This window comes from Pongo abelii, chromosome 13 (assembly GCF_028885655.2).
Source record: "Pongo abelii isolate AG06213 chromosome 13, NHGRI_mPonAbe1-v2.0_pri, whole genome shotgun sequence".
Taxonomy (NCBI): Eukaryota; Metazoa; Chordata; class Mammalia; order Primates; family Hominidae; genus Pongo; species Pongo abelii.
Genome location: NC_071998.2, coordinates 28553586 through 28625674, shown reverse-complemented (window position 1 = coordinate 28625674; position 72089 = coordinate 28553586). Strand labels below are relative to the sequence as shown.

The 72089-nt window shown below is 35.5% G+C and overlaps 1 long non-coding RNA gene across 1 annotated transcript; it reads left to right on the top strand.

The window, feature by feature from the left end:
* Nucleotides 1–25517: 25517 nt before the first annotated feature.
* On the top strand, nt 25518–71169 carry LOC129047724 (uncharacterized). The gene is made up of 4 exons (XR_008509481.2): nt 25518–25686; nt 30620–30753; nt 32003–32232; nt 71017–71169. It is a non-coding gene; the product is annotated as an uncharacterized LOC129047724 (long non-coding RNA).
* The last annotated feature ends 920 nt before the right edge of the window (nt 71170–72089 follow it).

The window sequence follows — 72089 nt, the reverse complement described above, 5'->3', positions numbered from 1 at the left end:
TACTCTGGAGGATAAGATTCAAGGAATGTCTCCATTTAAGGCCAATAACTGAGCTCAAGTACTTAAATCTTTCTATTCTAAAATATAAGACTCCTAGGAGAAAACCTAGGAAATATCATTCTGGACATTGGCCTTAGGAAATAATTTATGACTAAGTCCTCAAAAGCAATTGGAACCAACACAAAAATTGGCAAGTGGGACCTAATTAAACTAAAGAGCTTCTGTACAGCAAAAGAAACTATCAACACAGCAAACAGACAACCTACAGAATGGGAGAAAATATTCTCAAACTATGCATCCAACAAAGGTCTAATATCCAGAATCTAAAAGGAACTTAACCAACTCAACAAGCAAAGAAGAAATAACCCCACTGAAAAGACATGAACATATACTTCTGAAAAGAAGTCCTGCAAGCGGCCAACAAACATATGGAAAAGTCCTGAATACTACTAATCATCAGAGAAATGCAAATCAAAACCACAAAGAGATACCACCTCACACTATTCAGAATGGCTACTATTAAAATGTCAAAAGATAAATGCTGGTGAGACTGCAGATAAAAGAGTACACTTAGACACTGTTGGTGAGAATGTAAAATAATTCAACCACTGTGGAAAGCAGTTTGGAGATTTCTGAAAGAACTTAAAGCAGAACTGTCATTTGACCCCACATCCCATTCCTGGGTATATGTCCCACAGAAAATAAAATTGTTCTACTAGAAAGACACAGGAACTCATATGGTCATTGCAGCACTATTCACAATATAAAAGACATGGAATCAACCTAGGGGCCCATCAACAGTGGATTAGATAAAGAAAATATGGTACATATACATCATGGTATACTACACAGCCACAAACAGAATGAAATCATGTCCTTTGCAGCAACATGGATGCAGCTGAAAGCCATTACCCTAAGAGAATTAACACAGGAACAGAAAACCAAATACCACATGTTCTTACTTATAAGTGGGAGCTAAACATTGGGACTCATGGACATAAAGCTTGCAACAATAGACACTGGGGACTACTACTGAGGTGAGAGAGAGAAGGGGCAAGGGTTGAAAAACTATTGAGTACTATGCTTAAAACCTGAGCAATGGGATCAATCCTACCCCAAACCTCAGCGTAACACAATACACTCATGTAACAAACCTGCATGTGTACCCCTTTATCTAAAATAAAAGTTGAAATTATCAAAATAAATTCATAAATACATAAAAAGTAAAATAAAACCAGAGTAAGGCAACCTATGAAATGATTGCAGCAAATTTCTGAGGAAACAGGAAACAATGAAAGAAATCTGGTGGGCATTCTACTTGTCCAATGAGATTGCAGCAAGCTTTTCTCCAATAGTTTTGAAACATTTCAGATTTTGAGGATGAACTCTCACATCTTTTTTTTAGAGGCGCAAACTGGAGAAGTAAAACCAACCAACAAACAAAAATACATGAGAATATTCTTTAGGGATACAACGCATACCTATTGATGCACACCAGCTGCTGCTGAAAACCAAACTTACTGTTCATTGTGTACTGAATCAGAGAGAAAGTATCTCCTAAACTAGTAGGGAATATTCAGTAACAGAAAAGTAAATAGTCATATTTTCCCTTTCCATAAGTACATCAGACATATAAATTTACCTGGACATGGTGGTACAACTAATGGTTTTTTTGTTTTGTTGTGTTTTTTTTTTTATAAATATTCCTCATTATTTTCCTTATCTCATTGTGTTTTCTGTATACACGGACCATCGTGTAAATGCCAAAGCTATTCAATTAACCAACTAGCATGGTACATAGTGGTCATTATGAAAAGCTGATATTAATATTTCATGCTACAAATTTGTCATGGAATTACAGTAACAATTTGTAAAACTGGAGTTTCAATATTTTACTCAAAAATATTCATTGTGGATCAAGTAATGGGAAGCAAAACATTTCTTTTAAATAAAAACAACATAGTAAGTACACTGGTAACATTAGGCCTAACGATGGGAAACCAAAGCAAAATGGATGTGATTGAATTGAGATATAAACCAGACTCTTTTCAATGAAGTATGGGATTTTAACTTATTTTATTTTATACATCCCTACTTCAACTTCATCCTTTTTCTTACTGATCCGTTTCCTTTAGGATACTGGCAAAATAGGAGATTATAACTTGTGTCCTAGATCCCAGATTAACTTTTAGAAGAAACAAAGAAAAAAAGGTCAAAGAAATAGCTGAGTTTAGAGTGAATATCCATCCTCTAGACTTCCATATGGACTTCATCTGAAAGATTGAAAAGCACTCTTCAGTTTAATGAATTGAATATGATTGGGTTCTGGATTGAATTACTCAGTGTCATTCAGCCAGAAGTTCAACTTATTACTGCACCTGATTCCAGTTAAATATTTTATGACACAGACAACTAGAGAAATTTGGAGCTGCTACCGTAGGAGTAGAAGCCAAAACACCTTCAGAGATGATTTTATGCAACATCATATCACCCTGTACCATTGAAACTCCAATTATCAACTATAAAATTGTTTTAATAGAGAAAATAATAATTTTCAAAAATTAAAAAAGTAAAGCATTTACTACCGTGTTCTCTTCTACTTGTGTGAATATACTTGGGATTATATAAATCTAAAGAAAAAAGACAAACAGCTTGGGCACATTTATCTAAACACCCACAGAATTCCAGTTAGTATCTTGAAGTGTTCAAGCAGTGAATTTTGATATTTTGTATTTTTAGAGGTAAGACTTATTATTGTTGCTGTTATTTTAAAAAGCTGGAAACTTCTCATAAACAAATATAATAGGATTCTCAATTATTTATGTGAAACATTGATAATTTTAGACTCCAAAGAAGTCAAATCAACATTTTTCTCTTTTATATTTCTCCTTTATTTTATTCTAACGTAATCTTATTTCTGGTTCAGTTAGTCTTGACGTGACCAAAAAAATTGCTGAAAGTATATGGTTGATGGATGGCCTGGTGATACAAAATTAGTTTAACTGTCATTCTAAATCTTCACATGTAGAACATTTTTCTCTTCTACCTCCATGAGTGCCATGCAATAAAATAAAATGACTCTGTTATAGGAAAGATAATATCTAAGATTTATATTAGCATAATCTTTTTCAAAGCACTGTGGATTTTTTTATTGGTAAATTTAACATTTGTAATTTTAACTGTTCTCTCATTCTCTAAATAAGGTGTGATTTCACTGAGAAAAAGAGTGAAATCCTATGCCAAGAGCTAATGCACACGAGATTCACATACTGCCAAGGAGCATCTATCTACAGAACCAACCCCTCTGTTTTTTTTAGTCCTTTTTAAGCCCTGAATACAGTGATTACGAACGTCTATGAAAAATGGCCTCTAAAAGTAAGCAGATGTTCCTACTTTTGACAAATTGGAGATATCTAAGCCAGTACTGGCAATCCTGACTTTGCTAATTTGTGAAATCCAAGGAATCTCTGCAGCACCTATGGAGTGATGTCTATCCTCACTCTTAGGGCCAAATTATCTGTTAAACACCTAGACACAGTGCCTAGGCCTCACAACAACTTTAGGATCTCATGAAAATGTTTTAATTTTTTAAGAACTTTATCAGAAAAATAAACCTTAGGGGAAGAAAATGTTTTAATATATGACTATTTTATGCCAATATACCTTAAAAATGTAATTGTAATATTTTTATGAAGAAAGGGTCCTATGAAGTCAAAAGTGCTTAGGGCCCGTGAAAGTCATAGCGCATCTCTTCTCACTGTCACTCTGTAGACATAACACAAGACAGAGGTAATGGAAAGCAATATATTTTGTGCAATTATATAATAATAGTCTCTTTAGATTCTGAACATTCCAAAAATAAATTTCAACTAATTTATCACTCAGTTATTGAATGGGTTCTAGTTTCCGTCAAATGGAAATGATAGCTATAATGTGAATATGTCCCAGCATGTTTCTATCACTGGCCAAAACACCGCTCTTTGCTGTATTCAAGTGAAAATTGTCATTCTGTGAAGCTCTGCTTCATCAGTCAGTCACTCTTCAAAGACAGCACTAGTTCCCCAATTCACTGCATTCTAGGTTGGATGGTCTGTGATGATATGATTGTACCGAAATGTATTGCTCAAATCATTCATCTGAATGCAGCACCTGGTCCCTCTTCAATATTTTATAGAACAGAAAACTTCTGAATGAAGACATCACAACCACAACTAACAGATGCCAAATAACTCATGAGATGATTTTCTGCAATTACATATGAGTTGTTGCATGTGGTTATTGGCATCGCCACTAGATTATTTAGTACTGAACATCAAAAGAACATAAGAAAACCTGATTTTCGCCACAGCTTTCTCTTTGGTCTCTGGTCTTGACCATGAGATGTACTCCATTGTGGATCATGTGTGTTCAATTAAAAAAGAAAAGTGGCTGATTTCGGGGACCTTTTCTACCTCTAAATGTCAGTAATTCTGTTGCTCATCTACATGTCTTCATATAATGTCTACTTTTATTGCCTGAGACCTGGCCTATTGGTGAGCAGTTGCTAGGACCTCCAGCTGACAGAGTCCTTGAAATAGTCCATAAACATAAATAGTAGTACCACTTGCAGGCTATAGTATACTTAGCTGTTTTCTGGGAGGCACTGTTATAATTGCTATATGACATCCACAGCTCATATCAAAGGAAAGGTCATGTATTACCATCTTAATAAGGACTGGATCAGATGTTAACATGGTTTTAATCTGTGAAGCCTCATGGAGACCATGCTGCCTTTTCTGCTTTGGTTTTTCACCAGTTGATTTGCAGGAAAGATTGAAGAATTCAGGGAGATATCTGTTAAGCTTCTAACGGTGAGGAAGATCGTTAGCTATTTACAGCACTTCCTTTGTGCTAGCTTCAGTCTCTTACCAAATTAACTGTATGTATCCAGAGCTAAGTGTCTACCAATGAGATCATAAAGTCTTACCATAATTTTAAGGTGGATAACAATAGAAATAAATAAGTTTATATTTTTACATTTTTGCTCTACTTTAATGGAAACCATTTAACTATGTATTAAGTATGTGTTTTTATTTAACTTTGAAAAGTACACAGGATGAATTGACATATTTGTTTGTGACTGTATAATAAACTAAAGGTAGTATTTTCCTTTAGTAAAAAAGAAGTGACTAAATCAAAGTTAAAGAAGAAAATACGAACTGTTTTTGACCTTACTCCACTGGCTAGGTCCTCCAGTACAATGTTAAATAGAAAAAAAAAAAAAAAAAGATCTCAGATTATCTTGACTGTTTCCCAACCTAAATGAAGAGCACTCAATATTTCATTGTTAAGTGGCTTGTTCGCAACCAATATTCTGTAGATCTATTTGTTAGAATTGAGGTATTCTCTTACATGCCTAGTTTGCTGAGAGTCTTAATCATGAAAGATTATTTAATGTTATCACAATTTTTCTAACCTTAATAAGATAATTATATAACATTTTTATTTTTAATGCTTTTAATTGAACTGATTACTTTTATGCCCATATTCATACACAGCATCATAAATTAACTATCTATATTATCATCTAAAGCTGACTTCTGAAACTAACTTCTCTCACCTACTCAAGACCCCTTTGTGTTAAAATTCCATCTAGGTGTTGTTTGTATTCATGGTCTCTGACTTTTGCCTTCTAATTTTTCAATACTTTCTTAAGAAAATATTAAAGTATAGAGAAAATTTGAAAGGATTGTACAGTAAAAACACATGTATCCATGATCTAGATTCTGTAATTAGCCTTTTATTGTCTTTGCTTTATCATGTATCTTTCCATCTCTATGTTAATCTCAGTTCATCTTTTAATTGAGTTATTTTGAATTACATTGTGTATTCATCAGTACACTCTACCCATAAATACTTTAATGTATATGTTAATAGAGTTTTTCCTTATTATTTTCTACAGGAGAAGGTTTAAAATCAGTGCTTTTGCTTTCTTTGCTGGAAAAATTCACTGGTGAAATAATCCAAGATTTGAGATTTATTTGTAGGGAGATTTTTAACAACCAATATAATATTTTTAAGTAGACATATTCACACTATTTTCTATTGATTATTTGTATATATGTTTAAACTGTTTTATTTTGAGAAAAATGTAGATTCACAAGAGATTGTTAGAAAGAATACAAAAGATCACATACACCCTTCACTCAGTTCCCTCAGTGGTAAAATCTTGTATAACCATAGTACGATATTACAACCAAGAAGTAGATATTGATAAAATGCACAGATCTTATTCAGATTCCACATGCACTCATTTGTGTATATATATAATATATATGTGTGTATATATATATATGTTTGTTGAATTCAGTTTTATCACATGTGTAGATTTATATGACCACAACAGTCAAAATACAGAACAGTTTTTATCACAGTCTCCCTTGTGCTACACTTTTATAGTAACAACTCCCTCCCTCCCTTTCTCCCTTCTTCCTAAACCCTGACAACCACTAATCTGTCCTCCTTTTCTATAATTTTGTCATTTCAAGAATGCCATATAAATGAAATCATAAGTAGAAGCATTCAAGAATGCCATATAAGTGGAATTGTATATTATCTTTGGGGATTGGCTTTTTTTTTTTTTTTTTTTTTTTTTTTTTTACTGAGCATATGTCTCTTGAGATGGCTAAAAATATTCAGATGTATCAATAATCTATTCCTTTTATTTTTGCTGAGTAGTGTTTCATGATACAGATGTAACACTTGTTTTTAACCATTAACTCATTGAAAGACATTTAGGTTGTTTCTAGTTTGGGGATAGTATGAATAAAGCTGCAATGAATATTTGTGTATAGGGTGTGTGTGTGTGTGTGTGTGAATATGTAAGTTTCTCTTTATATTTTGTATCACTTGCCCTGACTAATGGTTCATTACTAATAGTAAATAATAATGCTGTATTACCTCCCCTCTTTATTGTCCTTTTTAAAATCCCCACATTCCTCCAGCTTTTGCCTTATTTCTCTATTTCTTTGTCATATGAAAATTACCTTGAGGCAATAGGAGCTTCTAAGTATAGTACTAGATAAGCTCTCCCAGATATAGTACAATAAACATATTCGCTGACTAAATATGGATAAAATATAGCAACTAATGTGAAATACCAACTCAGGACAATTGTGGTTTTCATAATTCAGTCTTCTCTTGTCTTTTCTGTCAGATTATCCCATAATTTTTGCTTTCTTGTGAAGTATACATCATACTAATGTACATTTTAAGCTTTTTATGTTTCTGAAATTTTTCAAATGTTCTGAAAACAGAAATAAAGGGCAATGAAGAAATGAGGAAAACACTCATTTCTGCCATAGAATCAGTTTTTCAGTACATAGCTTCCAAATAGCTCTCCCATTACTATTAGGACTATTCAATTGTATTGCAGTTTATAAGGTATTTTCTGATTCATTATCTTATTTTAATCTCCAAATAATTCTGTGAATTAGGGAAGTAAGACTTTCTATATCCTTTTATAGACAAACAAGTTTTGGAAGATTTAGTGAACTACTCAAGAATATATAATCAGTGGCAGAACTGGGATTGAATTCCAAATCCTATACTCATTCAAATACATAATATTGCCTTTTCAAAATATGCTAGCATGCAGTAAATATAACTGGATTATTTATAAATTTGTATCTGCTAATGCTATAAAATGTTTTTATAATAACCACTCCTGACCATGCTGTTTTGAGCTCCTATTTCCCACTAAATAAACAGAGATGCTTAATGCTATTTCAGTTCAATCCTATGATTTTGCATTCACTTTTGGCTATTCAAAGAGTATTATTCTGGTTCTTACTGCTAATCAGTCCTGTTGATTTTGCAACTAAAATATCTAGTTTTGATATAATCCTCTTCCCCCCACTTCCTAGTACTAGTTAACTTAATTCTAGCTCTGTGGACGGAAATTTTTCTGGTGTTGCAACAGATCAAATTGAGAAGGGAAAAAAGAGATGCTTCCACACTGGATTGGGCAATGTTGTCATGTCCTGCACATTAACTCACAGACTTTGGTCATACCTGCTCCCTCTGGGTACCAGGTAGCCAAATATTGCCCCTTTTGTGGAGCAGAGTAGTTTATTCTACTAAGATCCTGAATATCCTTTCTCTTTCTAGACACATTTTCCAGGTATGCAAGCTACAGCTTGAGTACTTTACCTTCTTCATTTACTTTAGTCTCTGTAAGAGAGAGCTTCTGTCTTTTACAATAGAGACACCAGTCACCTTATTGTAAACCAGGCTAAGTGGTAGAAGTGCAGGAGGATTCACCTTATTCCAGCCCTGCTATTCTGCATGTCCCAGCAAAATCTGGTACAATGTTGGTGAAGAAATTCAGGAAATTTATAGGAAAGATGCTCATTCGTTTTAAACCTAGTAGGAAACGATGTGGTTCAGATATCCATTTTTTTCGTATTGTTTGGCCACAAGGAAAACAAGCCTCCCTACCTGTTGTGATGAAGTGGGTTAATGCATAAGACATCCTAGATTCCACAAAGTACCTTTCAGGAACTTCTATGGGGAAGGGGCTAGCCCTGACAATTGGAAGTCTTTAGCACTTCCTTTAGGCTTTCTTTTTGCTCATTATTCACAGGCATGATTCTGAGCTACAATGCCCAGATATTGGGAAAAATTCCATAAATATACTCTTCTATAAAATATGACAGTTTTAAATACTGTCTTTTGACTTGAAACACAGATGATAAACTTCCTTCTTTAATCATATGGAATTCAACTCACTGGGATGTTATGTTAAGAATAGAAAGATATATAGATATCAACTGAGACTAGTTTTATTTGTTGGTAAGGATAATGCGTGTATATTATATTAGTGGCAACTAATTCAGTAAAAAAAAGTCAGAATTGTAAGAGTTGGCTAAAATGATTTTGTTTTCCTATTTAATGAGGGTGACATTGAAGCCAAAATTATACACTGAATCAGCTGCTTTGGGGTAGAATGATAACTTCAGAGAAAAATAGTTAAAATGTGAATTTTAAATTAAAAGTTGTGAAAATAATCTAGTCTTTTGCAGAGTTCTAAGTGGAATTCACTTTTAGTGTTTTTTTCATAATCACTTCAAGGGTTCAACAGTTCACTCAAATATCTATAATGTAAACATGTCATTAAATATATATATATTAATTAACAAAACTGACACTTTAATGATATTAAAATATTCGATTTTTTTTCTTTCCTGAAGTTACGAAACAGACCAAGGCGTAAATATAACCTGGATATATTTCTTACAGAAATAATTCTATATATCTCATCTAACTTGATAATATACAGAGAGAATTCACTCGGATGCTTTCTGCACTGCTTTTCATTACTCATTCTGAAGAATTCAGTCTTGAAATTATTATGGTATTTATTACACTTCCAAAGAAGATTAAGTACCCAACTCTCTCCAGTTATGCATGAATATCATATATTTATTTATGGTCTGTTATCTTTCAACCTGAAAGTAATTTTTTTTGCCTGAAATAAGAGTTATACATACTGAAAGTATTAGCAAAGGGAGAGCTGCCATATAGTTCTGTATTCAAAAATTTACAAATGCATACATTTTATCCAAAATAACAATAGCAACAACAACAATGAAAAGAAAATAGAGATGTAGTGAAATAAATTCTTATGAATTTCAAATTTTGGGAGTGAGGTTTTTTTGTTCACTGAAATAAAATGTCAAATGGAGTTGCATTCAACTCTCATCAAAGCGACACACCTCGATGAAATTTTGCATTGATAGAGTGCCTTAGTGTGTCAACTTTCAAAGGGTCAGGAATTAATCCTTGGGAAAGCCAGTCTTTAAAGTTTCATAAAGGTCAAGCAGCTCACCTAAGGTTTGTTTCTTAATAGCAATTCTGAATCATTCTATGGTTAACTTGGTTGACTGCACCATTGGAGACACCTAAAAAAAAATCTGCCAAAAAGCACTCTATGTTGGTAACTTGTAGATACAACTTGGAAAAAGCAAAAAGCTTCCTTTTTCATGTTGTGTTTCATATAAAACGTGTTTCCTACTATGGAAAGTCTTGGCATCTGTAGTAATCATGTATAGTTATTTCAAATGTTAACATTACACACACACACACACACACACACACACACTTACACATAATTTCCTGTTTGTCTTTCTATGTGCCTATCTTTGCACATATATCTGTCTGTTTGTTTTTTTTTTGCCCTAACTTTTATTTGCAATGATGAACAAGTTAAGCATATTATTGCCCAATGGCCCATGAGCTGTTAGGTTTAAGGCAATGATAACAAGAACACAGCAGCATCAAAATATATTACTCCCTTTGGCTCCATAACTTCAGGATGATAGAAAATCTACTAGTATCTTCTTAATTTCTATAAGCTGAAAGGCAATGAAGTTGTCATAGCACAAACCAATTTCCTACCTGAAAACTAGTCAGTCGTTGACCTTCTCATATTATCTTTTATTTCTAAAAACTGGAGAAAACAAATCATATGCCTGCTTATATCTAACTACTTAGTAACTATACAAACATGGACAAGTTGCCTAGCATCTTTAATTTCAGATTCTTCAATTTAGCTGGTAACTCTGTCTATAAGAATGGGTTAATAACTATATATTTTAAGATGGTTGTGAAGCTTTAGTGAAATAATCTATGCAAAGCTCTTAGTATAGCACTTTTCGTATAATGTTGCTGAAAGTATTCGGTAATAATAGTGAGCACAGTGCTGTGAACAATCCTCTGAACACAATGAGAATATTAATAGGTAAGCTAACACACAGGACTGCATTGATGAATCTGATTCATACTTTCCCAGAGATTTTACCCAAGTAGAAGATAATAGTACCATTTTTCATTAAGTCTAGGGTCGCTAGTATTTTCCTCAATGTCAAAGAAGGCTACTATTTTATTTGAGGAGCACCAAATGAATTAGTTGACTTTTGTTTAAGGTTCATGACTTACGAAAAATATGCACCAAACATTAAAATCACACTCAGTGGAGCTAGCTGCCTACACTTAGATAGACATATGGGCATTGATAACTAGTGGAATGAAAAATTGATTCCTTTCTCCCGTCTCACACTCATTTCAGGCCACAGGACATAAAAGGGAAAAGCAGGCAAAATTCCATGTTCTGTTTCAATTATAACTTTTTAAAACATACCATCTCCCCATTATTATCCTTGTCTATGTTTTTGTCTTTTCTCTGGAGGAAGGAGAAATGTGTAGAATCAAATGCATACATGTTAAATGCAAGTTCTATTGTAAAAGAGGAAGCTTTTGGCCATGAGAGGAAGAAAGCCCATTGCAAATAGCTTAAACCTTAAGGGAATTCGTTGTTTTTATAAAGCAATAAGTCCAATGCGAGGTTGGCTATAAAATTAGGCAATTAAGTAGTATAAGAGGTAATCAAGTCTCAGAATTGTATTTCCATATTTTCATGTGCTATCTTCAGTATATTGCCAAGCTTCATTCACTTATGAGATGACATCACTAAATATCATATTGTGTCACACTAAAATCCAGAGACAAGAATGGAAAGGACTTTTTTTTTTTTTTTTTTTACATTTATGTGTCTCTTTAAATATGACAGGAGCTATCCTAGAAGCCCTCCAGAAGGTCACGTGGTTTTCTATGATTCAATCACTGGGAAAGAAAATGACATAATTGGCTTAGGCAAATCGGTATTACCTAATCACATTGAAGAGAAATAGATCCAGAAAAATTTCAGGATTTGTGCATCATAGAAGACTTCAGAACACTTGAGGATTAGCGCCCACTTGCATATACTACAGACACATACCTAGGCACACACATGAAAAGCTATTTTTTATTAATAATATATTAAGATTCTTCAATACTTTATCATTTACATTAAATTATAGTTTTCCACATGTATAATACAAGTTACAAACATATTTGTTCTTAATTAATATAAAAACGGGCTGTGTTTAAGCAGATACTTTCAGTTTATCTACTAATGTTTTAGTGGTCTATTTCTAAAGCATATCCACAAATACAAAGTTTCTTGAGTTACTATCATACATTTTTGTACTACTAAGAATCTGTTTTATTTTAATCTTCCCAAATGCAAAAATGATAGCCTCTCTGTTATTTCTGAATCACTCCCTGAAGTTGTTTGGGGAGTGCATTTGTTCTTTCAGAGCAATATTTCTAATCTATTAACAATCTATGAAACACTGTGCTTAGGGATTGTTTTAGTTTCCTAAAATTGAAAAAGCAATGTATTTTAAAAGTCATAGGCATAATTTGGTTTAAAATATAGAGTTTATTCATTAAATAAGCAATGTATTTGTATCTGCTATGTAATGTGCATACACAAACACAGAGAGAGAAAGAGAGACACAAAGAGAGAGAGGCTCAATTTAGAATCGATTAATCAGGAAGATTTGTGAAAGTTGGTACACTGAAGTTATTCTTGGTGGCTAGGAGGGATTTCTAATAGGCATAATAAGAGTTAGAACATTCAAAGTATAAAAGACTGCATCAATAGAAAAGCATGGAAATGAATGGCAACTTTTGGAGCAGGTTAACTAGAAAGACAAATTTGATGACGGGAACAATGGAATAGGAATATGAGTAGTGAAACTTTTTTTGGACAGATTACAGGGACTCATGGATATCAAGCTAAGAATGCATTCTATGGCATACTTTATTCTGTGGGTGATGGAGAATAATTGGAGGTGGTGTAGCAACACATAGCATGTTTATAATAGTCTTAAGGAAAGATTAACCTGCAAGTGATGTGTATGACAAAGTCGGGAAGAAACAAAAGTTAGAAAGACCAAGTCACAAGCTCACTGTAATATTTAATTAATCATAGATTTCCTTAAAAGGAATTTATCAGTTTGAAGCAATAAACAGAATAAATAACCAGGATTAAGGAAAGAATATTTTTTAAAATTTTAACTTATTGACTGTAGAATGAGAGGGAAGAAAATCTTAAAGCAATTTGACATTTCAAACCTATGTGTCTAAAAAAATAATAGTGCATCAAATAGTGATACATAATAATGTATAAAAAACATGTAGGGGGAAGAGAGGAAATCAATGCATCATTGATGAGACATCATTCTGTGTTTCAGTGGGGAAAAATGTCCAAGTTGGTGTTTATTGTTTGGGAATTCAAAAATACAATGTGAGCTGCAGATCATAAGCTGGATTTGTGACTATTCTACACAGATATAGCTGGTGATGCTGTGGGTATAAATAGGATAATTAAATAATGGTTTATTAAAATTCTTTTGCGTTAAAAATATAAAAACATTTTTAGTAGAGATAGGATCTCGCTGTGTTGCCCAGAATCATCTCAAACTCCTGGCCCCAAGGGATCCTCCCACTTAAACCTCCCAAAATGTTGGGATTATATGTGTGAGCCACTGTGCCTGGCTAAATGACAGGTTTTCAAAAAATGGTATGGAAGTACAGGAGATAGACACTTGAAATGTAAATGGGCAGAGAAGAAAGGCACAACAAAGAATAAAGAAGAGTAATAATTCCAGTTTACCCTGGTTCAATGGAAGCTCAGAAAAGAACATTTGAAAAACGAGGCATTGGTCAACAGAGTCACATTCTGCAGGAGTAGCATGAATATGAAGGATGTAAGGCAATTATCTGCATTGGCTTTCATGATGCTGGAGAGAGCAGTTAAATAGGAATGTGGTCAGATTACTGAGGTGAATGAACAAAGACAAGTTCAAAATGATGTGACACATTCACCAACTGAAGGGGGAGATGCTGAGATAGAGAATTGGTATCACAGAAAATCCTAAATTCAATATAAAGTAAATTATGCAGTGAATGTTGCTACACATAGATAATACCTGGATAATGCATGAGTATTCAAGTGCAAGTGATTCATCATCTTCATTTCATATTTTTATTAATATTAAAAGTTTCTTAGTCACAAGCCTTTGAAAGCTTAATCACCTTTGATTCCTCCTTTTTACTCCACAACCAATTAGGATAAAAGGCAGCGTGCTACCTGCAATAGAGCTGCTTTAAATTAGATATGCATTCAAACTTCAGCTCTAAAATTTACCAGTTTAAAAACCATAATTTAGTCTATCTGGGTTTACTTTCCTTCTGTGGGAGAGGAGGGTAAAAATATCTATCTTTCAATGTTTTTGTGAAGTAATAGTAATGTGGGGGAAGGAGCCCATCATAGTATCTTTACTCTCGTTCTCTTTAGTTTTTACCTGTATGTCAATGACATCTAAATCGAAATTTTGGTTTTAGTCCTATAATGAATTCAACCTGTTTGAAACTGGATTTAGGGACATTAGTTAAAAGATGATCTTAATAGTTCTGGCAAAATACAAATTGTTGAGCTAAGTCAGACATATATCTATTATTAGACACTTCCATCTGCTTGCCCCATTTGACAACTAATTTTGATATATATATATCTAACTCAGTTAATCTGCTAATCTTTCACATAATATTTTTATAATCTGTTGCACATCACAATCCCTTTAATTCCATTCTGCAATTCTTTATCTAGTCTCTTGCCTCTTTTCTAGCCATATATTCAGTACTTATCTGCCCCATATACACTAAACTTATTTTTGGTTACTCGAACTTGCCTTTTAAAATTTTCATATGCCCTTTGTTTCGAATGTCTGTCATCCTGATCTACCTAGTTAACATTTTTCATCTTTCAAAATTTAGGCAAAGTGACATTTTCTAAGAGTATCATCAATCACTCTCTATCCTACCTATGGATAAATGACGTGTTTTGTCCTTTTATTGCTTATGACATCATGTATACTACTCTATTGAAGCTTTTCTTATAGGTGTTTAGCTCTTTATTTCAGTGTCTATTACATTCTTTTATGGTACTTTATATTCATATTGGATAAAAAATTATTGATTAACATACATCACAGAGTTGGGATTATATAATATGACCCCAACACAAAATAATTTTAAATTATTAAGTGTCTCATATGGTCACAACAGTGAATTACTTTGCAATTCTTATAATTGACCTTTACAAAGAATTTGAAAAAAATTATAAAGGGCCCTTCAAAGTATGAGCAAAGTACATAAAGTACTGACAACTAGACTCATATGAGGGAAGATATAATGAGTTGGTATAGACCAGTTTAGAAAAGAAAAGGATGCTAACCCACTGCAACTATTTGAAGAGATTTATAAAGAGAATTGTATTTTTTCTTTTTAGCATCCATCTCCAGAAGAGACAGAATAAGAAAAAAGCTTAAATTATATTAAGAATTTGGATTAGCATTCTGAAGAGACCATTATCTATGCACAGTTAAAAGTAAAATAAGAATATTTTATTTGTGCCAACTTTTAAAATAAGATGAAAAACCTAGAATTAAGGAATTTGTTCAGAGAGCCTTCAGACCTTCCCTGACTAACAAAATAAACATAACACAGAAGACAAGAATTCAAGGATATGTTAATGTATTCTATGTTTGTTCCTTTTTAGTCATATTGTAAGCAGATTATTTTGTGCATATGACCAAAAACAATCAACAAATAAGAATATTATGCCCATATTAAGGGTACTAGTCTCAGTTTAATTACCTACTTATAAAATAGACAGCCATTAACTCCACAGGCTCTAAGCACATAACAGGGTTTGTAAAAAATAAGGAATACTTTTAGAAACCAGAGTATAAACCCAAGTATAATATAGTACTTTTAAACTGAATTTCTTTATTGTGTGAACAAGTATTTCATGCATTGAAAAATAATCAAATGCAAAAGGGAGCACAATAAATTATGTTTTCTTCCCACTGCTATTCATTTTTCTTCTCCAACAGCATACCTGTAGGATCAAGTGCAATTTCCTTAGGGTTGCATAGATAGCGTCATTATAGACTTGTGTCTGCCCACTTTTCCAACTCATACTAGTTTAATATATATTCTCTCTCTAGGAATATGTACACCCCCACCCCACACACACATCTGCACTTATTTTTTGGCTTCATAAAATATCTCAGAGATAATTGTATATCAGAACATACTGATATGATTCATTCTAAAAAATGACTGTTATTCCATTTTACAATTGTACAATAATTTATACTACCAATCACTTTCATTTACATTATAGGCTTTCCCAGACCATAATGTAAATGAGAGGATCCTCTCCATTTCTATTGGTATAATCTGATGAACAAATGAACATATGAGTAAAGATCATTTACTCAGAGCATGTAACTCATTTCCAATATTTATTTTTCAGTAAGATCCACAAGAAAGCATAGGGGAGCTCCTTATAAGTGATTACAGTTTGGGCACCTACGAGATTATTCTAAAGTAATGGATGTCTCTAAGTAAATTTTAGCCTAAATTCTTCCACGCACTATAAAATATTCAGAAACTTCCGCTGTGGGATCTCTGAGAGAGGTTTAGCAATTAAAGTATAATATAATACTAGAAGGATATTGAGCATATTCAGGACCTGTTGGACAGATAAAACCTCAGTAAGAATTCCTGAAGTATCCTGGGAGGAGGCAGAAAATGGCAGTTGAGATTCCTCTTCTTCTCCCCACATCACCAGAGAGGACCAGAGTAATAGAACTTTGACAAATGAAGTCACCTTCCAGGGCTAAAGGGAAGACTGTCACAAGGGGACCATGATTATAGTCCATTGTCCCTGTCTGGAGCATTAAGAGGGAGGTTCTACAATGTCAGGAACAACCACTTACTCTCTATACTCTGAAATTTGTTCTCTTTATGTTGTTCACTTTTGCTTTACTCGTTTACTTTTGCTTTGTATCTCTTTTGCTTTACTCATTCTGTAAACTCCACTGTAAGTTGTGTTTGATGAAACTTAACCATTAGCTGGAAGTTTAAGAGTGGGAATCAATAGTGATATTGCTTAAGACCAGTACATAAAGCAAACAGGAATGAAGCAACTCAGAAAAGACAAGAGTGAGTGCTGTTTTCCTATGAACCAGTTCACTGGAAACCTCTCTGCTGTGCTGGAGCTTTCTTCTTTCTCTTCCTACATCTGATCTGTGAATATTTTATGGTCTCCCACTTTTTATGCTCAGTTCTATGGGTCCATCAATTACTAAGTCCACTTCTGCTGTAGGAAGTATGTAATTAGTAGGAAATGCAGTGAAGGTGAAGAGACCCGTGGTTTACAAATGCCTGCAATCCTTGACCTCAGAAGTAGAAAGACATAAATAACTCAAAACCTAGGCTTTCATAGAAAACACCTGGGTAACATACAGAAGTTTCTCTAAAAGGGACAACTGACTTGAATTTTCATGCCTTCATCATGAGAGTAATAGTCTAGAGCAAAGATAGTCAGATCTACTCAGAGGGCACTGAAAAGCATATCATCCTGCTCATGGTGAGAGGACCTATGTCTTTGATGTCCATGTCCCAGGCATAGCATACACAGGGTTCAGACAGAACTTGCCAGAGAACAAAAACACAGATGATAAATGGAATAAAGGTATATTTTTGAATGAACACCATTTATAAATGGGCAGTGGTTCCTTCCAGAACGTTGAGAATTTACTCTTCAGGGAAAAATATTTAAAGTAATGTGTATGAGAGGAAGAGAGACTTATGATAGGTAGAACATAAATCAATGGATGTCTAGTAACTGAAAATGGAAGTGGAGGTAGAGTTTTAGCCTTTTAGGCCAACTGTTTAGGCACTGGAGGTTTAATAAAGCAAAGAATATCATGACAGCCTAGATGTCATCAGTGATGAAAACTGGCAACTCCTCTTGCCTAACTGATGACCTAAAAAGTAATTAAAAGAATAAAATATCAGGTGATGATACATGTAGAATTCTTCATTCTAGTGTTCTGGAGTAGAGCTAAACAAGAGTGCGCAATTAGAGAGCCTGTATCTGTCTGAGTAAGGTTTGTGGCCAGGATTTTTGGCTGGGCCTTGGGTTTTCTGAGGATGGGCAGAACGAGCATTATCAAAGTGAGCAAGATCTAGGGAAGAAGCTCTAGGTAGATAGATATCATAGATTCAGAATTATGCCAATTCCTAGGCAAACTCAAATACATAGAAATGCAGTCCTTGGGTCAAAAGGAAGTAGAATGTAAGAAGTATAGGCAGGAAGAGGAGTACAAGATGGGTGGAGGCAAATGGCTTAGTCTATAAGTCTTTACTAAGGAAGGTGAAGGATGAGGCAAGTTTCTATACAAATTCAAAAACATGGGTCCTGGAGAGATAAAAAGGACTATTTTATTTTCTCAAATTTCGGAAACATATAAACTTTGTAACCAAGTATATCAATTTTTCTAAGAAAGAGTTTATTTTTTTCCTCTCTTATTTTCCTCTTTTCTTCTTTCCTTTATGTCCTACTTAGTTCTTTAGAAATGAAATTATAGGTTGGGCGCAGTGGCTCACTCATGTAATCCCAGCACTTTGGGAGTCTGAGGCGGGCAGATCACCTGAGGTCAGTAGTTCGAGACCAGCCTGGCTAAAATGGCGAAACCCTCATCTCTACCAAAAATACAAAAATTAGCTGGGCATGGTGGCACATGCCTGTAATCCCTGCTACTGGGGAGGCTGAGGCAGGAGAAGTGGGAGGCGGAGATTGCAGTGAGCTGAGATTGTGTGACTGCACTCCAGTCTGAGTGACAGAGCAACAATCTGTCTAAAAAAAATAATAATATTAGAAATGAAATTACAGTTTTTACTTTCTCTTCATCAGACACTCCTTACAGGACAAGTTCATCCAACTACGGGCTTAGAAGGTTCAGAGCAGAACTCTCACTCACCAGGAAGTTGCCTCCAGAGGCAACAGCTAATTTACAACCCAAAGTGTGCCTGCTATGAGATTTCCTCCTACCTGGACAGTTTCCAGCCACCTTCCCAACCTATCTATGCCCATGAAGATGCCAATCTGACTGCCCAATAAACAAGAAATCAAAGTAAGTATGCACATCCCCCACCTGCCCACTTCCACCCCTTACCCCTTTAAAAGTGCCTGCTTTATGCTCCAAAAGTGAAGCTGTACCCTTAAGACAGGAAGCTATACTTCTTCCTCTAAACTATAACTGGAATAAAAAGTCACTTTCTTTATACCAGACCTCACTGTTATGAGAACTGTGTTTATTCTGCAATAAGCAAGCAAGTGAACTTGTGCTTCTGTTACAATTTTGGTGGCCCATACAAGGAGTGCTGCATGTCCTGGGTGATCCAAGCCTGTCAGTCTGGTTCCGCTACAAGGTAAGGTGTGGGGTTGCCTGTGAATGCCAGCTGCTCAAGGCTAGTGGACCTCACAATGGGAATGTCAGGGAACTTCCTAGCAGCTTCCAGACATATTTTTGTTCTGAGGGACTCTCCCAGCACAGATGTCTGCGGCTTCCAACAACTTTGCTGATAAAAAGAAAGTTGCCTCTGAAAAAGCCAGCAAACTTTGAAACTGGGTAAATTGGTCAGAAGGTGCAACTACCCTCTGCCTTTTTGGAGTGTTGCTAGGGCCGTGCTCTATTTAAGACTTGGCTGCTAGTGACACCATTTGAGCATTTTATGCATTTGTATTTGTTTGTATGTGCAGCGCCATAGGAGCTTGGCTTGACTTGGACTCAGTTGCCTCTGAAACCATTTTGAACTGGGGAGGGGGATTCAGAATCTCACCCAGACTTCTTGATTGGGAACTCATTTGGAAGTATGCTGTTTGTTTGCATGTATGAATGTATGACTTTATGTATGGGTCCTGATCCTTTTCTTTACTCTCTACCTCCAATTTCATCCTCCTGACTCTGGGAAAGCTATACACCTGGTTTACTGAGACCTTCCCTGAGGGAAGATAAATGAGAATGGTTGGGGGAGCTACCTTGCACTGTATGGTGGCTGGAAGGTTTCTGAGTTTCCTTTTGATCCCTTTACATTTGTTTTCTTTCTTACAATTCACTTGTAAAACCCGGCTCCTATACAGAGGCCTGCCAGACTATGTCTTCCTCTCTCTTCTTATCTGCCTGCTGTAAATCTGCTGTTATTAAGCTGCTGGCACTAAGACAGGACTCATTATTTGTGGTCTAACTAGAATGTAAACATTAGAAACTTGTTTGGCACTGAAGGAAAAAAATGGTAAAAAGAGTTTTGTTTTTGTTTTTAACCGCCATAGAAACTGCTTTACCCAAATTTTAGTGCGCAGCTTTCATTGGATTATATGTTAAGGCAAAGTTAGACATGTAGACATCCAATTTCATCAAAGAGTACTGTTTATCCAGCTATCTTTTATAAAGTGGTTAGGTTATTTTGATGAATGAGACTAATTAGATATTATTAGTTCAATGAAAGTACCCAAATCTTCGGAGGTATTGACAAAATGCCCATGTGTTTTACTCTAAGGTTCTTCCTTATACACCTAATGTTCACAGGCTTTAAAGATGGTTAACAAGGAAATAACTTTAAATAATGACCATCTTTGTGCAGTATCTCAGTTTTCAGAAATAATTTAAATAAACAGTTAAAAATGGGAAAATTCAGTACATGTAAGTGAAATAAATGCTTTTAAGTAAACTTTTTGTATAATGTAAAATCTTAAAATCATTTTTGAATGCTTATTGAGTGCCTAGGTCATTTTCAATTGATAAAGAGTTAGTGTATGGGAAACATGTTTCAAAAATTGTGGAATGGCTCTCATCTATAAAATGCTAATATCTGATAGGCAGTTTAGGATTTATTTCTTCCTAGGTTTACATAAAATATGCCAAAAAAGATGTGTCCATATTGAGAAAAAGAATAATTTTATCTAATTCAAAAGTTGGAAATACTGGCTATTTGTCCTGGCTAAAATCTGATACTAAAGGAATTTTTAAAGATTTTTTTTCCTCTGAGAACTCTAGTTAATTTCTAATTCAAATTTCTTTATTAATTTAATTAATTTTATTAAAGTTGACATATGGGCTGTATGAGTACAAATATTGTTTTAAAGCCCCTTCTCTTTCTGTAAAAACTTCTCAGTCAATGGAATTCTGATTCTCTGTTTACTCCTGTCTGTTCCTCCTTCCTCTTGTATCCAATATTTTTCTGCACCCTACCAGACTTACTTCTGTCTATTTGTAAGTTTATATGTGTTGTGCGTGATGTTTCAATATCAAAATGCATGAAAGAGCTCAATTAATTGGCTTAAAAATAATAAGTACTTAAATCAAACATATTTTCTCAGAAAAACATAGAAACTTTAATGCCTTTAAGTCATGTGACTCTAATAAACTTTGAAAAATACAGTTTAAAGATTACTGATAAAATAAAAACATCTTCAAAATTTAGGCATTTGGTCTAAGGTAGGTCAGATACTGTTTGTTAGATGCTTTCAGGTCATAAACTGCTTCTATGACTTTTAATTAGTTGACTTCACTGTTTTATAGCCAGTAGATTCTAGTTAGGGCCTGAGGATGTATGGAGTTAGCTGGGTTCCCTGGCTAAACTGGGAAGAGTCAGACATTGTCTGTAGCTCCTTCCTTGTCCTGGTCTCTACAACCTGATACACGGTTAAAAGTGCCTACTTTACCAGGTGTTTTACCAAAAATAAAAGTTTCTAAGAGTTAACATTGTAACATGTAATTGAGACTACTGGAAAAACAGTTTTACAAGCAAAGTGTATAAGGAAAGTAGAATGTATTTTGTTAAAAGGTTATAAGAAGGCATGGTAATATAATTTTTGTTAAAGGGAATGTAATTTTGTCTAGCTCAGAAGTTATTAAAGATTGTCTTAATCTAGAAGAGTAATAAGAAAATACCAAAGGTTTAAACAATTTGTAAAATATTTGTGAAAGATTGATCTTGTAAAAAATATTCTGTGGGTATGAGAAAGTTGGCTAAAATTTGAAGGAGATTATTTAGTTTCTCTGTAACATATATGTTAGAATAAAAGCGTACTGATGTGGGGTCAGAATCTGGGCCCACGTGTCTGAATAACAAGGTTTTCTTAGAGAATTGATCTGCTGGTTAACAGAAAATTGTAAAGGATTATAGGTTTATGGTAATCTTATCTTATAGTTAAGATTTGATAGGTTTGTTTATAAGGGTTTTTGTTTTGTTTTTAGAATTGGTTTTAACATTAATAGCACAATAATACAAAGGTAAAATTTGGCTTTCTGTTTTGAGCAAGATTTTCATGTAATATTGAAAGTTAATAAAGACTTTTGTTAGCCATTTGAATAAATGACAGAAAAAGAGGGTAGAGAGATAAATAAATTCAGTTGGCTTCATGCTGTCTTTATTGGGTTTTGTTTGAAAAGTGGAGTCTATCCTGTACAAATGAGTAAAGATTTTTACCCTTTTACTTATAGTTACCTGGGATTTTATTTTGTAACATCAAGTGTTTAAACCTTTGATATTTGATAAACCTTCCAAAGTCAAATTCTAAATTAAGCCTTTTTAAAATTTTTAATCTGGCTAGTCCTTTAGATATTAGGTCCCCCAAGGTCCAAAAGAGACATATTTGCCTTATTTGGCATATTACAACCATATGAGAAACATTGTGAAATCTAAAATTGTGTTTAACTTTTTTTGAATTATATTCATATAAGTGGAATTTTTGTTTTGTTTTTTGGTTTTGGTTTTGTTTTGTTTTGTTGTTGTTTGAGACAGGGTCTGGCTCTGTCACCCATGCTGGAGTGCAGTGGCGTGACCTTGGCTGACTGCAACCTCCAGTTCCCAGGCTCAAAAATATTCCCAATCTCCAATCCACCAATCCTCCAATCCACCTCAGCCTCCCAAGTAGCTGGGACTACAGGCGTGCACCACCAGGCCAAGCTAATTTATACATATATATATATTTTTTATAGAGACTGGGTTTCATCATGTTGTCCAGGCTGCTTATGAATTCCTGAACTCAAGCAATCTGCCCACCTTGGCTTCTCAAAGTCCTGGGATTACAGGTATGAGCCACTGTGCCTGGCCCATATAAATATGTTATTAGCATGGGTTCCAACATGTTATGAAATTCCTATAATTCTGATATGACTCAGTATATTTTGTCAGTAATAGTTATGATCATTAAGTTAAATTGTTATACGCCACAGAGATGACCAGACTTTAACCATGGCTGTTCTCAGACTTTTGCTATCCATAATTGTGACTTTACTGTGTTTCTTTTCAAAGGCAGTTTTATAATCAGCTATAGGACTCTGATAGGTGCTGTTGAATGAAGATTCTGATAACTTTGGAGATTGTGACATTATAATAGAGGAAAAACTTCCACAACTTCCATAGAGAGCTAATGTGTTCATGAAATCAAGCAGAACAGGAGTTATTACATAGCCTGAACTAATGGAAGATAAAAATAATCTTTTTGTGACTTCTTATTTGAAACATTGCTAATTCTTTTGTTTTCCAGAGTTCAGAAAAATCTTTATTTCTTATGAGCTATTTTCAGCCTTTAATAATTTGGTGAAGTACACTCCTGTAAGCAAAATTTGGAGCATATTTCTTCCTCTCTCCCTAATTTCCCCAAAATTTGAAAACTATTTGTTAGTATACTTAATTTATGGCAGTACAGTTATCTGCATAAGATCAATAAGAATCTGCTTTCTTTTGTAACAGGGTGTCATTGGAGTCACTGGTTATTTTACCAATGCTTTGACTGGAATGGCATACTTTCCTATATAAACAGACTGCTTTAAAGGACCAAAATTGACTTATAGAGCCAATTAAAAGCCCTTGGAAAAAAACTGGCCTTATACTTTGTCTACAGAGACTTTGTACTGGGTTTCCTGCTTAGTGGTGAGTAAAGAATATTACTTTCTGACAGGCCCAGGAATCCCAAGTTATCTTGGGACCTCAAGATAGAAAAAATTTACTCAATCCACACAAGTATTTGCAGACACAGATAAATCCATAGCCGAGCTCAAGGCTTTAAAAAGTTTAAACTGAAATTCCTTTTGTAGCAAGGTTCCAGCAAAGCCAATTTTAAAAACAGCCTATATGACAAATAATTATTCTTGCTGTACTTCATGAATAATAGGGTAAAACTTATTTTGCAAATCAATTTGTCCTACTCTGATTTGTCTACCACTTTCTTCTACTCTTATTTACTACCACCTTCTTCCTCTGTAACTAAAGATGCTTTGAGTATAACATCTGAATAAATTGTGCTCAACATTAGCCTTTGTTTGTTCTCTTTTTCCATAGAAATGACTCTAATTAAAAATCTTTATGTCTTCATCACATGCAGAGGCCTAGCCCATCTTCAATGCCACCTCCTGGGTGGGATGCAGCTATTTAAAATGATGCATTCTCAAGAACTAGACAGGGCTTATGACCACCTTCATGAGTTATTTATAGCTCTTTCTGTAGTCTTTTTAAAACGTATTTAGAAAACCTGTCAAAGTTTGAAGTGGAGAAGCTGCATAATTAATACTGTTGTCTGTACATCACAGATAATTTGGGAAACATCCCAGATAGACCTGATATTCACCAACAAATCAAAGCTATGTCTGTCTCTACATTGTTGCTGGATCAATGGATAACATCCTGGTTCACATCAGAATCATCCTGGTGATGGAAGCTGCTTATAACTTTGGCCTTAGTTGCAAAAATAGGAACACTTCTCTGCTGTGGATTTTACTGATGTTGCACCCTCTGTACGGGGATGCAAGATAGGTTTTCCCAGAGATTTACAGACCTCACATCATAATTCTCCAACAAATATTATGCGTAAGTCTTGGTACTTGTGAATATTTCCAACTCCAAATAAATCAGTTTCATTACTACCCCTATTGACTATGTACCCTTTCAGCTGCAAGTAGCCAAAATAAATATGACACCCAAATCCCATAGAAATGAAATGGAACTTGGCAGTGGGGAATTGTAATTCAGTATCTCCATTTTTCTGAGATAGTTTAATTATATTTCTGTCTGTCTCTTTTCTCTTTCCTCCTTTTCCCCACTTCCCACTTAGGTCTTTAGAAATGCAGTTATAGTCTTTTATCTGCTTTTTGCCAGATGATCCCTACAGGGCAAGTTCATCTAACTATGGGTTTAGAAGCTCCAGAGTAGATCTCTCACCTACCAGAAGGCTGCTTCGAGAGATAACAGTAGATTTATAACCCAAAGTATGCCTGTTATGAGACTTTCTCTTACTTGGAGAGTTTTCAGTCACCTTTACAACATATTTCTGCCCATGAAGATGCCAACTTGACTGCCAGATAGGTACGGTACCAAACTGAGTACATGGACCCCCCACCTGCTCACTTCTGCCCCTGTGTAGGCCCCCGTTTCTGCTCCAAAAGTGAGGCTGCACCCCTGAGGCAGGAAGCCTGTACTTCTCCTAATCTATCTTTGGAATAAAAAATCACTTTATTTATACCAGACCTCACTCTTTTTATTTGGACTCTGTAAGTGGTAAGCAACTGAACCTGAGTTTTAGTAGCTGAATAATTTGAATACTTTAGATATAGGTAATAAAGGGATAAATGACCATTGTGATGAGAATGGGTCTGCTCAGAACTTGTGACAAAGGAATATGCCATAATAGGACTCTGTGATGCTTGTGCAATAAGGCATAGCTTTGCGTGATTCAGAGAACAGGATTGGCTAGGAGGAAATTGACCTAAGCTCTCCTTCCCAGAATGCTTCTGTTGGCCTAAGAAGAGAGACAAAGACTTTCAAGAACAAGTTATATTTTAGATATTACCCAATGGGATCTTGGTATATGGAGAGATTGATTAGGCTACATGTTAGGTATTCTTTGGAAATATAAACAGAGGCCCTTGGTTCACCCTGTGTCCTATTCTGTTCATTCTTCCTTTAAGGTTTAGGATTTTCAGAGTCTTTCTTTCTTTCTTTCTTTCTTTTTCTTTCTTCTTTCTTTTTTTCTTTCTTTCTTTGTTTCTTTCTTTCCTTCTTTCTTTTTTTCTTTCTCTCTGTTTCTTTCTTCCTTTCTCTTTCTTTTTCTTTCTTTCTTTCTCTCTTTCTTTCTTCTTTCTCTTGTCTGCTCTTTTTTTTTGCTTTAAGAGTTTTAACATTTACTCCGTATACATTTAATATGAAATCATAAATATTGGTCAAAACTCAAATAGGTCATATTGCTGAGGAGGTAAAAGTAGGGGCTGACAGGTGGGGTGTAGAATGTGACTACTGAGACAGCTCCCCAGTTGCCTGGGCTATAGTACTTTACAGAACCTATTCTTCAGAACTAGTACATTCTGCACAATGGGATATTTGACCTGTCTATTATTCTTCTAGATGCTAGATAGCCTTGAGTGAGGTTGAAGAGAGCTGAGAAAGGTGAATTGAAATAGATGCCTAAAATTAAATTCTAAAATATGATGAAGGGAAACAAATGTTTGAGTCTTTATGAATTTAAGAAAAATCAAAACTTTAAGAAATGTTTGATACCAACTTGAAACACAATATTTTTAAATAAGTTATAAACCTAGGAAGTGATACTTTTTTATTTATTTATTTATTTTTAATTTATTATTATTATACTTTAGGTTTTAGGGTACATGTGCGCAATGTGCAGGTTAGTTACATATGTATACATGTGCCATGCTGGTGCACTGCACCCACTAACTCGTCATCTAGCATTAGGTATATCTCCCAATGCTATCCCTCCGCCCTCCCCCCACCCCACAACAGTCCCCAGAGTGTGATGATCCCCTTCCTGTGTCCATGTGTTCTCATTGTTCAATTCCCACCTATGACTGAGAATATGCGGTGTTTGGTTTTTTGTTCTTGCGATGGTTTACTGAGAATGATGATTTCCAATTTCACCCATGTCCCTACAAAGGACATGAACTCATCATTTTTTATGGCTGCATAGTATTCCATGGTGCATATGTGCCACATTTTCTTAATCCAGTCTATCATTGTTGGACATTTGGGTTGGTTCCAAGTCTTTGCTATTGTGAATAATGCCGCAATAAACATACACGTGTGCATGTGTCTTTATAGAAGCATGATTTATACTCCTTTGGGTATATACCCAGTAATGGGATGGCTGAGTCAAATGGAATTTCTAGTTCTAGATCTCTGAGGAATCACCACACTGACTTCCACAAGGGTTGAACTAGTTTACAGTCCCACCAACAGTGTAAAAGTGTTCCTATTTCTCCACATCCTCTCCAGCACCTGTTGTTTCCTGACTTTTTAATGATTGCCATTCTAACTGGTATGAGATGGTATCTCATTGTGGTTTTGATTTGCATTTCTCTGATGGCCAGTGATGGTGAGCACTTTTTCATGTGTTTTTTGGCTGCATAAATGTCTTCTTTTGAGAAGTGTCTGTTCATGTCCTTCACCTACTTTTTGATGGGGTTGTTTTTTTCTTGTAAATTTGTTTGAGTTCATTGTAGATTCTGGATATTAGCCCTTTGTCAGATGAGTAGGTTGTGAAAATTTTCTCCCATTTTGTAGGTTGTCTGTTCACTCTGATGGTAGTTTCTTTTGCTGTGCAGAAGCTCTTTAGTTTAATTAGATCCCATTTGTCAATTTTGGCTTTTGTGGCCATTGCTTTTGGTGTTTTAGACATGAAGTCCTTGCCCATGCCTATGTCATGAATGGTATTGCCTAGGTTTTCTTCTAGGGTTTTTATGGTTTTAGGTCTAACGTTTAAGTCTTTAATCCATCTTGAATTGATTTTTGTATAAGGTGTAAGGAAGGGATCCAATTTCAGCTTTCTACATATGGCTAGTCAGTTTTCCCAGCACCATTTATTAAATAGGGAATCCTTTCCCCATTGCTTGTGTTTCTCAGGTTTTTCAAAGATCAGATAGTTGTAGATATGCGGCATTATTTCTGAGGGCTCTGTTCTGTTCCATTGATCTATATCTCTGTGTTGGCACCAGTACCATGCTGTTTTGGTTACTGTAGCCTTGTAGTATAATTTGAAGTCAGGTAGTGTGATGCCTCCAGCTTTGTTCTGTTGGCTTAGGATTGACTTGGCAATGCGGGCTCTTTTTTGATTCCATATGAACTTTGAAGTAGTTTTTTCCAATTCTGTGAAGAAAGTCATTGGTAGCTTGATGGGGATGGCATTGAATCTGTAAATTACCTTGGGAAGGATGGCCATTTTCATGATATTGATTCTTCCTGCCCATGAGCATGGAATGTTCTTCCATTTGTTTGTATCCTCTTTTATTTCCTTGAGCAGTGGTTTGTAGTTCTCCTTGAAGAGTTCCTTCACATCCCTTGTAAGTTGGATTCCTAGGTATTTTATTCTCTTTGAAGCAATTGTGAATGGGGGTTCACTCATGATTTGGCTGTCTGTTTCTCTGTTGTTGGTGTATAAGAATGCTTGTGATTTTTGTACATTGATTTTGTATCCTGATACTTTGCTGAAGTTGCTTATCAGCTTAAGGAGATTTTGGCCTGAGACGATGGGGTTTTCTAGATATACAATCATGTCGTCTGCAAACAGGGACCATTTGACTTCCTCTTTTCCTAATTGAATACCCTTTATTTCCTTCTCCTGCCTAATTGCCCTGACCAGAACTTCCAACACTATGTTGAATAGGAGTGGTGAGAGAGGGCATCCCTGTCTTGTGCCTGTTTTCAAAGGGAATGCTTCCAGTTTTTGCCCATTCAGTATGATATTGGCTGTGGGATTGTCATAGATAGCTCTTATTATTTTGAGATAAGTCCTATCAATACCTAATTTATTGAGGGTTTTTAGCATGAAGCGTTGTTGAATTTTGTCAAAGGCCTTTTCTGCATCTATTGAGATAATCATGTGGTTTTTGTCTTTGGTTCTGTTTATATGCTGGATTACATTTATTGATTTGCGTATATCGAACCAGCCTTGCATCCCAGGGATGAAGCCCACTTGATCATGGTGGATAAGCTTTTTGATGTGCTGCTGGATTCGGTTTTGCAGTATTTCATTGAGGATTTTTGCATCAATGTTCATCAAGGATATTGGTCTAAAATTCTCTTTTTTGGTTGTGTCTCTGCCTGGCTTTGGTATCAGGATGATGCTGGCCTCATAAAATGAGTTAGGAAGTGATACTTTTGAGAAATCTTAGCTCATATGCTGAAGTCAATAATAAAGTTGAGGACAGTTTAAAGTTGAGGAAACGTGTAAAAGTACTCAGTGGATATAATAAATCCAATTGATAAAAAGTGTTCATGGCGTAGTCTGAGACAAGGGTTAACTTATCTGGATGACACTGTGGTAGAAAGAATTTTAGAATGATTGAATAAGTGCCTGTGGATGGATATAAAGCTATTGAAAAATAAATTAGATAGTAAGTGTGGAAGATGCAGCGTGGATAGTTTTGAGGGACTCCATTTCCCAGATTCTGAACTTTCATTAACAATGTTTTTAAAACTGTCTTAGAACTGGCCTTCACTCACATTATAGGTTTTTGCACTTGGTACACAAAGGCACAATACCCCACCTATCCCAAATCTTATAATGTTACGTTGACTGAGATGTAAAATCCTTTTTGTGACAAAAGGATAATGTGCAAGCGGTAGCAATAATTTGGGGGAAGCTTCCATTAATGACTTTTCAAGCTACTCTAAACAATAGAACTTACAGATTTTGCCCAGTTATATATTTTTCTTGGATGAAGCTTACTCCTTATTTGAATGTATTGCCTTATTTTCCTTAAAAAAAACTTTACTGAGGTACGATTGGCATACAAAAGGCTGTATATTTACTCTATACAATTTATTGTCTTAGGAGACAGATATATATCTATGAAACCATCATCACAATTGATGCCGTAAATGTATTCATCACATTCAAAGCTTCCTCTATCTCCTTTTGCTTTTTTTTCCCATTTGTGGTAAGAGCACCTAACATAAGATCTACCCGCTTAGCAAATGTTTAAGTAAATAATACAGTATGTATTGCCAATCACTTGTTCCATGATGTGCAGTAGGTCTCCAGAACTTATTTAACTTGCATAAATGAAACTTTGTGCCCTTTGACCAACACCTCATATTTTCTCTTCCCTGCAGCCTGTGGTTTTGACTATATATATATACGTATATATACATATATATGTGTATATATATGTATATATATATATGTGTGTATATATATGTATATGTGTGTATATATACGTATATATGTGTATATATACGCATATATGTGTGTATATATACGCATATATATGTGTATATATACGCATATATATACATATATACACATATATACATATATACACATATATACATATATACACATATATACATATATACATATATACACATATATATACACACATATATATGAGATATCAAGCAGTATATTTCTTTCTGTGTCTGACATTTCACTTAGTGTAATATCATACAGGTTTATCAACAAAGATGCTAAACAAGAAAGCATGTAAAAGTGTACATCTCACTGCTATAGGTAAACAAAAACAAACATGTGATATTGTAATGCATTAATGGTAGCACTTAAAATCACTTTTAACACTAGTAAATAAATTTAAAAGACAAAAGTAGCAAGTATAACTATAACCATAAAAATTTGTTAATGGAAACAAAATATAGAAATAACTAAAATCTAACATCAATTACATAAATTGTGGTGAGGGGGAGTAAAGTGTAGAGTTCCTGTATACAATTGATGTTAAGTTGTTATCAGCTTGAAACAGACTGTTAGAACTATAAAATGTTTAATGCAAGCCACATTGTAACCACAAAATTTGTATAGTAGATACAAAAATGATAAAGAAAAAAATGACAGCACACCAATACAAAACATCATCAAATCACAAAGAAAGAAAACTAGAGAAGAGAGGAATGAGAGAAACACGAAACAGAAAAAAAACATTTACCAAAGTGACAAAAGTAAGTTCCTACCTATCAATAATTACTTTGAATGAAAATAGACTAAATTTCCCAATCAAAAATCACAGGGAGGTTGAGTGAAGTAAAAAACAATACCCAATTATATGCTGTTTACAAGAAACTCACTTTAGATTTAAGGACACAAAGGCTGGAAGTGAAGGGATAGAAAAAGATATTCCATGCAAATGGTAACCAAAAAAGAGCAGACGGGGCTATACTTATATCAGACAAGTGGAACTAAAGTAAAAAAAGTACTGAATTCCTAACATCAGAAGCTGTAGAATCCACTTACTTTGGTTCTTTTAAACTAGTAACTCATAATGGGGGATGATTTTGCTCCTCAGGGGACATTTGGAAACATTCTTGGAGACATTTTTTGTTGTCATAAGTGTGTATATATGTGTATGTGAGGAGGGGGAGGGAGTGCTCCTGGTGTCTAGTAGGTAGAGGCCAGGGATGCTGCTAAACATATCACAAGGCACAGTCCTCCCTTCCCTAAAATGTCAATAGTACAGAAGTTGAGAAACACTGTTTTAAATGTAAGTCGAATACTTTTTGAAATATTGCATTTTTCAAAATGCAATAGATAAAATCATCATACATAAATTAATTTGTTATTCTAGTAAAAGTAAGTACTTTATTGCATGTTATAAAATATTTCATGTATTCTATCTTTTATTTCAAAATAAACTCATTTAAACGAGATATAAAGCAGGTATCAGCTTAATGATATGAGGAGAATGAAGGTTGTCACTCTCTTTTCCTGGAATAATAATTTTCCTTTAGAGAGTATAATGGATCACTCCCTCATCTCTATCAGCAATTTGTTCAAATGTTTTTTCATTTTTAATAAGGTCCTCCCCAACCACAGTATTGAAAACTATAATCTATCCTTCCACCCACTCACTCCTATCTCCCTTCCCTGCTTTATTTTTCCATATTATTTATGACCATCTAATGGAAGGCCTATTTTACTATTTTATTGTTTTACTTATTTTCTTCCTTCTACTAACATTAGCTCCATTAGAGTAGAGATAGTCACCTGTTTTTCTCAAAGTTGCACTCCCCAAAACTAAAAAATATTTGGCACAAAGCAGGTACTCAACAAATATTTGTAAAATGAATGAAAAATTACATTTCAAATGGAAGAAAGCTTTTAAAATAATTCTAAACAGCCATTGGATTGTAGAAGACAGTGAATAGGAAATGGACATGGGAGGAATATAAAGATATGGACTTTCTCTTTCAGGTTATTGATGGAGTATGGCTGAGCTTGATAGCCAGTAGATGCCACTCAGAATTTTAGACTATCCAGTGACACTGGACCTGCGAAGGACTGAATAGTGAATAACAAATGATCTAGTGCTTATGAACAGGCCTAACAGAAAGGACACACTCTGAAATGAAGAGAAACATTGGTGATAATATAGGGTTAAGGGATAGCTCCGGAGAGAATTACCGAACGTTTTACTTTAGCAGGTAAGTCACATGGTTTGAATTGACACTTAAAATATATCCAAATTTCAGCATTTGTCATCAACTGTTTTGTATAGTGAACAGGAAATATACAGCCCCTGTGCTGACAAGGTTGTGAATAACAGACCAGACCATGTAGTAACAGGTTTATTGATAACAAGGCTATTATATGGAAAGAGGTAGCTCTATAACAAGTATTCTAGAATTCATTGACAAGGGGAAAAGCTGTAGGACAAGCCAGGTGACAAAGGCATTGCATTAGTAATGGAGTAAAAACTTAAAATTTGGAAATACTTGACAGCGTGTAATGGCCCACTCAGAATAATTTGTGCAATCTATTTTCCAGTAAAGGAGACCCATTTGCATACAGCTTCCTGCCTTGAAATTTCACACAACCAAGCTGGTTAGGTAAGACACACTTTTTTTGTTGTGGAGTCATGGATGTGACTGAAGAGGCTGCCAAGGTCACTCTTCTGGGAGACTCTCATTGTTTGATTGATTGTTTGATGGATTTATTCATTCAATCAACAGACATTAATTAGAAACCTATTCTGTACCTCTCAACAGTGTGTGAATGCTTAAGAACCATGAGTTTAAATTTAGACAAAGTTGGATCCAAATCACAGCTCTTACACTTAACAACTGAGTTCTTTGAAAATGAGTTAACTTCTGCATCTTGGTTTCAACATCAATAAAGGGAAGTGAATCATAGCTACCACGTATCTTGTTGGAAGGTTTTTCTTCTTTTTTTGGCATTGAATAATTTATTAGCAGATCTTTTTATTTTTCTTAAAAAAGAGTCTATATTAGCTAACTAGTGCATTTTTTTCTTTTTTTAATTAAATTTTATTTTAAGTTCCAGGATACATAGGCAGGTTTCTCACATAGGTAAATATATGCCATGGTGGTTTGCTGCACCTATCAATCCATCACCTAGGTATTAATCCCCATCTGAAGTTTTAAGGGGGACATTGTGTATACATTTTGCACACGCTGCGCTCAGTGTATGCATCAATATTGTTTTGTTCTGCTTCACTGAGAGAATACAGATACTATGGAGAGTCCTGGGGACCAATCCACAAATGACCCATAGGTAGGGCTCAAAAACATTTTTAAGTACTTAAGTGCTCTCACTGAAAGTTAAAACAAAATCTTTAAGTTCAACGTGAAATATTAAGAACTGTGGATGGTGAACACATGTTTGATAAAAGAAGATATGTTGTGTGTTTTTGAAGTCTGTGCCAAAAGAGAAATCTTCACAAGATAAGCTGTGTGGCTATATTAGATAAAGCGAGCTGAGACTCTTCCTTGTTGAGGAAGTGATCATTCACGAGCAAAGCCACATGTTAGCTAGTCACCACTGTAAGCCTCTGAGCAATAAAACAGTTCCTCTCATGCCAGCTGGCTATTTCCATTTTGGGGCTGTATATTCTCTATGGCTGTCTACCTGTCTCTAGCTCTAGCTCTTTCTCTCTCTCTATCTTTTTAATTACTACAGTTTCAACCTCTATTATTACTGGGCTTTTTTTTTTTTACAAGAAAAAAAGTGTACTTTTGAAACATTAAACGAGCCCAGGATAATTTTTTTTTTTTAAATGAACAACTTATGGATGGAATTAGAGGCACTGGGGATTAGAATGACCACTTCTTACTAGAAAAACTCCAAACAAACAAACAAACAAACCCTAATAACATGGAGCGTTGATATTTTGCCGTAGAATGTCCCTGGGGAAATCAGCTGGAAAAAATGGGGAGAAAGCTTTAATTGGCACTCAGATTTTTAACATAGCTACACTTAGTTCCCTTAGGGAAGTATTGCATGAGAGGCTGCCTATCAAGTCTTGGTTTGAATATGGTTAGCTTTCCAGTCTTCAGTTGTGGAAACTCACTGACAATCCAGCTGGGAAGGAATAGCTTACCTACTGCTAGGGGCTATGTTGGTTGCACAGTTTTTAAACGGCTTTGAAGTAAACACCAAAGAACAAGGAAAGAAGTCATAGTAATAAAATAAAAGCTACTCTTCACACTGGAAATATGTACTAAGCCATGTGGCATCTAGGGTTGAGAATAGATAAATCCTAAACCAAGGTAATAAACCTTATGCTTATACATATTCTTGGTGTGTCACAAGAGTAGATTTTGGATAACAGGAGTTCGTGTTTAAAAATTTAAAAATATCAAAAAACAATATTGACTTTATAGCTATAAATGTACTCTCATTCTACCTTTGCTTATCTTTCTTAATTATGTCTTGTTTGCTTATTCTTTGAAAGGTGATATTTTTGTGTTTGAAGTGTTTTTTATTCTAATAGGCTAAATGTATTTCCTGAAATTTCTCAATTGAAAAGAATATGGTCAAGAATTGATAGGCAGATTTTTCTAATATCCATGTTTGCGCATATGAATATGGGGAAAGGAGGTACTATTATTAATAGAAAACCACTATTCTTAGTACCAACAAATTTATAATTTACCTTTTTGCTCCTATTATTTCTTCTCTTTCTTTTCTGAATCTCATGTTCTTTTTCTCTTACTTTGCTGCTTATGTGTTTTGCATAAATTGTGGGATGGTTCAAGAAGGCTAGTGCCCAAAATAATAAAGGCAAGTATGTGGCAGCTAGGGAGTTTACAGAGTGTCATTCCAAATTTGTTCAAGTGCTTAATAATAGAATAATAGTTAGTATTCAATATTGGAAAGACATGAAACACTGGTAGATACATGATCCACATAACTTCAAACCCAAACCTTGAAAAGTATGTGTTTAACAATCAAGTTCACACATGAGAAGGACTACTGATACATTGGAGGAGTAGGGTAAGTAGAAGCATCACTGCCAATGTATGCCCATAATGCTAAATATAAAGAGATACAGGACATGGCATAGAACAAGAACAAGGGAGAAAAGAATGAGTTAAAATCACCCTTTTCACTTAGAAGTAGTCAACATCCCTGCAGAAACTATTTTAAAATTTTTCTCTGCTAATAAAAAAAAAATCTTGCCAAGGAGTTGTCTTAGATTGTCCAATGAAATGCTCAGAGCAGGAAAACTGCAAGCCAGAGGGAGAAGTCTGCGGTTTGCAAAGGCTCACCTATTGTCTGTGGCATTTAGTGTTCAGTACACTGGCCAAGTTTCATAGAATGAGGATTATCATGATTTCATGTAATATCGTAAATATTATGATACTTCTGTCCTTATCTCCATCTCTTTCACTGTCTGCTCCTTCCTATGCAACTATGTATATATTTGAATAAATTTTCATTCCACTGGTAGCATATACAAGCTGAATCTTAGCATGCATGTCAGGAAAACCATCCATGGAGTAAAGGTGAGGGCAGAAAGATGGTATCTACAGAATGGCTAGAAAGATGTCTCTATGGTCTTAGTACTTGGATTCCAGTCTTCAGTGGACATGGGGCCACATTAATAACCTTATTGGACAAATACTCTCACACCATGACTTTCCATACCATCAGATAGTCTTACTCAAGCCAATATATTTGTCCTCTGCATAGAATACTTTGTGCATGAAAAGGCTATTCTCTGAGGAACAGCACTGAAGAAAGAATATCCTAAAAAAAGAAATATCAAGATTTGATTAAGAGAGTAGGCATTAAATTCTAGGATTTCTAAGTACGGGTAAATGTAAGTTGAAGGCCTTATTAACTCAAAGAAACCTAGGGAATTAGAGATGTCCTGGAGATTCATTAAAGTATATTAAATAATGTTTTCATTAAATTACGATAAAATAGAATATTTTGTTAATTTAGAGCTTGAAAAATGGTCATTTAATCTGTTTATTAGAATTCAATATTAGTTATCTGCTAAGTATTTCTGAGTATCAGAAATCTTTAGTGGTAAAATCAGTGGAGAGACTGAAATTGACAGAATGACTATGGGAGACTGAAAAATGCTTAAAATAAATTTTGGAAGGAAATAGAGGACTTCTGCTTTAGATTAGGTTGTTAAAGGATTCAAAATATTCTAATCCATTATGTAAGAACAAAAATGGTGACAAAATATTTTTGTATGAGACTAATGAAGAGCAATGCATTCAAGGAAGCTTTAATGAACTAAATTCCACAGAAAAACAAAACTCCTTATGGAACAGCAGAGAATTGCAGTGGTGTCTCTGGAAATGTGCAGAGGAAGTAATGGACATGTCATAAAAGGGGAAACTTTAGAAGGACCGGCTATATTCACTGAATACTGAATGGCATTATGATAGGATAGAGTATAATCTTGAATATCCCCCAAAGCAAAAGCATATCATTAGACCTAACAATTCACATGACACTGTCACTTTTGCCTTTCACTCTGAAAGCAACAGTGGAGAAGGGATTGCAGAATAGAGAGAAATAATGTTGTCTTGGGCTTTCTCATTGTACTTGGATTCTGAGGCTCTGAATTAAACCTAAATGTGATCCAAAATTATATGAAACTTCAGCCCCAATTTCTCCCAAATGAAATAATGACAATATAAAACAGAAGCACAGCCACAGGAGGTAGTAGGTCAGGCTAATGAGAGGTGAACTCAGCCTAGTTAAAATTGTTCCTGTTGTCATCTCACCTTGATGGGAGGGAGAAACCCTTATACACAAATATAGGGAAACGAATTGTCTTGTAACAAAACAAATAAAATATTATCATATTTCTGTCTTTCCGATTTTACAACATGTATAGAATAATCTAAGAACAAAAAGATGTATGAAGATTTATGAAAACTATGACCCAAATTAAGAGAAAACACCATTATTAGAAGGCTACTCAGAGGTGAACCATTCTGGAGTTAGCACACAGAACCCTTAAAATAGTTATTTGTAGTTTTGTTAAAAATGGCAGTAAAACATATAAGTAAAAATGAGTAAAATCAATACAGAAATGAAAATTCTAAAAAAGAATTAAAAATTCTATAATTGAATAAGACAATATCTGATACCAAAAATGTACTGGATGGGCTTAAAAGCAAACTGGAGAAAGACTAAGTAAGGATTGCTAAACTTGAAAGTAGGCCAATAGAAGTTACCAAAACTGCAATATATAGAGAAAAATAATTTTTAAAAATTGATCATAATCTGTGGGATAGTAAGCAGCCTAATATACATAACATTGGAGTCTCATAATGAGAGGTATGAGAGAGAATAAGCAGACTTTCTTTAAATATAAGTATCATTTTCTTCTCCAAATTTGAGGGAAAATATTAGCTCACCTATCCAAGAACTCAGAGCTTACCAATTAGGTTAAATATCCATAATAACCAAACAGTTGAAAACCAAGAGTAAAAAGAAAAGACTACAAACAGACAAACAAAAAGCATCCAGAGAAAAAGACAGATTAAATACAAGCGAACACCAGTACGAATTTTAGGTAGCTCCTCATTAAAACAAAGAAAGACAGGAAATAATAAAAAAAATTTTAAATTGCTGAAAGAAAAAAATTTATTTTAAATTCTTAATCCAGTGAAAATATACTTTACAAGTAAAAGTAAATAGAAAAATATTTATATTTTTTAAAAAGGTAAGACAATTTGTATCAAGCTTACCTGGGCTATATAGAATGCTAAAAGAAATTCTTCAAGCTAAAGCAAAAAAGTAACAAATAGAAAATGGTATCTCATTGCACGGTTACAGAGTGAAAAAATGTAAAATTTGTGCAAATATAAAGAAGTACCATTCACTCTTAAGAATTTCTGTGCCTTTTTGCTAAGGATTGTCTTGGTTATACAGGCTCTTTTTTGGTTCCATGTGAAATTTAAAGTAGTTTTTTCTAATTCTGTGAAGAAAGTCAGTGGTAGCTTGAGGGGGATAGGATTGAATGTATAAATTACTTTGGGCAGTGTGGCCATTTTCACGATATTGATTCTTCCTATCCATGAGCATGGAATGTTTTTCCATTTGTTTGTGTCCTGTCTTATTTCCTTGAGCAGTGGTTTATAGTTCTCCTTGAAGAGGTCCTTCACATCCCCTGTAAGTTGTATTCCTAGGTATTTTATTCTTTTTGTAGTAATTGTGAATGGGAGTTCACTCATGATTTAGCTGTCTCTTTATCTATTATTGGTGTATAGGAATGCTTGTGATTTTTGCACATTGATTTTGTGTCCTGAGACTTTGCTAAGGTTGCTTATCAGCTTAAGGAGATTTTGGGCTAAGACGATGGAGTTTTCTAGATATACAATCATGTCATCTGCAAACAAAGACAATTTGACTTCCTCTCGTTCCATTTGGATATCCTTTATTTCTTTCTCTAGCCTGATTGGTCTGGCCAGAACTTCCAGTACTATGTTGAATAGGAGTGGTGAGAGAGGGCAACTACTTGTCTTATGCCAGTTTTCAAAGGGAATGCTTCCAGCTTTTGCCCATTCAGTATGATATTGGGTGTGGGTTTGTCATGAATAGATCTTATTATTTTGAGAACAAAGCTGGAGGCATCATGCTACCTGACTTCAAACTATACTACAAGGTTAGAGTAACCAAAACAGCATAGTACTGGTACCAAAACAGATATATAGACTAATGGAACAGAACAGAGGACTCAGAAATAATGCCACACATCTACAACTATCTGATTTTTGACAAACCTGACAAAAACAAACAATGGGGAAAGGATTCCCTATTTAATAAATGGTGCTGGGAAAACTGGCTAGCCATATGCAGAAAACTGAAACTGGACCCCTTCCTTACACCTTACACAAAACTTAACTCAAGATGGATTCAGACTTAAACATAAGACCTAAAACCATAAAAGCACTAGAAGAAAACCTAGGCAACATCATTCAGGCATAGGTATGGGCAAAGACTTCATGACCAAAACACCAAAAGCAATGGCAACAAAAGCCAAAATTAACCAACGGGATCTAATTAAACTAAAGAGCTTCTGCACAGGAAAAGAAACTATCATCAGAGTGAACAGGCAACCTAAAGAATGGGAAAAAAAAATTTGTAATCTATCCATCTGACAAAGGGCTAATATCCAGAATCTACAAGGAACTTAAACAAATTGAAAAGAAAAAAACAAACAACCCCAAAAAAACTGGGTGAAGGATATGAACAGATACTTCTCAAAAGAAGACATTTAGGCAGCCAACAGACATGAAAAAAAGCTCATCATCAATGGTAATTAGAGAAATCCAAATCAAAACTACAATGAATACCATCTCACATCAGTTAGAATGTTGATCATTAAAAAGTCAGGAAACAACAGACGCTGGAAAGGATGTGGAGAAATAGGAATTCCTTTACAATGTTAGTGGGAGTGCAAATTAGCTTACTTATTGTGGAAGACAGTGTGGTGATTCCTGACGGATCTCAAACCAGAAATGCCATTTGACCCAGCAAACCCGTTACTGGTTATATACCCAAAGGATTATAAATCATTCTACTATAAAGACATGTGCACACATATGTTTATTGCAGCACTATTTACAATAGCAAAGACTTGGAACCAATCCAAATGCCCATCAATGATAGACTGGATAAAGAAAATGTGGCACATATACACCATGGAATACTATGCAGCCATAAAAAAGAATGAGTTCATGTCCTTTTCAGGGACGTGGATGAAGCTGGAAACCATCATTCTCAGCAAACTAACACAGGAACAGAAAACCAAACACCACATGTTCTCGCTCATAAGTGGGAGTTGAACAAGGAGAACGCATGGACACAGGGAGGGGAACATTACACACTGGGGCCTGTTGGGGGTGGGGGCTAGGAGAGGGATAGCATTGGGAGAAATACCTAATGTAGATGACAGGTTGATGGGTGCAGCAAACCACTATGGCACATGTATACCTTTGTAACAAACCTGCACGTCCTGCACATGTATGCCAAAACTTAAAGTATGATAATAATAATGAAAGAATGTCCGTGCCTGTAATCCCAGCTGCTCAGGAGGCTGAGGTATGAAGAATCGCTTAAACCTGGGAGGTAGAGGTTGCAGTGAGCTGAAATTGCCACTGCACTCCAGCCTGGGAGACAGGGTGAAACTCCGTCTCAGGAAAAAAAAAAAAGAATTTATTTTAAAGAAAATTAACTATTTAAATCACTAAATATGTAGAAGTAAAGAATATGACAATAACATAAAGGATATTATGTGGTTCAACTAAAATACACTGTTGTAAGGTTTTATTACATTGATGTAAAGTAGTGTAATATTACTTCAGGGCATACTCATAAATTGAAAAGAAATGTTTTAATTATGATGGTGATCACTGCAAATTTATAAACTGGTGCAGCTCAAAAGTCAATAAGAAATATACATGAATCATTTTTACAAATTACTCAGTGCAAAAGAAGGAAGACAAAGAGGGAAAAAAAAACAAAGCAAGGAGGGGATAGATAGAAATCAATTAGTAAGATGGCCAATATTAGTTCAACAATATTAAAAATTACATTAAATATAAATGATCTAATCAATTATGTTCAAAGATAGAAATTGTCAGATATAATCTTTTTATCTGATACAAAGCAAGATTCTACTATATGGCATTGGAAAAAAGGTTTTTTTTTCTAAATATAAAAGGATAAATTGGTTAAAAGTAGAAAGATTTTTAAAAACATGAAAATGATACTCATTATAATATGATTATGTTAATATTAGATACAGCAGTCCTCAAGTAAGTGTTACCAGAGGAAAAGATATCTCATGATAGTAAAAGGGGTGCTTGATTAAGAAAACAGTAGATTCTAGATGTATAGACCTTTTATTACAGCCATTCAAGGTAAATAAAGCAAAATTTAACAGATATAAAAAGAAATAAACTCAAATACAATTGTATTTAGAGATTTTAATATTTATTCCCAATAATTGAAAAGATAGATAAAATATACTAGTATGAATATGAGATATTTAAATAACATTGTGACAATAATAATCTATTATGTATTTTGAAACTCCATACTAAACAAAGGCAGAATATACATGCTTTTCAAATGCAAATAAGATGCTTTTTAAGATAGATAATATGCTAGGTCATGGAATACATCTCAATAAATGTCAAATGACTGAAATCATAGAGTATGTGTTCTGACCACAGTGAAACTTCTAAAATTGTACATATTTAGGGTGTATAATGTGCTGTTTTGAGACACATATACACAATTAAATGATTATTATAGTTAAAACAAATAACATATTCGTCATCTCATAATCACCTTTTTTTGTGTGGTAAGAGCACTTAAAACCTACTCTTCAGTATACAGTACAATATTATTAACTATATTCCTTATGCTGTACATTAGATGAACAGACTTATTCATTCTACATAACTGCAACTTTGTAGCCTTTGACCTACATCTCCTCATCTTCCCCCTGACTTCCACCCCGTGAACTCGTCACCGTGTTCTAGTCTCTGCTTCTATGTATTTGATTTTCTTTTAGATTTCATATATAGATGAGATCATGCAGTGTTTTTCTTTTGTCTAGCATATTTCACTTGGCAGAATGTCCTACAGTTTCACCCATGTTGTCACAAATGTCAGGATCTCCTTGTTTAAGTCTGAATAATATTTCTGTGTGTGTGAGTGTGTGTATGTGTGTGTGTGTACATCTGTGCATCTCACAAATTCTTTATCTATTCATTCATTGACAAACACCTAAGTTGCTGCCATATCTTGGCAGTTGTGAATAATGCTGCAATGAACATGGTAGTACAGTTATCTCTAAGAAGTACTGATTACTTTTCCTATGGGTGTATACCCAGAAGAGGAATTGCTGGGGTCATATTGTAGCTCTATTTTTAATTTTTTAAGGAAGCTGTTTCCATAATGGTTACACCAATTTACATTCACACCAACAGAGTAAAGGTTCCCCTTTTCTCTGCACACTTGCCAATACTTGTTGCCTCATGTCTTTCTGATAATAGCCATTCTAACAGGTGTGAGGTGATATCCCATTGTGGTTGTGATTTGCATTTCCCTAATGATTAGTAATCTTGAGCATTTTTATATGCCTGTTTACTGTTTCTATTTTCTATTTGGAGAAATGTCTATTTAGGTTCTTTGCTAATTTTTAATCTTTTTTTGTGTCTTTTGCTATTTGGCTGTTTTTCTTTTATATTTTGAATATTAACCCTTTATTAGCTATATGGTTCATGAATACTTTCTCCCAATCCATAGAGTGCCTTTTCATTTTGCAGATTATTTCCTTTCCTGTGAAGTAACTTTTTAGTTTGATATAGTTCCACTTATCTTTTTTTGTTGTTGTTGCCTCAGCTTTTTATGTGAAATAAAAAAAAAAAAAAAAATTCACTGCCAAGACCAGTGTCAAGAAAATTTTCCCCTATGTTTTCTCCCAGGAGTTTTATGGTTTCAGGTTTCACATTTGGGTCTTTAATTCATTTTGAGTTGATTTATTGTATGTGATATATGATAAGTGTCCAATTCACTATTTTGCATGTGAATATCCAGTTTTACCAATACCATATACTGAATTTCACTGTAATTTTTAGCAAAACTAAAATAGTTATTCTAAAGGTTCTGTATACTAGTTCCAGAACTGATCATCTCTGAGTGGACTTCTATTAATTTATTTCCCTTAATTTTGGGTCATACTTTTCCCCACTGTCTTCCTATGGCTCTTGTCAAAAATTATTTGACCATATATTCTTGGGTTTATTTCTGAGCTCTCTATCGGTCTATGTGTGTGTTTTATACCAGCACCATGCTGTTTTGATTATTATAGTTCTGTTTATTATTATTTAAAACCTTTATGGGTACATAGTAGGTGCATATATTTGTGGGGTACAAGAGATGTTTCAATAAAGGCATGCAGTGTGAAATAAACAGATCATGGAGAAAGCAGTATCCATTCCCTCAGGCATTTATCCCTTAAAAACAAACAATCCAATTATACTTGTTTAGTTATTTTAAAATGTACAATAAAGTTATTATTAAATATAAACACTCCATTGTGTGATGAAATAGTATGTCATATTCATTCTTTCTAATCTTTTTTGTATGCATTAACCATTCCCACCTCCCGACCAGCCCCCTATTATCCTTCCCAGCCTCTGGTAAACATCCTTCTACTCTCTATGTCCATGAGCTCAATCGCTTTGGTTTTTAGATCCCACAAATAAATGAGAACATGCAGTGTTTGTCTTTTTGTGCCTGGCTTATTTCACTCAACATAATGAACTTCAGTTCCATCCATGTTGTTGCAAACAACAGGATCTCATTCTTTTTAATGGATGAATAGTACTCCCTGTGTATATGTAGCACATTAAAATATATATATATTTGTCTGTTAATGAACACTTGTTTTGCTTCCAAATCTTAGCTATTGTGAACAGTGCTGCAAAAAACATAAGAGTGAAGATATCTCTTCAATATACTGATTTCCTTTCTTTTGGGTATATACCCAGCCGTGGTATTGTTGGATCATTAGGTAGCTCTATTTTTAGTTTTTTGAGGCACCTCCAAACTGTTCTCCATAGTAGTTGTACTCTAAACTGTTCTGCACAATCTTTGCACTAATTTATATTCCCATCAACAGTGTACAAGTGTTCCCTTTTCTCCACATCCTTGCCAGCATTTTTTATTGCCTGTCTTTTGGATATAAGCCATTTTAACTTGAGTGAGATAATATCTCATTGTAGTTTTGATTTGCATTTCTGAGGTTGAACACATTTTCATATGCCTGTTTGCCATTTGTATGTCTTCTTTTGAGAAATGTCTATTCAAATATTTTGTCCAGTTTTTGATCAAATTATTAGATTTTTTCCCATGGAATTGTTTCAGCTCCTTAAATATTCTGGTTATTAATCCCTTGTCAGATGGTGTATTAGTCCATTCTCACACTGCTATAAAGAACTGCCCAAGACTGGGTAGTTGACAAAAGAAAGAGGTTTAATTGACTCACAGTTCTGCATTGCTGGGGAGGCCTCAGGAAACTTACAATCATGACAGAAGGTGAAAGGGAAGCAAGGTACCTTCTTCACAAGGTGGCAGGAGGGAGAAGTGCTAGTAGGGGAAATTCCAGACGCTTATAAAACCATCACACCTCATGAGAACTCACTCACAATCATGAGAACAACATAGGGGAAACTGCCCCCATGATCCAATCACTTGCCACTGGGTCCCTCCCACTACATGTAGGGATTATGGGAACCACAATTCAAGATGAGATTTGGGTGGGGGCACAGCAAAATCATATCAGATGAGTAGTTTACAAATATTTTATCCCATTCTGTGGGTTGTCTCTTCACTTCGTTGATTGTTTCCAAATTACTATAGTTTTGTAAATATAATTTGATATCAGAAATGTGATGCATCAAACTTTGTTTTTCTTTCTAAGCATTGGTTTGGCTATTTGAGGCCTTTTTGGTTGAATACAAATTTAAGAATTCTTGCTTCTATTTCTGTAAAAAATATCATTGAAATTTTGATAGGGATTTTATTGAATTGCATATAACTTTGGGTAGCACAGGAAGATTGTTCACCTCATTAGTTAAATTTATTGCTAAGTACTTTATTTTTTTCTATACTACCATAAATGAGATTGTTTTTCTGAATTCTTATTTTGGATACATTGCTATTTGTGTAAATAATTGCAACTGATTTTTGTTTGCTGCTTTTGTATGATGTCATGAATTAATTTAAAAAATAGTAACATTAACATATCCTAAAAATTCCCCAAATGTTTGGAAAATAGACAAAATATTTCTAAATAGCCACTATGCCAAAGAAATCACAAGGAAATTTGAAAAGTATTTCTAATTGAATGATAAATAAAACAACATATGAAATTTGTGGGTTACTGCTAAGAGATTTCTTAGAGAGAAACGCATTACATGCGTATATTCGAAAAGAAGACAGGTTTACATTCATTGATCTAAGATCAAAGAATAGAGAAAATAAAGAACAAATTAGGGAATGTGGAAAGAGGTTTTAGCGTGGGCAAATAGTTGATGGAGGGGACTCCAAATGAGTATTCCCAAGCTGGATAAGGACAGCTGGCTTGATTTCTTGATTTGACACTCATCCAATACAATCCCCCCTGCTTTCAATCTGCCTTTGTCTCTCAACCCCCCTCCCTCACTTCAAGCACATTCGTTGTTTGGTGAGCCATATAGGGTATGGTAGCTATAAGATCTCCAAACCCAAGTTAAACTGAGTGTGCTTTAACATCAGAGTACCGAGAAAATCTGGTTTATTTAAAAATCTTAGCTGCAATAAGTCTGCTATAAATCTCAGGAATATTAGATCTGGAGAACTGGCATGAAATACCAGAAAAGAGGAAGTGTTCTTTTAAAATGATGTAAAAGGCCAGGCACATGGCTGACTCCTATAATCCCAACACTGAGAGTATGAAACAGGAGGATCACTTGAGGCTGGGAGTTTGGAACCAGCCTGGGCAATGTAGGAAGACCTTATCTCTACAAAAAATACAAAAACTAGCTGGATGTGGTGTCACATGTCTGTGGCCCTAGCTACTTCAAAGGCTGGGGTAGGAAGATCACCTGAACCCAGGAGTTGGAGGCTACAGTAAGCTATAATCCTACCACTGCACTCCAGCCTGGTGACAGAGTGATACCCTGTCTCCCTCTGCCCCTCACAAAAAGATTTTAAGTCCTCATGAAATATGGAAATATTGGATAGGATAGAAATGGACTATATCCTAGCAGTAACACTCTATGGAATCTACTTTTTAAAGCAAGAGACCCTAAGGAAAGGCTATAAGGTAGCTTTTGAGATTGACTCTCAACCAGCGGTCTCCAACCTTTTTGGCAACCAGGGACCAGTTTCGTGGAAGACAATTTTTCCATGGATGGTGGTAGTGGAGGGTGAGGGGATGGTTTGGGGATGAAACTATTCCACTTCAAATCATCAGGCATTCATTAGATTCTCATAAGGAGCTTGCAACCTAGATCCCTTGCATACTCAGTTCACAATAGGGTTCCCAGCCCTATGAGAAAATCTGATGCCTCTGCTGATTTAACAGCAGATAGAGCTCAGGTGGTAATGCTTCCTTGCTCACTGCTCACCTCCTGCTATGCGGTCCAGTTTCTAAAGGCAGGAGCCAGTACTAGTCCATGGCAGGGGTTTGGGGACCCCTGCTCTAAACAATAATGCTAATTTAACGACTACTTTCTGTTAGTCTCTCTTTGTATTGTCATCTAATCATATTCATTTTCAAAACAGTGTGTTTCAATATTCTGGATTCCTACTCAGATTTTCCATTGTCTAGTAGTCACCAGTGATTACTCAGAAAACAATGATCCATGGATTGGAAATGAGGGAAAAAAGCTGGTGACTGGGAAAGTAAACAGAGTGACATTTCCTAGAGACTGGTATTCAAGAGCTTTTCTGTGTTGTCCATGTAGCTGCTCCATGCTTTCTTGAAATAATTAACTTCAATCCCCTGCTTTTCTAATAAGACTCTTGGGCCTATTTTTTTTTTATGCTTAAGCCCTGCATTGTAAACAGGATTTTTAATGTTAAGAGGAATTTCATCAAGAAACCTTATTCCAGAGAAAAACCCCAAATAAATCTATTCAAGTTTTGTTGGAAAGAAAAATAAATTTCTGAGCATTCAAATGTGTGCAAAAATTAATAACAATTTTGGACTCTCTGCAAATAAGGGACATTGTGGAAAGAGGGTAAACACTTATAGGTACGGGAACCAGGAAACCCACCCACAGTCCATTATGCACACATGCAGATCCATTTGTTAACTAGACAGAGGAGGAAAGCTTAGCTACCTGCTAGAGCTGTATGTAGCTGACTTGGCAGATGTTGTTTACTTGCAATACAAGCCAGAGAAAGGGGAACACAAAAGGAGAGCCCATTCATTCCATAGTGTCACATTATGTTGAATGATGAATGTAAACCTTTCTAGTGTGCCATAAAATATCAACAAACTTACAGTAATGGACTTTCATAATAGACATCTTCTAAGAGAAAATAAGCCTAACAAAAAATAACACAATGTTGTAGGAGGATTTGAGATGTTGTGGATGTCTTAGTAGGGAGTGGGAGTTGTAAATAGGAGTATATTTTCTTATAATAAACAGAAGGTGCCTATCTCTAGTATAGTTGAGCTGTGCTTCCCACTCCTATATGTTTTTCATTTTTGTTTTGTTTTGTTTTCCTGCAAGAGACAGGGGAAGCATACATTTCAGAAATGATATCCCATTTTTGGTGTTCTTATTTCTCCTTTATAGCAAGAGATAGTGTCAATATTGATGTCTTTCTTGTATTATTTCTGTTTTTTCTTCTACCCTTTCCTGGATTTGTGATGACTTTGTTCAGTTAGTGCTAGTTATATGGTAAATATTTTACTCCACAGGCTGTATAATCATGGAAAAAAATGTGTGTGGTGTTGTTATTAAGTGAATTTTAATCAGGAATGTCAGGATTTGAAGCAGAGTGAGAATAGGATGAAAAGATATGAGGAGGACCCAGATGCCAGTTCCTCTATGGTCTAGATGACCAGGCACTGCTCAGTACTGAAAAAGGAAACTTCATTTTGCCCTTCTCTGACCTACTCTCTTTCTGCACTGGGCAGATGGCTTTGTCCATTGTCTACACTAGTCTTTAGTGCTATTTTTTTTTGTGGCTATTAGAGGTTTTAAGATCTGAAGATAGGACATTAATTTAGAGGACATGATTTCAAGTGAATTCCCCAAGGTCTGGGGATAATAAATGTACATACGCATTTTATTAAGCTTCAGAATTTCTTAGCTAATATGAACAAAAGTGTCTTAATTATGTGAGATAGACTAGAGATTGAGGAAATATGTTTAAGTAAACTTTTTCAAGTTTCTTAAGAAAGGGAAAAGTAAACTTAAATAATTGCTTTTTAGGAGATAAGTCTGTGTATCAAAAAATATAGAGGTAATTAGAAAACCCTGAGAAAACGTTTCAAACTCTAAAACGTTATTTGTGACATTTTTTTGTCCTCTGTGGCTTAGTTTTGCCGTTTATAAAATGGAATAAATATTGTTTCCTTCATAAAGTTACATTGTGGATTGGACAAAACAATGCTTGTAAACTACTTGGAGTGCCTGGCAGTGGGCACGGACTCAGTAAATGTAACTATAGTCATTTTTTATTATGCTTCCTAAAGAAATATAGACCCTGGGAAGATTACAGAGATAAAATATTAAGAAAATAAAACTGTACCATATTTAGTATACATGCATCCTAAAATAATATGTTAGAGAAGATACAATAAATATTATGTTGAAGTTGAACTAATTAGGCAAGTGGAAATTCTTGTCAGTATATTTGAAACCTGTGGAAAAATATATAGGAAGTGGTTTATTCTTGAAATACTAAGCTGACACTCCTTCTCCCCTTCTGCAATACACACACAGAGATGTAGTTATTGACAGGAAGAATGATGAAACTCAAGAAGAAAAGTCACAGGTGAACAGTCACGATGAGACTCCTTCTGGGCCGGACGCACTGTGATGCATCACCCACTGATCACTGAAGCATCAAAGGAGGATGTTTTTCTTCTTGCATCAAGGACTAATCCTTTACCTCTCTGGCCCTGCAGCTTCTCTTTGTCAGTGTCACTGTCTGTTGGTGTTTCTATGTGACCTTTATCATTCCCTAACTCTCCCTCCCTTTCCTACTGTCTTTATTTTTATCTGATAATTTCCCTTTGGTTATGTTTAAGATAAATTTTTGGGTCCATTACAATTTTGTATTTTTTCAACGATAGAAATTAAGCTATGCAAGGCAACAAGTTAAGGAAAATTCAATGAAGACTCCAGAATGCCTATGGCAAGAAATAAACGTGTTGTTGACTGAAGAATATTCCGGCTCCACTAAACACTATTCCAGAGTGTTTCTAAAAGGGAAAAGGCTGACATGGAATGAGCTGTGTCTCAGGAGCAAATAGGTGAGGCAGCCAATATGGTCTTGCAAGACATCTCCTAGAATGAATAGAGATGAAAGCCTGTGCCAAAACTTCTCTCTGTGACTAGAATTCAGTCACAAATTAGATTCCATATTACAATGTACCATGAGCAAGACTCAAGATTGCATTAGAAAGGAAGACAACTGGCTGGTGTGTTTGCTTACGCCTGAAATCCTAGCATTTTGGGAGGTCGAGGTGGGCGGCTCACCTGAGATCGGGATTTTGAGACCAGCCTGACGAACATGGAGAAACCTTGTCTCTACTAAAAATACAAACTTAGCTGGGCATGGTGGCCAGTGCCTGTAACCCCAGCTACTCGGGAGGCTGAGGCAGGAGAATCGCTTGAACCTGGGAGGCGGAGGTTGCAGTGAGCCAAGATCGTGCCATAGCACTCCAGCCTGGGCAACAAGGCAAAACTCCATCACAATCAAACAAACAAACAAACAAACGAAAGGAAGAAAACTATCAGTCTAGGACTAAATCTGGTAACTAAAATTTATTCTAAAATGTCTATAGAGATATAATTTTTCAACTAAGGAACAAAAGTTTCTATCCTAAAATGTTCATAAAACTAGTGGAATGAAGTATTGCATCCATAACTACAAAATCTCTTTCTCTTTCATTTTGTGTTGTGAATATTGCTCTCTTTCTGCTTGTGGAAATTTCACTTCACTGGTTTCCTATCGAAGTTAAATTAAGTGGGGTACTCACTTGTAGGTTCGATTGGAAGAAAATTTCATATATTGGGAAGGATGACAGGAGCTCAATGAATGATAAGGGGCACAAATTATGGTCTTTAGTAGAAAGCCTGTCTCTTCATTTCCTCTTCAAGACTTCCAACATCCCTACATTGTCATTTTATATACAGGTTAGGAGTTCAGGTCTGATAGAATAAAAGTGAATTTTTAGATTCTTGAATTATAGTATTTCTAAATGGTCATGAAAAGGTAAATAATTACTAATTTTGGGAAGAATAGAAATAGGGGAAATATATTTGAGACCAGATGGAGTATAATAGCAATCAGTATTCTTTATAGACATAGACAGCAGGTCTTGATAAGCAGTGAGATGCGGCTAAGCCTGTTGCTTCATCTGTTTCTGTGAGAGTTGGACTGCTTGCAATAAACGTTCCATGTATAGAAGACACAACAATCTTTCAGGACACACTGATGACTGAGAAATAGCATGTAAGAAAGGGGAGAGTCCCATTTAGTGTTAGAATCATGCAACCCAACAAACATTTTTTCCTTAAAAAAATAATCTTGAAGCAGTAACTCGGGCACTCAGAACAACCTGGGACAGAAAAATCATTTGTTATGGTAGTGGAACTGGTATTTTAAAATACTGCATGGGTGCTGTAAGGCAAATATGTCTGGATCTGAAAACAATTCTGCTGTCAAATTTTGATGAAATACAAGACAAATAAAATGGATAGGGGATGATGAACTAATAATCACTCAAGTGTCATTCAAATACTAATGAAGGAAGTATGTTCATGCCAGCAAACTTCCAAGTCTTCTGCATCCATTTCCTGGGTTAGACCAGAGGAGTGGCAGATCCAGAAGCCATATTATTAAAGAGAACCCCTGTGAACTGCATCAAGCTAGAATCAAAGGCCAGAGATATGGTGTTAAATGTCAGTGGTATTACAAGGGGGTGCACTATGAAAGAGGGTTGAATCTGAGCTTTGTAGGGGAGCAAATTAGTGCCACAGAATATTTCATGAATTTTTTCAATTTAAATATGCGAACTTAAACTGATGTCAAAGAAGTCTCAAACAATCCCCATGTTCTAAAGAAAGCCTAAAGTAATTGGGAACAGTCATCTTCTCAGGACTTAGTCTGGGTCAGATTAGCTCTTCCACTCAAACTGTCGGATTTTATGTCCTTTACCCTGCTTACGTGAGATCACTAAGCAGTCATCAGATTTTCCAGAGAACCCGTTTGAAGTCCTCTGGAAGAGTCAAGAAGGGAGTGAGTGGCTTGTGATACCCTTTCCTGCTGTGGAAGAGGAAGAGCCTGTTTCCCACCCACAAGCTGAGTGAATGTGGTTCTGAGAAAATGGTTTAAGAGATGAAGAATGTCTGAAAGAAAGGGAGACTGACATTTAATTTCTCTTTGGAAATGTTCTTACGAAGTGATTTGCTGATCTGACTGACACATATGCCTTTTGGGACAGCCCTATAGCAGTCAGCCTCACATCCCCTGGTGATGCAAAAACATGCGCGGTTTTGTGGGTCCATTGGATCTTGGAAGAAGGTGACCTTGAGCTGGTCTGCAGCCTCCTCACCCAGGAAGACTGCTTCTTGAGATAACAGTTCTGTCAGAGACATTTGAACCAGAGCGACTCTATCTCGATCAGGGCCTTGGTAAAATGCGAGTGAGACTTACTGGTATATGCATTCCCAAGAGTTTAGGCATTCTTAGTCACAGGATATTTACAGTTAAGGAAGCAAGTTAATAATGTTTGCTGAACAGACCCGGGACTTAACAGACCCAGCCAATTTCACACCCAGGAAATGTCCTGATGTCCTGATATCTTAAGAACAAATGCATTCTTAGTTTAAGAATGTTTCATTTTAAAGATAATCATATAGATTCTTACAGAAGGCAGTGGTTACGCAAAGATTAACAATCCTTTGTCACAAACCCTTGTAGTGGAGCACATCTCCCCCATGATTTTTTGCTCTGTTATCTTATATATAAACAAGCATTGTACCTAATGTGCATTCATTTCTCCTCCTGCTTTTGGGAATGCCCTTCTCTGTCTATGGAGCAGCCATTCATTCATTTCTTTACTTTCTTAGTAAACGTGTTTTCACTTTATTCTGTGGATTCGCCTTGAATTCTTTCTTGCACAAGATCCAAGAACTGTCTCTTGGGGTCTGGACTGGGACGCCTATCTGGTAACAGTTCCATCAACAGAGGCGGGAGCTGTGGCAAAGAGTGGAAAGAAATTAAACTAGAATGAGATCTTCCTTTTGAAAGAACTTTGCATTAGGTGAAGTCCCTCGAGGAGCTCACATGAACCTAATCTACACTTGCAACAGAGACCTTTGAGCTAAAGTCAATATTTAATGAAAGGGTACAGCAGAAAGGGGCTCTAAAAGCAGCCTGACAACTAAAGAGCTACAACCCCTTCTCTACTCAAGCCTCTTTCTCAGAAGTCTGAGGTGAAAGAGATAAACATTAAATATCACACAAGACAAAAGATCTAAATAAGTCTAAAAGAGTTTGTACTTAAAAGTGACTGGAAGTTACAGAATGTGTCCAATATGTAGCTGTGTTAGTAGCAGTCCTCCAAGAATCAGTTGCCAAGGTGATTAAACAAGCAAGAATTGTGGCCAGGCACAGTTGCTCATGCCTGTGATCCCAGCACTTTGGGAGGCCGAGGTAGGCAGATCACTTGAGGCCAGGAGTTTGAGGCCAGCCTGGGCAACATGGCAGAACCCTGTCTCTACCAAAAATACAAAAATTAGCTAGGTGTGGTGGCATGAAATGAACCTGTAGTGCCAGCTACTTGAGAGGCTGAGGTGGGAGGATCGCTGGAGCCTGGGAGGTCAAGGATGCAGTGAGACATGATTGCACCACTGCACTCCAGCCTGGGCAATAGAGGGAGACTCTGTTTCAAAAAATAAAACAAAGTAGAATTTTATTATGGGAAGCACCTGTGAGAGAAACTGGGGCGGAAGCCTGGCAAAGCTGGGAGACAAAGGCACCATATGACAATGTGGTACTGCTAGTGAAGGAGGCAGGAGAGGAAGGCTAGGTGGAAATATCATAATCAGTTATGAAGTCTAGGGAAGGTTCAGCATGGGGCTTGGAGAGTCCTTGAGCCAAAGTTGCCAATCAGATGAGTTCCATGTCTTCCAGGAATGGACTTGCTTTAGTATTCCTCCTGCACTGCATCATTGGGTGAGAGCAGCCTGTGGAAAGCCTGGCTTCAGAATAAAGCTAATGGATTTCAAATGACAGCACCTGAGGCTCTTGGTCTATTATGTCCTCTGCAGCTGAAAGTCTATGAGAAACATTCTCATGGCCATTTCGGTAGTTAAAAGAAAGTAAAGGAGGGTTTCACAGAGCGTGGTTGATGGAAACAGTGGGAGAAAATTAAAGCTTGAACTCTATCAAGTTCAGACTCATCAATAAAATGATTTTTATCACACAGAGGTTGATAAGCAGCTCATAACCACAGCAGAGGGAAATGATTCTGGGCCTAGAACACGGCTGAGGCAGGTTTGCACTGCCATGTGACCCAGTGGCAGCTATGACCTTTACAAGGAGAAGAGAAAAAACTAGAATCTTTAAAGTGACCTAGGATGTTGGGATCATCACTTTTAAATATATTTCACATAAATAATTTTGTGTTATTGTTGGTTTTATTCATGTATTTACTTTGATTTATGTATTATTTTATTTTATTTTTCCTCAGGGTTACTAATTTTGTAAGCAACCTTACTTAGCCAAGAGCATTTGAAATAAAAGCTTGTAAAACTGCAGCTTATCTGGGTCCATTTGAATTTTAGGATTGTTTTTCTATTTCTGTGAAATCTGACATTGGAGTTTTGATAGGAATTGCACTGAATCTATAAATAGCCTTGGGTGGGATGGACATTTTAATAAAAAATAACTTTTCCTGTGAACATTATCATGATCTTCAAAAGCTGATAAAATAATATAATGAACCTATTGTATCAATTACTATCTGCAATGCTTTTCAACATACCTTGATTCATTATCACCCTTCTCCAATATTAGTCTCCATAGATTATTTTGAAACACATCCAATACATTACATAATTTTACTGTGATAAATACTTCTAGGTGCTCTTGTAAATGATATGTAGGCCTTTCAGGTCTCTAACTGCATTCAATTTGTGGATTTATATTTTCTGTGTCACAGTCACTCTGAAAGCTTAGAAAGGCAGCACAAATGATTGGTACTACAGAAACCTGATTTAGTCTTGATTGATTATTTATTCTAAAGACATTTATTAACTGGCTACTTTGTGGGAGGAAATTGATTAAGAGCTTAACTTTAAGAGGTAGCTGAGTTTGAGTCCAAATTCCATTTCTAATACTTTCTACCTAAATAAAAGCTGTTATCCTCTGACCTTTTATATCTTTATTGATATAGCAAAACTTACATAGCTTACCCAATAATATAATTGTAAGCATTAAATATGTTGCACAAATAATATATTTTAAGCAATGACTGGCACTGTATGCAGCAGCTAATGCTATTATTTGTACTGCAATGTGGTAGTAAAGTGACAGGGTGAGATGCTAGAGAGAAAAGGAATGTCTCATGATAAATTGGTTAAGTTGAAATAAGATTTTCTTAGGCTAATGGAGTGATTTTAGAGCAGTCTCCTAGCAGTCTAGGTAGCAAGAATCTTTCTGTGGTACTCAGAGGTCTCAACATTTCCCTTCCCAGACAGTCTTTGCAAAATTTATATTTTCTGCTTAGTGTAGCTGACCCCGTCAGTTATCCAGTACGACATATGTATTATGTCAGCAAGTTATCTTAAGTTTCAAAGAGAGCATATAAAACATAATGTTAAGCAACTCCTATCAAATTAAAACTGGATCTTTTGCAGAAATTGACAAGCTGATTTAAAAATTTTTAAATTTTCATAGAAATGCAAGGGATGCCGAATAACCAAAACAATTTTGAAAAAAAAATTTGGAGAACTCACATCTCAGACATATTATAAATCAATGGAATAGAATTATGTGTCCGGAAATAAATCCTCACATTTAAGGCCAACTCATTTTGGAGAAGGGTGCCAAGATTTTTCAATTGGGAAGAAACAGGCTTTTCAATAGATGATGCTGCCGCATATGGATATCTACATACAGAAGACTGAAATTAAAAGCCTGCCTCATACAATATGCAAAAATTGCTTCAAAATGGATGAAAGACCTAAATATAAGAGTTTAAACTTAAACATTTTAGAAAAGAATTTAGAAGTGAATCTTCATGACCATAGGTTAGGGAATAGTTCTTTAGATATGGCACCTAAAACCCAAACAACCAAGGAAAAGATAAATTGGGCATTACTGAAATTAAAGCAACTTTTGCAGCTTAAAACATACTGTCAAGAAAGTAAAAAACACAACTCACTTGATATAGTTTGAATATATGTCCCTGCCAAATCTCATGATGAATTGTAATTCCCAATGTTGAAGGTAGGACCTGGTGGGTGGTATTTGGGTCATGGGGGTGAATCCCTCATACCTTGATGCTGACCTCAAGACAGTGAGTGCTTATGAGATATGGCTATGTTAACAAGTGGGTGGCATCTTCCCTGCCCCAACTCTGTTTCTTGCTTGCTCTCTGCCGTATGAGATGCCAGCTCCCACTTCACCTTACACTGTGTGTAAAAAAGCTCCTTGGAGTCTCACTAGAAGCAGAGCAGATACCAGCATCATGCTCCCTGTACAGCCTGCAGAACTGTGAGCCAATTAAACCTCGTTTGCAAATATGTATCTGATCATGAACTTACACCCATAACATATAAAGAACTCTCACAACGTCGTAAAAGAGGAAATAACCCAAATAAGAAATAGTCAAAGAATTTCAGTAGATAGTTCTCCAAATACAAAATTAAAATGGCCAATAAGCATTTTGCCAATGGTATTGAGGAAAAGATGCTCAGAACCATCAGTCACTAAGGAAATGCAAGTCAAACCCACAATGAGATGTTACTTTATACCCACAAGGATGGCTATAATAAAAGAAAGATTTAAGCAATAGTATAACAGATGTTGGTAAGGATGGAAAAAATATAGAACCTTCCTACATTGTTGGTGGGAATGCAGCAACTTTGAAAAACAGTTTGGCAGCTCCATAAAACGTTAAATATATGGTTACCATAAGACCTGGCAATTTCTCTTCTCAGTATACACCCAAGAGAAATGAAAATGTATGTCCACATAAAAGTTTATACACAAATGTTCATAGCCACATTATTCATAATAATCTAAAAAGTGAAACAACCTAAATATTTACCAACACATGAATGGGTGAAAAATATGTAGTGTATCTCTAGCAATGGAATGTTACTCAGCCATACATAGAAAGAAATGCAATACTGATACATGCAACAACATGGATAAACTTTGTAAATATTATGCTAAGGAAGCTAGTCCAAAAGACCACCTATTGTATATGAATGCATATATATAAAATGTCCAGAATGGGCAAAATAGAGAGACAGAAAAAAGATTAATGTTTGCCTATGGCTTAGGGTACTGTAGGCTACTTGAGACAAACTGCTAAAGAGTGCAGAGTTTCTTTTTGGGGTGATGAACGTTTTCTAAAATTAGATTGCAGTGATGGTGGCACAAATCCCTGAGTATGCTAAACACCATTGAATTGTACACTTTAAATGGGTGAATTTTTTGAAACATGAATTGTATCTCAATTAACCTGCTTTTCAGGCAACCACTTATGGAATACGAGGACATCAGAGGTGTAAGGGATTTAGGGATTACATCTTAGATTGATTGAGGCTATTATTTGGGATTTCTTTAATAAGATTATCTTCTTAGAACATGAGAAGTCCCTGTTCATGCTGACTGGTTGGATTCCAGAAGTCAAAAAACACAAAGTTGGCTAGAACTCTGGAGGAATTTGTTGAGTAGAGAAAGCTTCATTAGCCTGAGCAGTGAAGAGTACCAGATTGCTAGGGAGTCAATGCAAAGAGGAAAAAGATTTTAAATGATTCAAAAATCCTCTAGTGTAGGGATCAGGACACTTTTTTTCCTAAAGAATTGGACAGTAACGATTTTAGATTTACGTATCATATGGTCACAACTATTAAACTCTGTTCTTGTATTGAGAAAAATCCACAGACTGCATGTATATCAATGGGAGTGGTATAGTTCCAATCAAATTTTATTTATAAAATAGGAATGGTTGTATTTGGCCTGCAGACCACAGCTTGCTGACCCATGCTCTGAAAGAAAGCAGGTGTTACAGAGAGGAAATCTGGAATAAACAATTGTCTAAATCTAATCCCTGCAACTTCTGTTTCTGGATGAAGAGAAGAGAGATGAAAAGTTTAATTTTGCTGCTAATATAACACACCTGACTACTTATGAAGATATCTGGTTCATTTGGGGACTAGGAATTTCCAGGCCAGCCCAGTATTTGAGGCCAAGGCAGAGGAAGAAGCTTAGCCTGATGCTATTTGAACTCTGAGGAGAGGTGGCCACCGCTGCAGAAAAGATAGCTTCTATTTTATTATTATCATTATTATTATTGAGACGGAGTCTCACTCCGTCACCCAGGCTGGAGTGCAGTGGCGTGATCTCAGCTCACTGCAACCTCCACCTCCTGGGTTGTAGCAATCTCCTGCCTCAGCCTCCCGAGTAGCTGGGACTACAGACGCACGCCACCACGTCCAGCTAATTTTTTGTATTTTAGTAGAGGCAGGGTTTCACCGTGTTGCCCACGTTGGTCTCCAACTCCTGAGATCAGGCAGTCCATCCACCTTGGCTAGGTGCTAGGATTACCGCGCCTGGCGGTAATCCTAGGCTAGTGCTAGCACTAGCCTAGGATTACCGCGCCTGGCTGGTAGCTCCTATTTTTATTATTGTTATTTTGCTTCAGGAAGGAGAAAATGAGAGGCTCTGGTGAAAGTCTACAGAATATTCTCAAGATGGACTTATTTCTTCTCTGACAATGGATTTTCCCTGTATAATGGATACCTCTATGAAAAGTTAAGTTCAAAGTCTCATAGGGGCTATGAAATATTAAGAACCTTACCCTGTGGGGTATTTGCATGTTTTCTGAGACAGAATGCAAGTAATCAAGTAGTAGTAAGACACTGTGGAGACTACTTAGAAACTGTCAGTCAGATAAAAATATTAATGGGAATTTAAAGGAAGAATAATGGCAACAGAGCTGAGATTTCCTCTCTAGAGTGTTTTTCCAAAGGCTTTGTGGCAGTAGCAGAACATTTAGGAAACAAGGGATCTGGGAAGCTGTTATGGGAACAACTGTAGTGGGGATTTATTCTAAGGACTCTAGAGGATTAATTCGATCTTGTCCTCTACCTCATTTATTTATTTTATATTTGTACTGATGTTAGTGTGGAGATTTTTTGCGTGATTTCATGTTCAAAGTAACTTCTGGTTTGTGAAGTTGTTATCAGTGCTCACTCAGGAAAACCCGTCCATGAGTAGAGTGAGAGCAGGAAGAAGAGGGTATCTGGGTCGATATTTGGAATTCTTGATGTTTCTGATCTATGTTCATCTGTGGGTGGCCTCCATGCCTCCCCAGAGCTGCTTTGAATATCACCATTTTTCCATGCAGAAAATGTGGCACCATTACTTACTGAATCTTACATTTTTATTGTGTGAGCATTTAGAGATGTGACACTTATCTAAGTAACACTTTCAAAGTGGATAACTGCTTTAGAATCATGAAGCTATTGAGGTTAAGACATGTGAGCCTGTTTGTCCTTAAATTCAAGACTTACTGAGGAAATATGTGAATAACAACCAATGACTTTGTGTGAGTTTTGAGTGGCTGGGGAGGACTAGAGTTGATACTCAGAATTCTCCATCTAGACAACTCTAAGTTGCAAAGGGAAATATATGTGGCTTTAGTTCAAGAAAAAAATTCACAGGGCCTGGTCAGTGACATCCTTTCCTTGTTTAGTCAGTGGCCCTGTTAATATATTTAGTGATAGGCTGTATATTAAGGGTGAATCAGGAAATCATGGTGACCCTGCAATTTGCTGAGGAGAGCTGTATATGAAGTCGACGTGAGAGAAAGAACTGAGTTTAAATGAAGAGAATAGTGATCCTTAGTGGCTTGGGACACCAGAGACTCATCTTTACTCCTCAATGGACTGCGTTAATGATGCCCTTGTATGTTCACTCCAGAGGCTGCCAAATAATATAACACTGAGGTTCTGTTTCCATGATACCTTGATCCGGAAAATTGCAAAAATAGGAAAAACGCTGAGATGAACAGCCTCAAACTCTTTAACTCCCCGAGAAAAGAAAATAGGAAGTCTTGTAAGCTCAAAAAAAGTTAAGCTTTAAGGTTACAAAGAAATTCGGTGGAAGTTCTAAATTATTCCAGAGTTAGAAATAGTAAAAATGAAAGTATTTGTTCATGAATTGGCCTGGAAATTTGAAAGCTCTAAAGGAAGCATTGTCTCCTGGCACCATCATTTGTATCTTTGATATCTTGGATAATCTTTAATGCCCTCTTCCATGAAATTGTGCTGATATTATATTTCTTATACAGTTGTAGATCAGACAAAAGGGGATAGATACATTAAGGACTTACTAATGGTAGCTATTCATATTAACTATTTATTATTTTACAACTAAAAAACTATCAGAGAAAACAGAGATAAAAATAAGGTTTCTTGTCAGTTTACTTGCCAATTTTCCTCTCTTTTCCCCAAGAATATGTTTCCTTTTCTTCTGTTATTAAAGTTTGGTGTTAATTTGAAGATTTCACTACACAGATTGCACATTTAATGTAAATCTGTATGTAGCTACCAGGGAAGCAGATCTCACTATAACCAGTTTATACCCACAAAGTGAGGATGGTTTGTGCTAAAGTTGGGGAATTTCAGTTCCTTTCTTAAAATCCCCAACATCTTACAATTTCCATGAGAATATCATTGCACTTAAAATAAAATGTTTTTAAAACAAAAACTTTACAAATCCTAAACATTATCTACAAAGTGCAACGTGATCTGGCTCTGTTTCCTCTTCAATGTCGTGGTGTACCACCTTGTTTGTTACGTGCTAAAACAATGAGCTGTCTTTGAGTTCCTCAAATGCTTCGGGATCTGTTATATGCTGTTCCCTTTAACAAGAATGCTATTTCCTCATGCCTTGTATCTGCGTAGCCTTCAACTGAGATATAATTTCCCAAAGATGCATTTTTTACACTATCCTACCAGCAAAATATGTTTCCTCTTGTTATTCTCACAATATACTTTGTTCTTTTTCTCAAATTTAACATTCTCTCTGTGTGTGTGTGTGAGTGTGTGCATGTGTATGTGGTTTTACATGCTTTCTTTTTTTTTTCAGCAGACTGTAAATTTCATGAAATAGGATCCATGTCCCTTTATTCTCTCCTGTTTACCTAGTAGAAGGCCTGGCACATATTAGATTGTCAATAAATATCTCTAGAGTGAATGGATGACAGAGTGTGACTAGAATGGCATTTCCTAAAATGAAAGGAGATCTATGTCTAGTGTATGTACTGTTCTCTGTGAAGGCAGTATGTACTGTTCTCTGTTCTCTGTGAAGGCAGTATTACCTAACGGTGTGTCAGAAAAGCAGAGTAGGATCATAAAATAGTTTGAAAGTATTTCTTTGATATTGGAAAGTTATGTGTGGGCTACACCCAGCAGAAGTAATTGTTGGAAATTGCTTGCATTGTGATGAATGATAAATGCCAGGAGAAAAATGAATAATTCCAGATAAGAGAATAAGCTTTGTACATGTTTAGAACATAAACCTGCATTCTTTTAATGATAGCAGCCAAGGATCAATTAAAAATAAAAATCTTGTTTTGCAGTGCCCTCCTGTATAAACATTCAAAGTCTTATCAATTCAATTAGAAATAAATCCAAAATTCTCAATACAAGATTTACCATATCTTAGATTTTCCTGCCAACCATACCCACAGCATTTAGTATCATCCTTCCCCCAGGTAACTAAGCTCTAATCCCAAAGCCTGATTTCTGTATCCAGATGGGCTAAGCTCTTTGCTGCTTCAGTGACTTTGTACTAACTCATTTTTCCCTTGGCCCTTCACATGGCTGAATCTTTTTTTTCTGTTAGCTCTCAGTTCAAGTATCACTTTCTAAGGACTGCTTATTACCGAACTTTCCCTGTAAATTCCACACTTTCTTCTGCCCTTGTTGCTTTCTATCACATTATCTCGATAGTTTTTTAATAGCACTTGCCATAATCAGAAATTATATATTAATTTTTGTTCTAGATATTGCATATACATTTTTGTCTAGAATGAAAGATCTATGATGAAAAGATCTATGATGAAAAGGGCTGTATGGTTTACATTAGCAAACGTGGCAAATAATACAACATCTCTAAGCCTCAGTTTCCTAAGATATAAAATACGGATTATAAGACATACCTTAAATATTTGTTATTAAGTTTAAATGAAATAGTACATGAGAATCCGTTAGCAAAGTCTCTGGAACTCAAGAAGCGTTTAATGAAAGGCAAACATATTTCTGCTTCCGTTATCACCATCATCATCATCATCATCATCATCATCATCATCATCCCAGTTCTTGTTATCTATAGTATGATGCCAACTGTAAAGGAAACACAGAACTCACAGTTAATACAGGGATACCGACAAGAAAATGTTATGAGTTATCTATTGCTCCATAACAAATCACTCCAAAACTTGGTGTCCTAAAACCATCATTTTTTTTCATGCTTAGAGGCAGGGTATGTCACAAATTAGGAACTGGATTAAAGAGACAACTTTCTCTGCTCCACTGTATCTGGGACTTTATCCAGGAAGACTTGAATCGTGGGGATGATTCAACATTTGGGACTGGAATTATTTTGAGTGTTTTTTTACAAAAGATGAGTAAGGAAGAAAGAGTCTTTGGAAATGAAGACAAAGGGGGAAGGGTGGCAAATGAATGAGTGTCTTTGGATGAGAATAATAACATTTTAAAGTCATCGTTTTGTGGAAAATGGAAAAAAAAAATGGACAGAAGGCTGTGATTTTACTGCTTTGTCAGCATTGACCAGTCTTATTCTCTTCTCTCCTTTCCTCTTATGGGCTTAAATCATCTGTGGTGGTAGTTTCTGGGTTGTTCTTTCTCTTTCTGTATGTTTTTTCTTTTCTGATTATTTTAAAGGGTTTTTGTTAGATTTGTCTCCATACGTTTTGCTTCCTTGGTGACGTGTCATAAAGAGCATTGGTCAGAATGGCCAAGTCATCATTCTGAAGTGAGGGCAGCAGTAGTGTGTTTAAAAAGTAGTCATATAGCCAGTTTGCTGTTCTTTAATGCACCTCATAGACACACATATTTTTGTTCCGTGGACTGGGCAATGTAATCTTATGACAGTGCCAACCTTTGGTTGAGTGGCTTCCATCTTTAGGGACAAAGTTGAACATTGTCAAGATGTACTGAAATAAAGTGAGATTTTAGGACATAAGGCATAAGATAGGTTGGTTGCTTGACTAAATCAAGCAGAAAGATACCTAAAGTCTGTTCAAAATACAGAACATATGAAAGGACTGAGTTGAATAAAATAAGATAGGCTGAATAAGTATTTAATGATAGGTCATACGTTATTTTATTTACTTACTATATAACCAGTAATACTCTAAGTACTAACATGAGAGAGAAAGGACAAGAAAATGAGAGTAAGAGCACATGCAGAAGTCTAGATTAAAGGAGAATAGTAGAGAAAAATAACCCAAATAATCATTCAGATGATTTATAATTAAAAATTTAAACCAATTAAATATTAGATAAGAGAGAGAAAATGTTAAAATAATAGATTTTGCATGCTGTGCACACACACAAACACACACACACAGAGACACCTGAAGTATGCAATCATTACAATAATATTAAATGACATGAGAAAATGATCACAACATTCTGTGGAAGACGTAGATAAAACCGTATAGTATAATTCATATCCCATGAAAACATACGTATACAGGAAAAATTTGGAAACAAATATTTGAAATTTATTAAAATATTGAGCAGATATTACTGTTTATCAGAATGACAGGTTATTTCAAAGTTTGCCTTCTTTATATATACTTTTTAACTTTAAAAATATATACTTTTTAATTTACGTAGGTTATTGGGGAACAGGTGGTGTTTGGTCACAAGAGTAAGTTCTTTAGTGGTGATTTGTAAGATTTTGGTGCTCCCAACACCCAAGCAGTATACACTGCACCTTATTTGTAGTCTTTTATCCCTCATCCCCTTCCCACCCTTTCCCCTCAAAGTCCATTGTGTTTTTCTTATGCCTTTGCATTTTCATAGCTTAGCTCACACTTTTGAGTGAGAATATACAATGTTAGGTTTCCCATTCCTGAGTTACTTCACTTAGAATAATAGTCTCCAATCACATCCACGTAGCAGTGAATGTCATTAATTTATTCCTTTTTATGGCTGAGTAGTATTCCATCGTGTATATATATATATATATATATATATATATATATATATATCTCACAATTTCTTTATCCACTCATTGACGGGCATTTGTGTTGCTTCCATATTTTTGCAATTACGAATTGTGCTGCTATAAACATGCATGTGCAAGTATCTTTTTCATATAATGACTTATTTTCCTCCGGTTAGATACCCAGTAGTGAGATTGCTGGATCAAATGATAGTTATACTTGTAGTTCTTTAAGGAATCTTCACACTGTTATCCGTAGTGCTTGTACTAGTTTACATTCCCACCAGCAGTGTAGAAGTGTTCCCTGTTCACCACATCCATGCCAAACTCTACTATTTTTTATTTTTTTATTATGGGCATTCTTGCAGGAGTAAAGTGGTATTGCATTGTGGTTTTGATTTGTATTTCCACGATCATTAGTGATGTTGAGCATTTTTTCATACATTTGTTGGCCATTTGTATATCTTCTTTTGAGAATTATCTATTCATGTCCTTAGCCCAGTTTTTGATGAAATTGTTGGTTTTTTTCTTGCTGATTTGTTTGTGTTCATTGTAGATTCTGGGTATTAGTCCTTCGTCAGATGTATAGATTGTGAAGATTTTCTCCCACTCTGTGGGTTGTCTGTTCACTCTGCTGTTTCTTTTGCCATGTAAAAGCTCTTTAGTTAAATTATTTCCCAGCTATTTATCTTTGTTTTTATTGAATTTGCTTTTGGGTTCTTGGTCATAAAATCCTTGCCTAAGCCAATGTTATAAGGGTTTTTTCAATGTTATCTTCTAGAATTTTTATAGTTTCAGGTCTTAAAGTCCTTAATCCATTTTGTGCTAGTTTTTGTAAAAGGTGAGAGATGAGAATCCAGTTTCATTCTCCTACATGTGGCCAGCCAATTATCCCAGCACCATTTGTTGAAAAGGGTGTTCTTTCCCCACTTTATGTTTTTGTTTGCTTTGTCGAAGATCAGTTGACTGTAAGTATTTGGGTTTATTTCTGCGTTCTCTATTCTGTTCTATTGATATATGTGCCTATTTTTACACCAGTACCATGCTGTTTTGGTGACTATTGCCTTATAGTACAATTTGAAATCATGTAAAGTGATACTTCCAGATTTATTATTTTTGCTTAGTCTTGGTTTGGCTATATGGGCTCTTTTTTGGTTCCATATGAATTTTAGAATTTTTTTTTCTAATTCTGTGAAGGATGATGGTGGTATTTTGATGGGAATTGCATTGAATTTGTAGATTGCTTTTGGCCCTATGTTTCTTTTTTTAACTGTTACTTTAAGTTCAGGGATACATGTGCAGGTTTGTTACATAGGTAAAATTGTGTCATGGGGATTTGTTGTTCAGATTATTTCACCACAAAGGGATTAAGCCCAGTACTCCTTATTTTTCCTGATCCTCTTTCTCTTCCCACCCTCCACCATCCAATAGGCCCCAGTGTGCGTTGTTCACCTTATGTGTCCATGTGTTCTCATCATTTAGCTCCTGCTTATACTTGAGAACAATATTTGGTTTTCTGTGTTAGTTTGCTAAGGATAATGACCTCCAGCTTCATTGATGTCCTTGCAGAGGACATGATCTTGTTCTTTTTTATGACTGCATAGTATTCCATTGTGTATATATACCACATTTTTTTAAATCCGGTCTATCATTGATGAGCATTTGGGTTGATTTCGTATCTTTACTATTGTAAACAGTGCTGCAATGAACATACTTGTGTGTGTGTCTTTATAATAGAACAATTTATATTCCTTTGGGTATATATTCAGTAATGGCATTGCTGAATTGAATGGTATTTCTGTCTTCGGCTCATTGAGGATTCACCACACTGTCTTCCACAAAAGCTGAGCTAATTTTCCACCAACAGTGCAAATACGGTCTTTTTTCTCCACAACCTCACCAGCATCTGTTATTTTTTGGCTTTTTAATAATAGCTTTTTTTTTTTTTTCCGAGACAGAATCTCACTCTGTCACCAAGGCTGGAGTGCAGTGGGATGATCTTGGCTCACTGCAACCTCCACCTCCCAAGTACAAGTGATTATCCTGTCTCAGCCTCCTGAGTAGCTGGGATTACAGGTGCATGCCACCACACCCGGCTAATTTTTGTATTTTTACTAGAGATGGTATTTCACCATGTTGCCCAGAATGGTCTCAAACTCCTGACCTCAAGTGATCCACCTGCCTCAGCCCCCCAAGTACTGGGATTACAGGTGTGAGCAACTGTGCCCGGCCAATAATAGCTATTCTGACTGGTGTGAAATGTTATCTCATTGTGGTTTTGTGTTTCTCTAATGATAGTGATGTTGAGCTTTTTCTCATATTATTGTTGGCCACATGTATGTCTTTTGAGAAGTGTATGTTCATGTCCTTTGCCCACTTTTAATGGGGTGATTTGTTTTTTTCTTGTAAAGTTCTTTAAGTTTCTTATAGATGTTGGATAATAGACCTTTGTCAGATGCATAGTTTGTGAAAAATTTTCTCCTGTTCTATATGTTGTCTGTTTACTCTGTTGATATTTTCTTTTGCTGTGCATAATCTCCTTTGTTTACCTAGATCCCATTTGTCAATTTTTGCTTCTGTTGCAACTGCTTTAAGTGTCTTCTTCATGAAATCTTTGTGCCCATGCCTATGTGCTGAATGGTATTGCCTAGGTTGTCTTCCAGGGTCTTCAGAGTTTTGAGTTCTACATGTAAGTCTTTCATTTGTCTTGAGTTAATTTTTGTACATGGTGTAAAGAAGGGGTCCAGTTTCAATCTGCATATGGCTACCCAGTTATCCCAGAATCATTTATTAAATAGGAAATCATTTCCCTATTGCTTGTTTTAGTCAGGTTTGTTGAAGATCAGATAGTTGTAGGTATGTGGTCTTATTTCTGGTTTCTCTATTCTGATTGGTCTATGTATCTGTTTTTGTACCAGTATCATGCTGTTTTGGTTACTTTAGCACTGTAGTATAGCTTAAAGTCAGGTAGCATAACATCTCCAGCTTTGTTCTTTTTGCTTAGGATTGCCTCGGCTATTTGGGCTTTTTTGTTTTCATATGAATTTTAAAATACATTTTCTAGTTCTGTGAAGAATCTCAATGGTAGTTTAGTAGGAATAACATACAATCTATAAATTTCTTGGACAGTATGACCATTTTAATTTTATTGATTTTTCCTATCCATGAGCATGGAAAGTTTTTCCATTTGTTTAAGTCCTCTCTGATTTCTTTGAGTAGTGGTTTGTAGTTCTCATTAAAGAGGTCATTCACTTCCCTTGTATAACTGTATTTCTAGGTATTTTATTATTTTTGTGGCAGTTGTGAATGGGACTTCATTCCGGATTTGGCTGTCAGCTTGACTGTTGTTGGTGTATAGGAACGCTGGTGATTTTTGCACATTGATATTGTATCCTCAGACTTTGCTGAAGTTGTTTATCAGCTTAAGAAACTTTTGGGCTGAGACTATGTTTTTTCTACATATAGAATTATGTCATCTGCAAATAGGGATAGTTCAACTTCCTCTCTTCCTATATGGATGCTCTTTTTCTCTTTCTCTTGCCTGATTGCCCTGGCCAGGACTTCCAACAGTATGTTGACTAGGAGTGATGAGAGAAGATATTCTTGTCTTGTGCTGGTTTTCAAGGAGGGATGTTTTCAGCTTTTGCCCATTCAGTATGATATTGAATGTGGGTTTGTAATATATGGCTCTTATTATTTTGAGATATCGTTCCTTCAATACCCAGTTTATTGACAGTTTTTAATATGATTGGATGTTGAATTTTATCAAAAGTCTTTTCTGCATACTGCAGCTTCCCTTGAGCCCACAGCAATTGCTGGTCCCTACCTGCACAGGTGGGTTTTGCATTACTTGCCCCACCAGCATGAGGGAGTTCAGTAATGCCCCCTCACCCCACTCCCTGACCATCATTTCAGATGTAGCCTTGGAAAGCACAGAGCCAGCAAACCCTGCCCTCACCAACATCCTGTCCTTGAGCTAATACTGCACAGAGAACGAAGAATCCTCCCACATCATGAACGACCCCTCCAGCTTGTGGGACACAGAGTAGGCACCCAGACCTGCACCAGACTGCATCTAGCCCATAGCCAATACCACCTTCAGTGCGACAGCGCACAGTCTCCAGCAGGCCCACTCATCTGCCCCCCAACTGCCTTGCCTCCACCACTGTGGTGAAGGCTTGCAGGGAGGCAGATCCTTGCATCCTCTAGCACTCTGCTGCAGTTGTGACACCTCAGTCCCTGCAGTGCAGGGGACTCCAAACCTTGAGGAGCCAGAGAACAATGTCAGGGACCAAAACAAGTCCCCAGAATTAGGGCATGCAGTCCAGGAGTTGGGAGCTGAACTTTGGGCCCCTAAAATCACCCATAAATGGAGCCAGTTGGCTAAATTCACCTTATATCACAATCAAACCTTGAGGGTCATCAAATAGGATAAAAGAAAAAAAAATCCAAAGGTCAAAAATCTCTAAGATTGAAGGTAGATAAGCCCAGAAAGATAAAAAAGATTCAGTGCAAGAACGCTGAAAACTCAAAAAGCCAGAGTGCCTTCTTTCATCCAAATGACAACATCATTGCTCCAGCAAGGGTTTGGAACCAGGCTGAGGCTGAGATGGTTGAAATAAAAGAAGTCAAATTCAGGTTATGGATAGGTATGATGTTCATTGAGCTACAGGAGTACATTGTAACCCAATGCAAGGAAACTAAAAATCATGACAAAACATTGCAAGAGCTGAAAGAAAAAATAGCCAGTATAGAGAAGAATGTAACGAAGTTGATAGAGCTGAAAAACACATTGCAAATATTTCATAATGCAATCACAAGTATTAATAGCAGAATAGACCAAGCAGAGAAAATAATCTCAGAGCTTGAAAACATGCTTTCTAAAATAAGACAGGCAGATAAGAATACAGAAAATAATCAAAAGGAATGAACAAAACCTCTGAGAAATATGGGATTATGTAAAGAGACCAAATCTATGACTGAGTGGTGTTCCTGAAAGAGATGGGAAGAATGGAACTAACTTGGAAAACATATTTCAGGATATCATCCATGAGAACTTCCCCAACCTAGCTACAGATGCCACCATTCAAATGCAGGAAATACAGAGAACCCCAGTAAGATACTCCACAAGATTATCCCCAAGACACATGATCATTGAATTCTCCAAGGTCGAAATAAAAGAAAAACTGTTAAAGGCAGCTAGAGAGAAAGGCCAGGTTACATACAAAGGGAAGTCCATTGAACTAACGCAAAATTCTCAAGGTGAAACCCTACAAGTCAGAAGAAATTAGGTGCCAACGTTCAAAATTCTTAAAGGAAAGAAATTCCAACCCAGAATTTTATATCTGGCCAAACTAAGCTTCATAAATGAAGGAGAAATAAGGTCCTTTTCAGACAAGCAAATGTTGAGGGCATTTGTTACCACAAAACCTGCCTTATAAGAGCTCCTGAAGGAAGCACTAAATATGGGAAGGGAAGACCCTTACCAGCCGCTACAAAAACACTATAAAGCAATCACATAAACAAGTCAGTGAAATAACCAGCTAACATTATGATGAAAGAATCAAACCACACATACCAATGCTAACTTTAAATGTAAATGGGCTAAATGACCCAATTAAATGACACAGAGTGGTAAGCTGGATAAAGAACAAGACCCACTGGGGAATACTGTCTTCAAGAGACCCATCTCAAATGCAATGACACACATTCGTTCAAGACAAAGTGTTACAGAAAAATCTATCAAGCAAATGGAAAACAGAAAAAAGCAAGGGTTGGAGTCATAGTTTCTGACAAAACAGAGTTTAAACCAACAAAGATCAAAAAAGACAAGGGCATTATATAATGGCAAATGGTTTTTAACTATATATTTCAAAGTTCAAAAATACATATTTTTCTAATTAGTAATTAAGTAAAAGCTACTATTTATAAATATGTTAATGGCTATATATCATGATAGGTCTATAAAAGATCCATGTCCTATGGAATTCCTTATAGATAAAACTAGGGTTAATGGGTGGATTCTTTTCACAAGCTAAATTGGTTTAATTATTGCAATTTATTCCCAAAAATTAGAGCTTGAATACTTAAATTTATAAAAATTAAGAATGCCTTACTAATTGCTGAATTGATAGTAGATAGGTTTGTGGTTTGATTCAAGCCCTCAGATGAGAATTAATTAACACAATCTTCCAGCCTTGAGATATCTTGATTTTTAAGTAGGAGATATGTCAGCTCTTCCTATTGCCTGTAATCCAACTGGAAATTCCAAATAACCTTTAAAGTGTAGGCACATTTTCCAAGTTATTGTTCATTGCATCTTTTAAAATGTGATGTATTGATAGACCTGTTAAATATCTCAGAGGAAAACTGATAAATCCCAATAATATCATTGCTGTTGAAACATTTCCATGTTAGGCAAGATTAGGGAATGCTGAAAATATCAAAGAAGGAGATGAATTATTTGATTGCATAGGTAATTTCCGAGTGCAGCCAAAATATTCTGAAAATATACTTTGGACCAGATACATATCTTAAATGACACAGCAAAAATTTAAACAGAAGACAGGGAAAAAAATATTAAGGATATTTTGTGGGTTTGTTGTTTATTAAAAATTTTTAAAGGTGTTTTTTTCCAGAATAAATTATAATGCTTATTTAAATTGTAAGGTATTACAACTTGAGAATTATGATACTGTGCTCACTTTGAGATAATGATTTTTGTTTCTTTTAATTCCTCAAAGTGACTTTTATAAAACCTAGTTAGATCTCATGTAGTTTTTAATTGATTAACCCTAAGAAAATTAAAAGACTCCATTCATGTATATGACGATTATTCATGCAGGAAACTCTAAGCAATCTACAAAAATGAAACTGATAGCTTAATAAGTGAACTTAAGTAGATGATAGGATTCGTGGTCAATATACAAAACAAACAAACAAACAAACAAAAAAACAGTTATTAGGCATGCATTGCTTAACAACAGGGATACATTCTGAGAAATGAGTCCATAGGCAATTTCATCATTGTGTGAACATAATTGAATATACTTGCACAAACCTAGATAGTATAACCTATTACACACCTAGGACATATGGTATAGCCTAGTACTCCTAGGCTACAAACTTGCACAACATATTACTGTGCTGTATGCTGTAGGTAATTGGAACACAATGGTAAGTATTGGTGTATCTAACATAGAAAATGTACAGTTAAAATATGGTATAAACAATAAAAATGGTATACCTGTATAGTCAGTTACCATGAAAGGAGCTTGCAGGACTGGAAGTTGCTCTGGGTAAGTCAGTGAGTGAGTGGTAAGTGAGTGCAAAGGCCTGGGACATTACTATACAGTACTGTAGACTTTATAAACTCTGGACACTTAGGCTACACTAAACTTATAAAACAATTTTTCTTTTCTCAACAAAGATTTTTCTTTCCTCAATAATGAAACTTTAACTTGCTGTAACTTTTTAACATTATAAACTTTTTAATTTCTTAACCTTTTGACTCTTAATAACACTCACCTTAAAACACAAATAAATTGTATAGCTATACACAAATATTATTTCTTTATATCATAATTCTATAAGCTTTTCCTGATTTAAAAAAATTAATATTTCACTTTTTTTTTTTACTTTTTAAACTCCTTTGTTAAAAGCTAAGACACAAATGCACGTATTACCCTAGGCCTACACGGGGCCAGCATAATCAATATCACTGTCTTCCACCTCCACAGCATGTCCCACTGGAAGGTCTTCAAGGGCAACAACACTCATGGAGCTGTCATCTACTGTCACAACAATGCCTTCTTCTGGAGCACATCCTGAAGGACCAGCCTGAGGCTGTTTTACAATTAACTTATTTTTAATAAATAGAAAGAGTACACTCTAAAATAATGATTAAAAGTATAATATTTACTGTAATGATTAAAAGTATAGTGTTTACTGGTTACAAAAACCAGTAACAGTCATTTATTATCACTATCAAGTATTATGTACTATATGTACTTACATGTGTTATACATTTATATGACTGGTAGTGAAGTAGATTTGCTTATACCTACATTACCACAAACAGTTCAGTAATGCATTTAGAATGACTATGATGTCACCAGGCAATAGAAAATTTTCAGCTCCACTATAATGTTATGGGAATGTCTTCATACATGTGGTTCATTGTTGATCAAATGTCATCATGTGGCACATGACTGTATATCCCTTTAGCCTACAGTAATTGTTTTATAATTCTTTAGTTTACATTAATAAGAGGAATTCTTTATTTCTATCTAAAATTTATGTATTTTACCTAAATTACTTAATGTTTTCATTTATCAGCTTTTACAAGGTATAATTTACATACAACAAAATTCACCCTAATCGTCATACAGTTTTGGGAGCCTTGACAGATGCTTATAATCATGTAATCATCACCACAATCAAGATAGAGAAAAATTTTATCAGCTTTCATAATTACCCTGTGCCCCTTTGTAGTCAATTTATCTTGCCACCCCTAATTCCTGGAAACTACTGATCTGTGTTCTTTTCTATAGTTTTGCCTTTTCAAGGAAGTCATACAACTGTAATTTGCAGCATGTGGCTTTTTAAGTCTGTTTCTATCACTTAGCAAAATGCATTTCAGTTTTATCCATGTTGTTGCTATATCAATTCCACTTGTTCCTTTTTTGCTGGGAAGTATACCATTGTATGCCTATACTATAGTTTATCCATTACTCAGTTGAGTGGCATTTTGGTTGTTTCAGTTTGTGTGGGTCTTCATTTGTACCCTAAGGGAGATTCTCCCCTTCCTCCG